This window comes from Salmo salar, chromosome ssa14 (assembly GCF_905237065.1).
Source record: "Salmo salar chromosome ssa14, Ssal_v3.1, whole genome shotgun sequence".
Classification (NCBI taxonomy): Eukaryota; Metazoa; Chordata; class Actinopteri; order Salmoniformes; family Salmonidae; genus Salmo; species Salmo salar.
Window position 1 is genome coordinate 68220267 of NC_059455.1, and position 68041 is coordinate 68288307.

The window sequence follows — 68041 nt, forward strand, 5'->3', positions numbered from 1 at the left end:
TCAGCATAAAGTACTCTGTAGCCACTTAGTGCGGACACCAGGTGAGACCACACACACACACAATACCAGTCTCTCTTTTTCACTTCATCCCTCTCCCCCTTCTCCCTAAATCCTCTAGGTTATATCAGCTGTTTTGGTGAAGCCCTCCTGCATCTGAACTGGCTGACACAGAGGGCACAGCATGATCATAAGTAAGATGTCACTTGGTCAGGTCAACAGAAAGTATTATTAAAGAGATGCTTTACATTGAAATAAGAATAAATTTGAATAAAAAAACAAGGCTTAATCATGCTCTCTCTATCCATCTGTCACTCGTCTTCAGGTATGTTTTGATGTGAGAGAGGAAGCCAGTCCCGTCATCACCACCTCACCCACTCTTAAGATAACCTTCGGGTCAACTGGGGCCCCAAGGCTGGTTAGGAGACAACGCAATTGTGATGAACTGAGAGAATATCAGGGTAGCACTGTAATTCATGAATCATATGCTGTCTGTCCCTGTTCTTACCTCTTTCCCTTTTTGTCTTCAACACCTCTCTCCCCACCTTGTCTTTCTTCCTCGTTTTATAATGCACACCATATGTGCATTGAAGTACAGATTGAACTTGTATTCATAATATAATATTACAATTATCGTAATTATAATGCATTTATGCATTTATAACACCTGGATAATGAAGTTCTTTCAATAAAGCATTTCACATTCTCCACTGGTTGAAATTAAGTATCTCATTGAAATATTATCCTGTGTCCGCAGATGAAGGGAGTTAGATATGCATCGTTTTTTTTCTGTATATATGAAATACATATCAATCATGTTTCTAGTCTATTGCATAGTTACAATGTGTAATCATTGATGTCCCAGGAGCAGGAGTGGTAAACACTGTTGAAGTGTATAATTGTAATACATACATGCAGACACAGCATCATTCAAATAATGGAGTTTGATATGACTGAAAAATAATGTCTCAGAGATTTATACCTGAACCGCACATTTATTTGCCAAGGAAGAGTACATGATCAGTGAATATATTCAATGTACAGGCTACAATATGGGAACCTCATGCGTGGTAATAACTACAGTACATGTGTATATAGGACTTGCATCCTTGGCACAATAAAATTATTATATTCTACTCTATCCAAATGTAAACGTTTCGCTTCCGTCCCTCTCCTCGCCCCTACCTGGGCTCGAACCAGGGAGCCTCTGCACACATCGACAACAGCCACCCTCGAAGCATCGTTACCCATCTCTCCACAAAAGCCACGGCCCTCGCAGAGCAAGGGGAATAACTACTTCAAGGTCTCAGAGCGAGTGACGTCACCAATTGAAATGCTATAAGTGCGCACCCCGCGAACTAGCTAGCCATTTCACACCGGTTACACTCACCCCCCTTTGACCTCCTCCTTTTCCACTTAAAGGTTGAGACTGAGTCTGCGTCTCTCACATGGGTTGGCAGACCATTCCATAAAAATGGAGCTCTATAGGAGAAAGCCCTACCTCCAGCCGTTTGCTTAGAAATTCTAGGGACAATTAGGAGGCCTGCGTCTTGTGACCGTAGCGTACATGTAGGTATGTACGGCAGGACCAAATCGGAAAGATAGGTAGGAGCAAGCCCATGTAATGCTTTGTAGGTTAGCAGTAAAACCTTGAGATCAGCCCTTGCCTTAACAGGAAGCCAGTGTAGGGAGGCTAGCACTGGAGTAATATGATCAAATTTTTTGGTTCTAGTCAGGATTCCTGCAGCCGTATTTAGCACTAACTGAAGTTTGTTTAGTGCTTTATCCGGGTAGCCGGAAAGTAGAGCATTGCAGTTGTCCAGCCTAGAAGTAACAAAAGCATGGATTAATTTTTCTGCATCATTTTTGGACAGAAAGTTTCTGATTTTTGCAATGTTACGTAGATGGAAAAAAGCTGTCCTTGAAACAGTCTTGATATGTTCTTCAAAAGAGAGATCAGGGTCCAGAGTAACGCCGAGGTCCTTCACAGTTTTATTTGAGACGACTGTACAACCATCCAGATTAATTGTCAGATTCAACAGAATATCTCTTTGTTTCTTGGGACCTAGAACAAGCATCTCTGTTTTGTCTGAGTTTAAAAGTAGTACAACAACTATGATAGCTGAGGTTCATAGATAGGTTCTGAAGTAATATTCATACCAAACGTTTCAGGGTCCATACACAGATTGGCTACATACTGTAGCTAGCTACACATCCATAGGCAAACAGTTATTTTTATCCTCCACTACACAATAATCAAGTAATTAGTTAGCTATGTTACTTCAGCTGCATTGCGAGGCAAGCTTACATAATTGTCATTCAATTTGTAGTAAATGCTTTAGCTAGCTAGATTCTTTACATCCACTGTTTCACAAGACGACAGCCTGATTTGCTGGTTTTCTCAGGAGTCCCTAAAACATTAAACAACACTAATTACAAATTCATTCTCCTAACACTAGCTAGCTGGCTAATGTAAGCTAGTCAGATAACCTGCTAAATAGCGATTCTCGTAAATTAACTTGATCACAAAAAAATATGCACAAACGTTTGTCTCTACATTAACTAAAATATTCCTCTCAATTGTAAATGTTTTGCTTGACTCGTTATGACGTTATAACAACTTACATTTGGTTCCACCGTAATGTTTTGTCAGCCATCTTTGTTGAAGAAACTCGTCAGTCTAATCTTGTTATAAAAAATGAAGGCTATTCCATGCGAGAAATTGCCAAGAAACTGAAGATCTCGTACAACACTGTGTACTACTCCCTTTACAGAACAGCGCAAACTGGCTTTAACCAGAATAGAAAGAGGAGTGGAAGGCCCCGGTGCACAACTGAGCAAGAGGACAAGTACATTAGAGTGTCTAGTTTGAGAAACAGACGCCTCACAAGTCCTCAACTGGCAGCTTCATTAAATAGTACCCGCAAAACACCAGTCTCAACATCAGCAGTGAAGAGGTGACCCCCGGCATGCTGGCCTTATTGGCAGAGTTGCAAAGAAAAAGCCATATCTCAGACTGGCCAATGAAAATAAAATATTAAGATGGGCAAAAGAACACAGACACTGGACAGAGATATGGCTTTTTCTTTGCAACTCTGCCTAGAAGGCCAACATCCTGGAGTGACCGCAAACTTTTGAACGGTAGTGTAAATCTTTCAAATATGCAGTGATGTTTAACCTACAATTTCAATCTATCTAATCGAATAGAATCCACAGATTGCGAGTTGAAGATAAATACTTTTACTAAAAGTATTAGTATATTAGTAATTGACTGACCCGGTCTCTCCAGATCTCCCATCAGGACTATTTCTAGGGTACATTTTAGATCAATGTTATGCATTTTCAGCCATTCCTGAACCTGAGACCAGAAACAGGCTACCTGAGGGCAATACCAAAATAAATGGTTTATTGATTCTGTATCCTCACAACAAATCTACAGAGCTTCGATGATTTTATGCCCCAAATATTCAATATTTTGTTGGTTTCAATAATTCTATATAATAATTTTATCTGAAAAGCACGAAGTCTTGAATCCTGCGTCATTTCATATATCAATTCTTACACCCTGTACCATGGAATCGGTACATCAAAAATCTCTTCCCAACTATTTTGCAATCTGTATGGCTGTCACGTCCTGACCAGTAAAAGGGGTTATTTGTTATTGTAGTTTGGTCAGGGCGTGGCAGGGGGTGTTTGTTTTGTGTGTTTCGGGGTTTTGATGTATGTTCTATATTTTCTATTTCTATGTTCATTCTATGTTCCCTATCTATGTGTTGTATTTCTTTGTTTTGGCCTGGTATGGCTCTCAATCAGGGACAGCTGTACATCGTTGTCGCTGATTGGGAGCCATACTTAAGTAGCCCTTTTTCCACCTGTCTTTTGTGGGAAGTTGATTTTGCATTGCTGTTAGTAGCCTGCGAAACTGTTCGTTGTGTTGCTTCTTGTTTATTGTTTTTGCTGGTTCACCGTTTATATTAAAATATGATGAACCCAAACCACGCTGCGCCTTGGTCTCACGCTAACGATGGACGTTACAATGGCACAGTTGTCAACATCCTGGTCCTCAAATTAAACTGGTATACTTCCCTATTTATGCTATTTTTATTCCTCAGACAGTTTTGATCCTTTATATTGGGCAGACAGACCAGTTCCCAACCTCATCCTGCTACCTGCTTCCTCCATGTTTGGGGTAATGCTGTAATCAATTGGTTGTACTCTTGGATTGAGTAGACCTTCCCACACAATTCTGATAACTCCATGAAAGACATAACTCTACCATTCCAATTTACAATATCAATTAACATGTTGCGGATAGGGGGCAGTAGTTGCACGGCCGGATAAAAAACGTACCCGATTTAATCTGGTTACTACTCCTGCCCAGTAACTAGAATATGCATATAATTATTGGCTTTGGATAGAAAACACCCTAAAGTTTCTAAAACTGTTTGAATGGTGTCTGAGTATAACAGAACTCATTTGGCAGGCCAAAACCTGAGAAGATTCCAAACAGGAAGCGCTCTCTCTGACTTTTTCTTGGCCTTCTTGATCATCTCTAACCAAAACAGGGGATCTCTGGCATGACGTGACATTTTCTAACGCTCCCATAGGCTCTCAGAAGGCGCCAGAACGATGAATGGTGGCTTTGCAGGCCCTGGCTGAAAAACAGTAGCGCATTTTGTAAGTGGTCGATCTGAGGACAATGAGACTGGAGGCACGTGCACGAGCCGACACCATGTTTACTTTCTCTCTCTTTGAACGAAAACAACGACTCCCGGTTGGAATATTATCGCTTTTTTTCGAGAAAAATAGCATAAAAATTGATTTTAAACAGCGTTTGACATGCTTCGAAGTACGGTAATGGAATATTTAGAAAAAAAATTTGACACGAAACGCGTCGGGCGCGTCACCCTTCTTTACCCTTCGGCTAGTGTCTTGAACGCACGAACAAAACACCGCTATTTGGATATAACTATGGATTATTTTGAACCAAACCAACATTTTTTATTGAAGTAGAAGTCATGGGAGTGCATTCTGACGAAGAACAGCAAAGGTAATCAAACTTTTCTAATAGTAAATCGGAGTTTGGTGAGTACCACACTTGGTGGGTGTCAAAATAGCTAGCCTGTGATGGCCGGGCTATCTACTCAGAATATTGCAAAATGTGCTTTCACCAAAAAGCTATTTTAAAATCGGACATAGCGAGTGCATAAAGGAGTTCTGTATCTATAATTCTTAAAATAATTGTTATGTTTTTTGTGAACGTTTATCGTGAGTAATTTAGTAAATTCACCGGAAGTGTTCGGTGGGAATGCTAGTCACATGCTAGTCACATGCTAATGTAAAAAGCTGGTTTTTGATATAAATATGAACTTGATTGAACAAAACATGCATGTATTGTATAACATAATGTCCTAGGATTGTCATCTGATGAAGATCATCAAAGGTTAGTGCTGCATTTAGCTGTGGTTTGGGTTTATGTGACATTATGTGCTAGCTTGAAAAATGGGTGTCTGATTATTTCTGGCTGGGTACTCTGCTGACATAATCTAATGTTTTGCTTTAGTTGTAAAGCCTTTTTGAAATCGGACAGTGTGGTTAGATTAACGAGAGTCTTGTCTTTAAAATGGTGTAAAATAGTCATATGTTTGAGAAATTAAAGTAATAGCATTTCTAAGGTATTTGAATATCGCGCCACGGGATTACACTGGCTGTTGAGTAGGTGGGACGCAAGCGTCCCACTGGTCCAGAGAGGTTAAGAACAAAATACTGTCGGGTTGCGTCAATTCGAATCTGGTATTAGAACAAATTATTTAGCAAAGAGTAACTCATGTTTTCTATGTACTTTAATTATTGCAAACACTTGAATGGTAAATATGTTGTTCGTATATACGGTCTCACTGTAACACCACGCAGGGCAAAACAGCGAAGAGAACGTCACATCCTTTGTTCTCTCTTATATACTCTGACAGAGATAGTTCCCGCTCACTGCTGGCCTGTCAGAGGGAGGATGAGCCTGGTTTAAACTTACTCATCCTATCGTTGGCGTGCAGGCTGGTCCCAACCTCGTGACGCACTTCCTGTTGCCGGGTGTAGTTCTTGTCTTCAGCAGTTGACTTATCCATAGTTTATATACTTAATATTGTAGCATAGCTTCTCCGTTATATTATATAGGTTATACAAACAAATAGCCAGTTCAACCCTAACAATACCCTTTAAAAAAAAATCCCATAAATACAGGTATTTTATCAACCAGCACATTTGAGTTCAGCCATAATATTTGTTGTAATATTAGTTATATCTTTTTAGGGGTATGACACTTAAATTGTAGCCAGCTCTGCAATGCTTGTTTGAAAGAGATACTTTGATAAAAGCATAATTTTCAATTAATCAAAAATCAGACATGGCAATCTGCACAAAGGTAAAAAGGACAGTGTTAAACAATGAATGAGCATTTCTTAGTAATATACCTGAGAACCATTTAGGGTTCAAGTAAAACTTTGGAATAAGTTAAGCTTTTAGAGTGAGGTTTAGTGCTTTTATATTTAATCATCTCAACCCACCCAATTCATATTCATTATATACAGTTGAAGTTGTAAGTTCACATACACTTAGGTTGGAGTCATTAAAACTCTTTTTTCAACCACTTCACAAATTTCTTGTCAACAAACTATAGTTTTTGCAAGTTGGTTAGGACATCTACTTTGTGCATGACACAAGTAATTTTTCCAACAATTGTTTACAGACAGATTATTTCACTTATAATTCACCATATCACAATTCCAGTGGATCAGAAGTTTACATACTCTAAGTTGACTGTGCCTTTAAACAGCGTGTTAAATTTCTGAAAATGATGTCATGGCTTTAGAAGCTTCTGATAGGCTAATTGACATCATTTGAGTCAATTGGAGGTGTACCTGTGGATGTATTTCAAGGCCTACCTTCAAACTCAGTGCCTCTTGCTTGACATCACGGGAAAATGTAAAGAAATCAGCCAACACCTCAGAAAAAAAATTGTAGACCTCCACAAGTCTGGTTCATCCTTGGGAGCAGATTCCAAATGCCTGAAGGTACCACGTTCACCTGTACAAACAATAGAATGCAAGTATAAACACCATGGGACCACGCAGCTGTCATACCGCTCAGGAAGGAGACGCCTTCTGTCTCCTAGTGATGAACGTACTTTGGTGCAAAAAGTGCAAATCAATCCCAGAACAACAGCAAATGACCTTGTGAAGATGCTGAAGGAAACAGGTACAAAAGTATCTATATCCACAGTAAAACGAGACCTTTATCGACAGAACCTGAAAGGCCGCTCAGCAAGGAAGAAGCCACTGTTCCAAAACCGGCATAAAAATGCTACGGTTTGCAACTGCACATGGGGACAAAGATCGTACTTTTTGGAGAAATGTCCTCTGGTCTGATGAAACAAAAATAGAACTGTTTGGCCATAATGACCATCGTTATGTTTGGAGGAAAAAGGGGGATGCTTGCAAGCCGAAGAACACCATCCCAACCGTGAAGCACGGGAGTGGCAGCATCATGTTGTGGGGGTGCTTTGCTGCAGGAGGGACTGGTGCACTTCACAAATAAGATGGCATCATGAGGAAGTAAAATTATGTGGATATATTGAAGCAACATCAGACATCAGTCAGGAAGTTAAAGCTTGGTCGCAAATGGGTCTTCCAAATGGACAATGACCCCAAGCATACTTCCAAAGTTGTGGCAAAATGGCTTAAGGACAACAAAGTCAAGGTATTGGAGTGGCCATCACAAAGCCCTGACCTCAATCCTATAGAACATTTACGGGCAGAACTTGAAAAGCGTGTGCAAGCAAGGAGGCCTACAAACCTGACTCAGTTACACCAGCTCTGTCAGGAAGAATGGGCCAAACTTCACCCAAATTATTGTGGGAAGCTTGTGGAAGGCTACCAGAAAGGTTTGACCCAAGTGAAACAATTTCAGGGCAATGCTACTAAATAATAATTGAGTGTATGTAAACTTCTGACCCACTGTGAATGTGATGAAAGAAATAAAAGCTAAAATAAATCATTCTCTCTACTATTATTCTGACATTTCACATTCTTAAAATAAAGTGGTGATCCTAACTGACCTCAGAATTTTTGCTTAGATTAAATGTCAGGAAATGTGAAAAACTGAGTTTAAATGTATTTGGTAAAGTTGTACGTAAACTTCTGACTTCAACTGTACATGGTTTCCGGATACTCCCGTAAAGCCCAGCTCATTGGCTATCTAGCTAGCTTTGTTTGACCACGATTGGTGCTTGTTTGACAAAGATACAGTCGTTCAAGTGATGGCTGCCCACGTCATCGGCGTGCCATGATGGCGTCGCTCTCAAACCAAATATGGTGTCCTATAGGATATACTACACCCCTAATGATATAGTGAAGTCTTGTTACCTTCTAGGATCTCTGAGGAATACATACAAATGTGATTTGACTCGTTGAAACAACGTTTAGGGTGAGATTTTCAGAGATTCCTTTTTTTGCAAATTGAACGAGTGGAAATACAAAATCGATCGTGCATGATATATGGACCTTTTTAGGTTAACAAAAAGGATTTCATCTAACAATACTACACTTATTTCAGAATGTAAGTACGCAATGCACCTTCAGAGGTGAATTTATCAAACCTATCGCGGTGAAAAAAGTGTTTTGTTGTTAGGAGCTCTCCTCAATCAAAAGCTTGGCATTTTTTTTGCAGTAATAGCTCATGTCAATTGGACAGTGCAGTTATATTAACAAGAATTTAAGCTATGACCAAAGAGTTAATCAGGGCAATTTTTCCATAAATATTTACCTGTCCATGGTTGCAGGATCTAGTTTTCTACTGAAATTCATTGTGGAGAGCTCATTTATATGTTTTGTCATATGAATACCAAGAATGTCTACTTCACCGTCAGCCCATTTATAGGTAAACTGCAGGGTAATGTAAAAGTTATTTTTTAAAGATCCAATATGTAATATTGTACACTTATCATAATTTGGTTTTAGTCCAGAGAGTCCAGAAAGTCATCTAGATCTTCAATGAGATATTGCAGGGGTCTAGCTGGTGGACTTATTTAAAACTTGAGTCATCGGAATACATGGACACCTTTGTTTTGAAGCCTTGGATTTCTTATCCTCTAATGTTATTGGATCTGATTTTAATAGCTAGCATTTCGATGGCCATAATGAATAGATATGGTGACAGTGGACAACCTTGTTTAACTCCTCTTGAGAACTGAAAGCTTTCTGAGAAGTAGCCGCTATTTACTATTTTACACCTGGGGTAGCTATATATTAGTTTTACCTATTTTATAAGAGAATCACCGAAATTGAAAAAACCCCAGCCATTTATAAATAAAATCCAGTCTTACTTTATCAAAGGCCTTTTCAAAATCTGCTATAAATACCAGGCCTGGCTTCTTAGATGTTTGATGTTCTATTATTTCTAGTAGTTGTCATATACTATCTCCAGTGTATCGTCCAAGTGTAAGGGGCCTCCATTTTTTTTTTTTTTTTTAGATAGACTGCCTTTATATTTGCCATCTGGGTCCTGTTCTAATAATAGTGAAATCAGACCTTCTTGCTGAGTACCTGACAGACTACCATTTCTATAGGAATAGTTAAAACAATCTAACAATGGAGCTATTAGTATATAAAAAAAGACTTGATACAGTGCCTTGCAAAAGTATTCCCCCTTGGCGTTTTTCTTATTTTGTTGCATTACAACCTGTAATTTAAATGGATTTTTATTTGGATGTCATGTAATGGACATACACAAAATAGTTCAAATTGCTGAAGTGAAATGAAAAAATGGATTAGTTTCAGAAAATTTGTCACAGAAGTTGTTATGTAGAGAAGAGGACCAAGGCGCAGCGGGATTGTGGACACTCATGTTTATTAAAGAAAACATGTAAAGCATCCACTTGAACAAAAAAACAATAAACAGTACTTACACCGGTAACAGTGTGGCAGGCTCAAACCAACGCAGTGCACACAAACAACCACCCACAACCCCAAAGAAAAACACACACACCTATATAGGACTTCCAATCAAAGGCAACTCAACACACCTGCCTTCAATAGGAAGTCCCAATCACCCACACAACATTTAACAAACACAAACCACCTGCCACATCCTGACCAAGACTAACACAATACACCCTCTGCTGGTCAGGACGTGACAAAATAAAAAAAATAAAAAGAATAAAAGTGGTGGGTGCATATGTATTCACCCCTTTGCTATGAAGCCCCTAAATAAGATCTGGTGCAAACAATTACCTTCAGAAGTCACATAATTAGTTAAATAAAGTCCACCTGTGTGCAATCTAAGTGTCACATGATCGGTCACATGATCTCAGTTTATGTACACTTGTTCTGAAAGACCTCAGAGTCTGCAACACCACTAAGCAAGTGGCCCCCACAAGCAAGCGGCACCACCAAGCAAGCGGCACCATGAAGACCAAGGAGCTCTCCAAACAGGTCAGGGACAAAGTTGTGGAGAAGTACAGATCAAATCAGGGTTAGGTTCTAAAAAAAATATCAGAAACTTTGAACATCCCATATTAAAGAATATGGCACAACAACAAACCTGCCAAGAGAGGGCTGCCCACCAAAACTCACGGACCAGGCAAGGAGGGTATTAATCAGAGAGACAACAAAAAGACCAAAGATAACCCTGAAGGAGCTGCAAAGCAGCTGAGATTGGACTATCTGTACATAGGACCACTTTAAGCCGTACACTCCACAGAGCTGGGCTTTACCAAAAAGTGTCCAGAAAAAAGCCAATGCTTAAAGCAAAAAAATAAGCAAACACGTATGGTGTTCGCCAAAGGGCATGTGGGAGACTCCCGAAACATATGGAAAAGGTACTCTGGTCAGATGAGACTAAAATTGAGCTTTTTGGCCATCAAGGAAAACGCTATGTCTGGCGCAAACTCAACACCTCTTATCACTCCAAAAACACCATCCCCACAGTGAAGAATGGTGGTGGCAGCATTATGCGGTGGAGATGTTTTTCATCGGCAGAGACTGGGAAACTGGTCAGAATTTAAGGAATGACGGATGGCGCTAAATACAGGGAAATTCTTTAGGGAAACCTGTTTCAGTCTTCCAGAGATTTGAGACTGGGACGGAGGTTCACCTTCCAGCAGGACAATGACCCTAAGCATACTGCTAAAGCAACACATTTAAATGTCTTGGAATGGCATAATCAAAGCCCAGACCTCACTCCAATTGAGAATCTGTGGTATGACTCAAAGATTGCTGTACTCCAGTGGAACCCATCCAACTTGAAGGAACTGGAGCAGTATTGCCTTGAAGAATGGGTAAAAATCCCTGTGGCTAGATGTGCCAAGCTTATAGAGACATATCCCAAGAGACTTGCAGCTGTAATTGCTGCAAAAGGTGGCACTACAAAGTATTGACTTGGGGGGGAATAGTTATGCACACTCAAGTTTTCAGTTTTTTTGTCTTATTTCCTGTTTGTTTCACAATAAAAATATTTTGCATCTTCAAAGTGTAAAAATATCAACTTTTAGTCTGTTTTCTATTAGTCTTATCTGAAATAAAAGTTGGAGCAATGTTTTTTTTTTTGCATGTGGTTTATGAATATTGCTGTTCTGTTGATTCATAAAGACCTAGGGCGGGATTCAATGCACAATGCATGTTGTGTAAATTAAATGATACAACCCCCCCAAAAAATCATTTTAATTCCAGGTTGTAAGGCAACGAAATAGGATGTATGTAAATAGGAAAAATGCCACTGTATACCTCTACTGGTATGCCATCAAGCCCTGGAGATTTTCCAGACTGAAAGGATTTTTATAGCCTCAAAAAGTTATTCCTTTGTAATTTGGCCTTCACACTGATCTTTCTGTACATTTGTTAATTTTCCTCTTTTTTTACTATTTTACTATTTGGAAAGAATTCCTTACCATAATCTTCATTCAGTGGGAGAGGATGAGACAGAAAAGAGAACATCTGCTTAAAATATTTATCTTCCTCTTTTAAAATATATTTCAGAGAATCATAGATGACTCCGTCTTCCGTAACGATTTTCTGCAAATTCTTTTTGTTAGCGTTCCTGTGTTGGAGATACAGGAAGACATTTGTGCATTTTTCTCCATATTCCACCCAGTTTGCTTTATTTTTGTAATAGATTACATTAGAGAGTTCTTGAATAAGTTTCTCAAGTTCTTTTTGTTTTTCCTCTAACTTATTTTGTATCTCTGTAGTATCGTTTTCATTCTTATCTACCTGTACTATTAGTTCATTTATTTCCCTTGTTAGTCTTGTCTCTTTAGCCAGAAACTGCTTTTTTATTATTGATGAATATTGAATTGAATGACCTCTGACGGTACATTTCAAGATATCCCAAACAATAAGGGGATTTGCTGAACCTATATTCTACTGGAAAAATTCTGTTATAAATTATTTTGTCTTAGTTAAAAATAAGGTGTCCTCCAGTAAACTTATTATGTGAAGGCCAATTAGATGATGATCCGATTGCATTCTGTCTCCTATTGAAACTGTTTTAACCTTTGATGCAGGAGAGAAAGAGACAAGAAAGTAGCCAAGATGACTAGCTTGATTAAGTCTCCTCCATGTATATCTCACTAGGTCGGGGTTTTTTAGTCTCCAAATATCCACAACATTTGTGATTTCCTTAAGGGCACAGTGATGATAGTTTGTAGAGTGATTTCATTTATGGTCCATTGACTCTTCCCACCATAATGATTTGATCATTTGTTTGCCTGTAAGTTCAATAAATTGGTATAAATACTTTCAAAGAAGTATGGATCATTCTGATTTGGACCATAGAGATTAATGAGCCAAATGTATTTTTCGTCCACTTTCATATTCAAAAAGATCCACCTTCCTTGTGAATCATTCCTGACTAATTGCTGACTATTTCCTGACTATTTTGTTAGTTCATATCAGCACAACTTTTGAGTTCCTTTGTTTATGACAGAAAATTATTTCACCACCCCATTCCTTTTTACACGCAACTTCATCTAAGGATGCAGAGTGAGTTTCCTGGAAGCAGTATATGTTATATTCCTTTTCTTTAAGCCACTTAAAGACTGATCTTCTTTTTTTATATAATCTGCTAAACCGTTACAATTATAACTGGCTATACTTATTTCACCCCTTACCATAACTTGATACTATTCTCAGTCTAAATTGACCATAATCAGTGCTTGTAAAGTTACTGCCATAAGAGGTATTATGACGGTCAAAATTAGAGCTTTCAAATGTTTGATATTTAGAATTCAAGGAATAGGTTCTAGCAATATTTGTTTTATTCCCTTGCCTGTTTGCCTGTGAGCCAATGCCACAGATGTTAGAAAATTGAGACAAGATATTATGTGTGTAGTAAATCTGAGTAGGTTGATGTGTATATTGGATGTGATTTAGTGTGTGTACGATGTCTGTTTAAGAGTAAGACTATAATGTGTGATGTCCAAATAAATAATAACCCCGCCAATTTGCATGGTTGAGTCTATGTGTATAACATGTAGTACGTATAGCCTTAATATTGAGGATGATAATTGTAATCCATATCGTATCACCATCATAGTTGCATCATAATTACCTTTAATTGTCACATCCTGACCATAGTAAGAGGTTATTTTCTATGGTAGAGTAGGTCAGGGCGTGAGAGGGGGTGTTTTGTGTTTTTCTATGTTTTGTATTTCTATGTTTAAGTTCTAGTTTTTCTATTTCTATGTTGTTGTTTTTTGGGTTGATCTCCTATTGGTGGCAGCTGGTCCTCGTTGTCTCTAATTGGAGATCATATTTAAGTAGGGGTTTTCTTCCTGGGTTTTGTGGGTTATTATATTTTGAGTAGTGTTTGTTTCTCTCTGCGTCACGGTTTGTTGTTTTGTCTATTCAGTTATTTAATTACTGCAAAGATTCACGGATTAAATAAAATGTGGAACTACAACCACGCTGCACTTTGGTCTGCTCCTTTCGACAGCCGTGACAGTAACATCATTGAAAAACACATCCCAGCATTTTCATAGCAATTGACGTTTCACATGATCATGAAAGAGGCATTACTATGGAGACGGCTTCACTACAGTACAAATGTATCCCGTACAATATATTATTATTCCCCAATGTCGCTATTCTGATATCTTCCCCTTGCTTGTTGTAAATATATAGAAACATGTAGACAAAGACATAGAAAAGATAGACAAACAAGAAACATATTAAATTATAGAACAGTTCTCGACATTAGAGAGAGGGGAGAGAAGAGAGCGAGAGCGAGATAACTGCATGAATCAGGCCTTCATGGTCGAATTGCTGCAAAGAAACTACTACTAAAGGACACCAATAATAAGAAGAGACTTGGAGGAGGTGTGATGGTATTGGGGTGCTTTGCTGGTGACACTGTCTGTGATTTATTTAGAATTCAAGGCACACTTAACCAGCATGGCTACCACAGCATTCTGCAGCAATATGCCATCCCATCTGGTTTGCGCTTAGTGTGACTATCATTTGTTTTTCAACAGGACAATGACCCAACATTCCTCCAGGCTGTGTAAGGGCTATTTGACCAAGAAGAAGAGTGATGGAGTGCTAAATCAGATTACCTATCCTCCAAAATCTGTCCGACCTCAACCCAATAGAGATGGTTAGGATGAGTTGAACTGCAGAGGGAAGGAAAAGCAGCCAACAAGTGCTCAGCATATGTGGGAATTACTTCAAGACTGTTGGAAAACCATTCTATGTGAAGCTTGTTGAGAGAATGCCAAGAGTGTGCAAAGCTGCCATCAAGGCAAAGGGTGACTACTTTGAAGAATCTAAAATATATTTTTATTTTTTGAACACTTTTTTTGGTTACAACATGATTCCATATGTGTTATTTCACAGTTTTGATATCTTCACTATTATTCTACAATGTAGAAAATTGTAAAAATAAAGAAAAACCCTTGAATGAGTAGGTGTGTCCAAACTTTTGACTGGTACTGTAGATATTAAATTGTGTTAGATATTTCTGAGCGTAAGGTGCCAGGTCGGACAATCTTGACTTCCTTTGATGTTTAGATGTGCTGGCTGTAATCACCCTCATGAGTCAAACCAATTCATAAAATGTTTACTTAATACTGATTTGCAAAGCCTTTATTACATTTGTCAAACTGTGTGATGAAGAAACAAGTACTGTATTGCAGTTGAAAATAAGTTAGTTAAGTTAATCAAGAGAGGAAATAACAAAACTCAAATAAATATTTTAATCTACCTTATTATACATTAAATAAATAACTGATAACCGTTTTAGTCAGTGGACAGCAGAGCTTGAAACCACATAAAGTACATAGCTAATAAATTCATAAACATACATACTGTTCAGCTCAACTGTAACCTTGATTAACAATCAGATGTATAATATAAAATATTGTACAATGCGCAAAAGCCTGTGGATTATTAAGCCCATTATGAATTTTCTTTTCGTGATAAAAAATAGATGCAAGCACCCAATGAAGTCTCCTGATTAGCAGATATAGATAGATAATTGGCTGTTCTTGTGATGACAGTTGCCCACTGATGTTAGTGTTGTCACCTCAGAAGAGTCCGTTTCTGGTGGTGTACTGTACATTGTAAGATCTGCGTCTGTGCCAGCGTCTCCTTACAGCTGCACAGCAGCCACATAGCATACACTGCAAAAGAAAGATGGGGAAGCATGATTCACATGCAACATATCATTGAAGAAATTAAACAGCTTATTTGATTAAAAACCTTGTATGCTATTTTCACAGTACACATGTGAATAAAAGCCTATACGTACACATAGCAGGATCCACAGGGGTACCAGAATGATAGCGATGCCGCAAGGAATGATAATGGCCAAAGCCCAGCCAGGAAAACCTCCAACACTTGTGGTATTGAAAGGTGTAGTCAGCAAAAGGGTAGGAAGTGGTGTGGTGCTGGTAGTTGTTGTTGGGGCAACAGTGGTGGTCAGGAGACCTAGAAAATGAATTAAAATACATTTTGAAGGGATTATAAACGTGTAATATGTCATATAACATAGATATATAAGTGTTTTCGAGATTGAGTATTATACACGTTACATGGTGTTTGATAACTCACTGTCATAAAAAACATAGAAATGTCAACAGTATGGTAACAAAAGCAGCATACCTGAGACTTTTAAGACTTCCTGTAGAAAACTACTAGGCTGGTTGACATCGTCCTCTTTGTATACATACAGCACATTTGCCCTGATTTCAGTGCCAACAGCACTGTGGACGTAAACATGGGTTTTGTGTGAGAGTTAAACATGTTCCATTCATCCAGCTTAGCTGTACAAGCAGCAGCTAAATGAAATCTGCAGAAATTCTAAAGAGTGCAGTTGAGAAAGATGGGTTGGTTCAAGGGCATGACGTTGTACTTACATGAAGTTGGCGTTGGGAAATTGAAACTGTTTGCCGTCTGGTTCACTGAGTAGGTTATGGAGCTAAAAGGGGACAAAACATCAAGTTGTCAATTACTATCATGACATGAACATGACCATGGATGTATCTTAAGTATAGAAGTACAGTATCTTACTAGTATGTTAATTGAATCCTGTATCTGGACGTAGGTCTCATTGGTGAATGTGAGTCTATTACTTAGAGACTCCAGGGTTACATTGGTTATTTTGAAACCAAGGTCGATGGCAAATGAAGTATCTGTAAGTTCTGTGAGCACACAAAAAAATGGTCACTATAGCAACAGATCAAATGAACTGCTACAATTTAGGAGTTTCAACAACATTAAAAAATATTCAAGAAGTATTTAGATAGCAGGAGCAGTTGAATGTTTACTTATTAAGAAATTATTTTATAGAGTGAAGATAAATGTCTTCATGAAGCCTAATTTGTTGAACTCACTGATATAAGTTGCATTCTGGTAGGTGGTTTGAGTGGTCCTGAATCGAGGGGACAGTTGCTGCTTGACGGCACCAAGGACATCATCCTCAGTGGGGACTGGCGTTTTGAGCTTGAATATCAGTTTAACAAAAACCACCACTGTACCGAATCTAAGAGAAAATAATAATACATGGAAAATTACATTTCCTAAAGAAAATGTGTGTGCTTGCTAGCTTGTCTTAAAGTATTTATTGTTGTGCAAAAAGTTATAGTATTGGCAGTCACTGCAATAGTAATGGTAGTGACTGGTTATAATTGGAAAAAGTAGGTAGGTGGAAAGATTGATTGATGGATAAGGATAGGATAGGCTGAACATATGAAAGTTGGTTCGGTCTATCTAGCTTGAACGGTTCAAGAGTAACTAATGTTTTTGACGGGTTATTGTATGCTAATTTATGCTCATTTTAAATTGTTATAGTTTATAAAGTTCTGAAAATGTTAAAGCTGTTTTAAACGTTTGCAGCTGAAATTGTTAATGAGCAGCAGCATTTTAAATGTTTATTACTGTGTTCTCATGGTTGTCATTGAATCCATGAAGTGTTATGCCAATTTATGCAAATTGAATTGTTACAATCTATAAACGCTTTTGAGAACTTGAAGCTTTTGACAAGCAATCTAAAATGGGTCAATCTGAACACATAAATGTTGGATTGCTGTTGATAGCTTAAACGGTTAAGGAGGAGTAGCGTGGCCAAATTTTCTCCATCTAAGTCTTTGTCCATTTTATTGCCATTGAAATGCATTGGGTGCTGATTTGAAATATTATTTGATTTGACTAAATAGGATCCCCATTTGTCGATGCCGATGGCGACAGCTAGTCTTACTGGGTTCCGACATATAGAGAAAAAGACATTACAGACAAAATACTTTACAATTTATATACATTTAAAGAAATTAACATGTAGTGTGTGTGTGTGTGTGTGTGTGTGTGTGTGTGTGTGTGTGTGTGTGTGTGTGTGTGTGTGTGTGTGTGTGTCTGTGTGTGTGCGCGTGTGAGTTCATATTTCAGTTACACATACATGTCAGTACATACACACAAGTATGACACAGGGGAGAGTTGTTGTGCTGTGAGGTGTTACTTTATTTGTTTTTTGTTGTAGTACAAAAAGTATAAATGCCATCTAAAATATTTTCTCAAGCTATTTAAGTTGGGGACATCTGCACATTTGAAAGTTAGTTCCATGTGTATAGCTTAAAGTGGTTAAGTGCTAGAGAGGGCTAAATATATCTAATAATTAGAAGAAGTATGTAAGAAATCTAGTGGTCTTGCCTTCAGCAAGCACATTAATAATAATGGATTGGATTTATATTGCGCCTTTTGACCGATTGATGTACTCAAAGAGCTTTTCTAAAGAAAGGTTGACATTTTGGATGCTTTTATTAAAACATCAGTAGTTAACGACACAAGCATGGATAAACGTGGTTCATTGTTGCAAAGGTTCCTTTATTGACAAAGTGTTAATTCAATTGTATGAAATAATTATAATAAATCATCTTGCTTACCTAGTTGTTGATGTCACTGAAGCCAAAAGGGTAGGAAGTGGTATGGTGCTGGTAGTTGTTGTTGGGGCAACGGTGGTGGTCAGGAGACCTAGAATAGAAATGAAAATACATTTTAGAGGGATTATAAACTTGTAATATGTCATATAACATAGATATATAAGTGTTTTCCAGATTGAGTATTATACACGTTACATGGTGTTTGATAACTCACTGTCATAAAAAAAACATAGAAATGACAACCGTATGGTATTAAAAGCAGCATACCTGAGACTTTTAAGACTTCCTGTAGAAAACTACTAGGCTGGTTGACATCTTCCTCTTTGTATACATACGTCACGTTTGCCGTGATTTCAGTGCCATCGTCACTGTGGATGTAAAAATGGGTTTTGTGTGAGAGTTAAACATGTTCCCTTCATCCTGTTTAGCTGTACAAGCAGCAGCTAAATGAAATCTGCAGAAATTCTAAAGAGTGCAGTTGAGAAAGATGGGTTGGTTCAAGGTTATGACATTGTACTTACATGAAGTTGGCGCTGGGAAATTGAAACTGGTTGCCGTCTGGTTCACTGAGAACATTATGGAGCTAAAAGGGGACAAAACATCAAGTTGTCAATTACTATCATGACCTGAACATGACCATGGATGTATCTTATGTATAGAAGTACAGTATCTTACTAGTATGTTAATTGAATCCTGTATCTGGATTTTGGTCTCATTGGTGAGTGTGAGTCTATTACTTAGAGACTCCTGGGTTACATTGGTTATTTTGAAACCAAGGTCGATGGCAAATGAAGTATCTGTAAGTTCTGTGAGCACACAAAAAAATGGTCACTATAGCAACGGATCAAATGAACTGCTACAATTTAGGAGATTCAACAACATTAAAAAACATTCAAGAAGTATTTAGATTGCAGGAATGTTTACTTATTAACAAATTATTTTATAGAGTGGAGATAAATGTCTTCATGAAGCATAATTTGTTGAACTCACTGATATAAGTTGCAGTCTGGAAGGTGGTTTGAGTGGTTTTGGATTGAGGAGACAGTTGCTTCTTGACGGCAGCAAGGACATCATCCTCAGTGGGGACTGGTGTTTTGACCTTGAATATCAGTTTAACAAAAAAAACCACTGTGCCGAATCTAAGAGAAAATAATAATACATGGAAAATTACATTTCCTAAAGAAAATGTGTGTGCTTGCTAGCTTGTCTTAAAGTATTCATGGTTGTAAAATAAGTTATAGTAGTGGCAGTCACTGCAAGAGTAATAGTAGTGACTGGATATAATTGGAAAAAGTAGGTAGATGGAAAGATTGATTGATGGATAGGATAGGATAGCATGAACATATGAAAGTTGGTTCGGTCTCTCTAGCTTGAACGGTTCAAGAGTCACTATTATTTTTGGTGGGATATTATATGCTAATTTATACTCATTTAAATTGTTTTAGTTTAGAAAGTTTAGAAAATGTTAAAATAATTTGAAAAAGTATGTCTTAAATCTAGTGGTCTTGCCTTCAGCAAGCACATTAATAATAATGGATTGGATTTATATTGCGCCTTTTGACCGATTGATGTACTCAAAGAGCTTTCCTAAAGAAAGGTTGACATTTTGGATGCTTTTATTAAAAACATCAGTAGTTAACGACACAAGCATGGATATACATGGTTCATTGTTGCAAAGGTTCCTTGATTGACAAAGTGTTAATTCAATTGTATGAAATAATTATAATAAATGATCTTGCTTACCTAGTTGTTGATGTCACTGAAGTCAAAAGGGTAGGAAGTGGTGTGTTGCTGATAGTTGTTGTTGGGGCAACAGTGGCGGTCAGGAGACCTAGAATAGAAATGAAAATACATTTTAGAGGGATTATAAACTTGTAATATGTCACATAACATAGATATATAAGTGTTTTCGAGATTGAGTATTATACACATTACATGGTGTTTGATAACTCACTGTCATAAAAAAAACATAGAAATGACAACCGTATGGTAACAAAAGCAGCATACCTGAGACTTTTAAGACTTCCTGTAGAAAACTACTAGGCTGGTTGACATCTTCCTCTTTGTATACATACGTCACGTTTGCCGTGATTTCAGTGCCATCGTCACTGTGGATGTAAAAATGGGTTTTGTGTGAGAGTTAAACATGTTCCCTTCATCCTGTTTAGCTGTACCAAGCTAAATGAAATCTGCAGAAATTCTAAAGAGTGCAGTTGAGAAAGATGGGTTGGTTCAAGGTTATGACATTGTACTTACATGAAGTTGGCGTTGGGAAATTTAAACTGTTTGCCATCTGGTTCACTGAGAACCTTATGGAGCTAAAAGGGGACAAAACATCAAGTTGTCAATTACTATCATGACCTGAACATGACCATGGATGTATCTTATGTATAGAAGTACAGTATCTTACTAGTATGTTAATTGAATCCTGTATCTGGGTTTCGGTCTCATTGGTGAGTGTGAGTCTATTACTTAGAGACTCCTGGGTTACATTGGTTATTTTGAAACCAAGGACGATGGCAAATGAAGTATCTGTAAGTTCTGTGAGCACACAAAAAAAATTATAAAATGAACTGCTACAATTTAGGAGTTTCAACAACATTAAAAAACATTCAAGAAGTATTTAGATTGCAGGAGCAGTTGCATGTTTACTTAGTAAGACATTTTTTTATAGAGTGGAAATAAATGTCTTCATGAAGCCTAATTTGTTGGACTCACTGATATAAGTTGCATTCTGGAAGGTGGTTTGAGTGGTCGTGAATTGAGGAGACAGTTGATTCTTGACGGCACCAAGGACATCATCCTCAGTGGGGACTGGCATTTTGACCTTGAATATCAGTTTAACAAAAACCCCCACTGTGCCGAATCTAAGAGAAAATAATAATACATGGAAAATTATATTTTCTAAATAAATGTTAAAATAATTAGAAAAAGTATGTAAGAAATCTAGTTGTCTTGCCTTCAGCAAGCACATTAATAGTAATGAATTGGATTTATATTGCGCCTTTTGACCGATTGATGTACTCAAAGTGCTTTTCTAAAGAAAGGTTGACATTTTGGATGCTTTTATGAAAACATTAGTATTTCACGACACAAGCATGGATTTACATGGTTCATTGTTGCAAAAGTTCCTTGATTGACAAAGTGTTAATTGAATTGTATGAATTAATTATGCTAAATTATCTTGCATACCTAGTTGTTGATGTCACTGAAGCCATAGAAGTTGAGTTATAAGTTGCAGTTCTGGATGCCGAGTTAGGAAGTACAATTGTGGTTGTACTTGTAGGTGCTGCAGTTGTAGTCGTTGTTGTAGGATGAGAACTACCAGTTGTGGTGGTGGTTGTAGGACCTGCAGTATTAATTGTTGTAATAGAAGCAACATTTATGGTGGTGGTTTTAAGAGCTGGAGTTGCGATTGTTGGAGATGTATTTGTAGTTGTCATTATTGCAGGTGAAGTTTTGGTTGTCGTCGTAGAAGCTTCAGTTGTGGTGGATATAGGAGCTGCCAGTATAGTTGTGGTAGTAGGAGCTTCTATGGTGCTGGTGGTAGTAGGGACAGTGGTAGTTCCTGTAAAAGCTGTAGTTGTGGTTGTAGTAAGAGCGGCAGTTGTCGTAGTTGGTGCAGCATTTGTATTGGTCATAAGAGCTACAGTTGTTGTTGTAGGAGATACAGTTGTCATTGTAGGTGCTGCTGTTGTAGTGGGCATAGAAGCTACCGATGTTGTGGTAGGTACTGCAGGTGTAGTGGTTATAGGAGCTACATTTATTGACGTAGGATGTTCAGTTGTTGTAAAAGCTCCTGTTGTTGTTGTAGGTGCTGCTGTTGTGGTTGTTGTAGGAGATGCTGCAGTTGTAGTGATTGTTGAACCCACAGTTGTTGTAGTAAGAGCAGAACTGGTTGTTGTAGGGGCTGTTGTTGTGGTTGTCGTAGGAGCAACATTTATTGTAGTAAGAGCTGTAGTTGTGGGTTTTGTTGTAGTTACTGCTGTTGTAGTATTTGAAAGATCTACAGTTATTGTGGTAGCAGCTACAGGTGTTGTCGTAGGAGGTAGAGTTGTCGTCGTATGTTCAGCAATCGCAGAAACCGTAGGAGCTACAGTTGATGTTGTACGAGCTACATTTATTGTAGTAGGAGCTGTGGTTGCAGTTGTTGCAGGAGCTCCAGTTGTATTGGTTGCAGGACCTACAGTAGTTGTCGTAAGAGCTGCAGTTGACGTTGGACCTGCAGAAGTTGTAGAAGCTGCAGTTGTTGTAGAAGCGGCACTTGTTATAGGAACTGCAGGTGTTGTACTAGCTGCTGTAATTGTGGTTGTTGTTGTAGCTTCAGTTGTAGTTGTCAAAATAGGTGCTACAGTTGTCATATGAGTTACAGTTGTTTTCGTAAGAGCTGTAGTTGTCAAAGGAGCTGCAGTGGTTGTGATAAGGGCAGCTGCTGTGGTTGACATAGAAGCTACAGATGTTGTAGCAGGAGCTGTAGTTATAATTATTGCAGTAGGTACTGCAGGTGTAGTGGTCATAGGAGCTACAGTTGTAGGAACTGCAGGTGCTGTAGTAGGTGCTGTTGTTGTGGCTGTCGTTGGAGCTGAAGTTGCAGTTGTTGTAGCAGCTACTGCAGTTGTTGATCTGGTAATATCTGCAGTTATAGCAGTCATATGAGTGGGTACTGTGGCAGTAGATTCTGTAGTTGTAGTCGTCGTAGCAGCAGCACTTGTTGTAGTTAGATCTGCAGTGGTTGTCGTAGAGGCAGCTGCTGTGGTTGCCGTAGAAGCTACAGTTGTTATAGCAGGAGCTGAAGTTGAGATCGGAGTAGTAAGTAAAGCAGGTGTAGTGGTCGTGGGAGCTACAGTTGTAGGAACTGCAGGTGTTGTAGTAGGTGCAGTTGTTGTGGTTGTCGTAGGAGCTAAAGTTGTAGTTATTTTAGAAGGTGCTGCATTCAATGTTGTGGTAGGTTCTGCAGTCGTTGCAGTCGTACGAGTAGGTTCTGTCGTAGTAGGTTCTGAAGTTGTAGTAGTTGTTGGAGCAGCAGTTGTTGTAGTAAGAGCAGCAGTGGTTGTCGTAGAGACAGCTGCTGTGCTTGACGTAGAAGCTACAGGTGTTGTAGCAGGAGCTGTAGTTGTGATTGTTGTAGTAAGTAAATCGGGTGAAGAATTAGCTGGAGCTACACTTGTAGGAACTGAAGGTGTTGTAGTGGGTGCTGTTATTGTGGTTGTCGTAGGAGCTGAAGTTGTAGTTGTTGTAGAAGGTGCTGCAGTAGTTGCTGTTGTAAGAACAGCAGATATTGTAGTAGGAGCTGCCGTTGCTGTCGTGGTAGGTTCTGCAGTCGTAGCAGTCGTAGGAGTAGGTTCTGTCGTAATAGGTTCTGGAGTTGTAGTGGTCGTTGGAGCAGCAGTTGTTTTAGTTAGAGCTGCAGTGGTTGTCGTAGAGACAGCTGCTGTGGTTGATGTAGAAGCTAGAGTTGTTGTAGCAGGAGCTGTAGTTGTGATTGTTGTAGTAAGTACATCAGGTGTAGTGGTCGCTGGAGCTACAGTTGTAGGAACTGCAGGTGTTGTAGTGGGTGCTGTTGTTGTGGTTGTCGTAGGAGCTGAAGTTGTAGTTGTTGTAGAAGGTGCTGCAGTAGTTGCTGTCGTAAGAACAGCAGATGTTGTAGTAGGAGCTGCCGTTGCTGTCGTGGTAGGTTCTGCAGTCATAGCAGTTGTAGGAGTAGGTTTAGTCGTAATAGGTTCTGGAGTTGTAGCGGTCGTTGGAGCAGCAGTTGTTTTAGTTAGAGCTGCAGTGGTTGTCGTAGAGACAGCTGCTGTGGTTGACGTAGAAGCTACAGCTGTTGTAGCAGGAGCTGTAGTTGTGATTGTTGTAGTAAGTAAAGCAGGTGTAGTGCTCGTGGCAGCTAGAGTTGTAGGAACTACTGGTGTTGTAGTCGGTGCTGTTGTTGTGGTTGTCGTAGGAGCTAAAGTTGAAATGATTTTAGAAGGTGCTGCATTCGCTGCGGTCGTAAGAACAGCAGATGCTGTAGTAGGAGCTGCAGTGGCTGTCGTGGTAGGTTCTGCAGTCGTAGCAGTCGTAGGAGTAGGTTCTGTCGGAGTAGGTTCTGGAGATGTAGTGGTCGTTGGAGCAGCAGTTGTTTTTGTTAGAGCTGCAGTTGTTATCGTAGAGACAGCTGCTGTGGTTGACGTAGAAGCTACAGTTGTTGTAGCAGGAGTTGTAGTTGTGATTGTTGTAGTAAGTACATCAGGTGTAGTGGTTGCTGGAGCTACACTTGCAGTAAGTGCAGGTGTTGTAGTGGGTGCTGTTGTTGTGGTTGTTGTAGGAGCAGAAGTTGTAGTTGTAGTAGAAGGTGCTGCAGTTGTTGCGGTCGTAAGAACAACAATGTTTGTTGTAGGAGCTAAAGTGTTTGTTGAGGTAGGTTCCGCAGTCGTTGCAGTCGTACGAGTAGGTTCTGTCGTAGCAGGTTCTGGAATTGTAGTGGTTGTTGGAGCAGCAGTTGTTGTAGTAAGAGCTGCAGTGGTTGGCGTAGACACAGCTGCTGTGGTTGACGTAGAAGCTAAAGTTGTTGTAGCAGGAGCTGTAGTTATGATTGTTGTAGTAAGTAAATTGGGTGAAGTATTAGCTGGAGCTACAGTTGTAGGAACTGCAGGTGTTGTAGTGGGTGCTGTTGTTGTGGTTGTCGTAGGAGCTGATGTTGTACTTGTTGTAGAAGGTGCTGTAGTAGTTGCTGTCGTAAGAACAGCAGATGTTGTAGTAGGAGCTGCCGTTGCTGTCGTGGTAGGTTCTGCAGTCGTAGCAGTCATAGGAGTAGGTTCTGTCGTAATAGGTTCTGGAGTTGTAGCGGTCGTTGGAGCAGAAGTTGTTTTAGTTAGAGCTGAGGTGGTTGTCGTAGAGACAGCTGCTGTGGTTGACGTAGAAGCTACAGTTGTTGTAGCAGGAGCTGTAGTTATGATTGTTGTAGAAAGTACATCAGGTGTAATGGTCGCTGGAGCTACAGTTGTAGGAACTGCAGGTGTTGTAGTGGGTGCTGTTGTTGTGGTTATTGTAGGAGCTGAAGTTGTAGTTGTTGTAGAAGGTGTTGTAGTTGTTGTAGAAGGTGCTGCAGTTGTTGCGGTTGTAAGAACAACAATGTTTGTTGTAGGAGCTAAAGTGGTTGTTGAGGTAGGTTCCTGAGTCTTTGCAGTCGTACGAGTAGGTTCTGTCATAGCAGGTTCTGGAGTTGTAGTGGTTGTTGGAGCAGCAGTTGTTGTAGTAAGAGCTGCAGTGGTTGGGGTAGAGACAGCTGCTGTGGTTGACGTAGAAGCTACAGTTGTTGTAGCAGGAGCTGTAGTTATGATTGTTGTAAAAAGTAAATCAGGTGTAGTGGTCGCTGGAGCTACAGTTGTAGGAACTGCAGGTGTTGTAGTGGGTGCTGTTGTTGTGGTTATCGTAGGAGCTGAAGTTGGAGTTGTTGTAGAAGGTGCTGCAGTTGTTGCGGTCGTAAGAACAACAATGTTTGTTGTAGGAGGTAAAGTGGTTGTTGAGGTAGGTTCTGCAGTTGTTGCAGTCGTACGAGTAGGTTCTGTCGTAGTAGGTTCTGGAGTTGTAGTGTTTGTTGGAGCAGCAGTTGTTGTAGTCAGAGCAGCAGTGGTTGTCGTAGAGACAGCTGCTGTGCTTGATGTAGAAGCTACAGGTGTTGTAGCAGGAGCTGTAGTTGTGATTGTTGTAGTTAGTAAATCGGGTGAAGTATTAGCTGGAGCTACACTTGTAGGAACTGCAGGTGTTGTAGTGGGTGCTGTTGTTGTGGTTGTCGTAGGAGCTGAAGTTGTACTTGTTGTAGAAGGTGCTGTAGTAGCTGCTGTCGTAAGAACAGCAGATGTTGTAGTAGGAGCTGCCGTTGCTGTCGTGGTAGGTTCTGCAGTCGTAGCAGTCATAGGAGTAGGTTCTGTCGTAATAGTTTCTGGAGTTGTAGCGGTCGTTGGAGCAGAAGTTGTTTTAGTTAGAGCTGAGGTGTTTGTCGTAGAGACAGCTGCTGTGGTTGACGTAGAAGCTACAGTTGTTGTAGCAGGAGCTGTCGTTATGATTGTTGTAGAAAGTACATCAGGTGTAGTGGTCGCTGGAGCTACAGTTGTAGGAACTGCAGGTGTTGTAGTGGGTGCAGTTGTGGTTATTGTAGGAGCTGAAGTTGTAGTTGTTGTAGAAGGTGCTGCAGATGTTGCGGTTGTAAGAACAACAATGTTTGTTGTAGGAGCTAAAGTGGTTGTTGTGGTAGGTTCTGCAGTCGTTGCAGTCGTACGAGTAGGTTCTGTCGTAGTAGGTTCTGGAGTTGTACTGGTTGTTGGAGCAGCAGTTGTTGTAGTAAGAGCTGCAGTGGTTGGCGTAGAGACAGCTGCTGTGGTTGACTCAGAAGCTACAGTTGTTGTAGCAGGAGCTGTAGTTGTGATTGTTGTAGTAAGTACATCAGGTGTACTGGTCACTGGACCTACACTTGTAGGAACTGCAGGTGTTGTAGTGGGGGCTGTTGTTGTGGTTGTCGTAGGAGCTGAAGTTGTACTTGTTGTAGAAGGTGCTGCAGTAGTTGCTGTCGTAAGAACAGCAGATGTTGTAGTAGGAGCTGCCGTTGCTGTCATGGTAGGTTCTGCAGTCGTAGCAGTCATAGGAGTAGGTTCTGTCGTAATAGGGTCTGGAGTTGTAGCGGTCGTTGGAGCAGCAGTTGTTTTAGTTAGAGCTGAGGTGGTTGTCGTAGAGACAGCTGCTGTGGTTGACGTAGAAGCTACAGTTGTTGTAGCAGGAGCTGTAGTGATGATTGTTGTAGTAAGTAAATCGGGTGAAGTATTCGCTGGAGCTACACTTGTAGGAACTGCAGGTGTTGTAGTGGGTGCTGTTGTGGTTGTCGTAGGAGCTAAAGTTGTACTTGTTGTAGAAGGTGCCGTAGTAGTTGCTGTCGTAAGAACAGCAGATGTTGTAGTAGGAGCTGCCGTTGCTGTCGTGGTAGGTTCTGCAGTCGTAGCAGTCATAGGAGTAGGTTCTGTCGTAATAGGTTCTGGAGTTGTAGCGGTCGTTGGAGCAGAAGTTGTTTTAGTTAGAGCTGAGGTGGTTGTCGTAGAGACAGCTGCTGTGGTTGACGTAGAAGCTACAGTTGTTGTAGCAGGAGCTGTCGTTATGATTGTTGTAGAAAGTACATCAGGTGTAGTGGTCGCTGGAGCTACAGTTGTAGGAACTGCAGGTGTTGTAGTGGGTGCTGTTGTTGTGGTTATTGTAGGAGCTGAAGTTGTAGTTGTTGTAGAAGGTGCTGCAGTTGTTGCGGTTGTAAGAACAACAATGTTTGTTGTAGGAGCTAAAGTGGTTGTTGTGGTAGTTTCTGCAGTCGTTGCAGTCATACGAGAAGGTTCTGTCGTAGTAGGTTCTGGAGTTGTACTGGTTGTTGGAGCAGCAGTTGTTGTAGTAAGAGCTGCAGTGGTTGGCGTAGAGACAGCTGCTGTGGTTGACGTAGAAGCTACAGTTGTTGTAGCAGGAGCTGTAGTTATGATTGTTGTAGTAAGTACATCAGGTGTAGTGGTCGCTGGAGCTACAGTTGTAGTAAATGCAGGTGTTGTAGTGGGTGCTGTTGTTGTGGTTGTCGTAGGATCTGAAGTTGTACTTGTTGTAGAAGGTGCTGCAGTAGTTGCTGTCGTAAGAACAGCAGATGTTGTAGTAGGAGCTGCCGTTGCTGTCGTGGTAGGTTCTGCAGTCGTAGGAGTAGGTTCTGTCGTAATAGGTTCTGGAGTTGTAGCGGTCGTTGGAGCAGCAGTTGTTTTAGTTAGAGCTGAGGTGGTTGTCATAGAGACAGCTGCTGCGGTTGACGTAGAAGCTACAGTTGTTGTAGCAGGAGCTGTAGTTATGATTGTTGTAGAAAGTACATCAGGTGTAGTGGTCGCTGGAGCTACAGTTGTAGGAACTGCAGGCGTTGTAGTGGGTGCTGTTGTTGTGGTTGTCGTAGGTGCTGAAGTTGTAGTTGTTGTAGAAGGTGCTGCAGTTGTTGCGGTCGTAAGAACAACAATGTTTGTTGTAGGAGCTAAAGTAATTGTTGAGGTAGGTTCTGCAGTTGTTGCAGTCGTACGAGTAGGTTCTGTCGTAGTAGGTTCTGGAGTTGTAGTGGTTGTTGGAGCAGCAGTTGTTGTAGTCAGAACAGCAGTGGTTGTCGTAGAGACAGCTGCTGTGCTTGATGTAGAAGCTACAGGTGTTGTAGCAGGAGCTGTAGTTGTGATTGTTGTAGTAAGTACATCAGGTGTAGTGGTCGCTGGAGCTACAGTGGTAGGAACTGCAGGTGTTGTAGTGGGTGCTGTTGTTCTGGTTGTCGTAGGAGCTGAAGTTGTACTTGTTGTAGAAGTTGCTGCAGATGTTGTAGTAGGAGCTGCCGTTGCTGTCGTGGTAGGTTCTGCAGTCGTAGCAGTCGTAGGAGTAGGTTCTGTCGTAATAGGTTCTGGAGTTGTAGCGGTCGTTGGAGAAGCAGTTGTTTTAGTTAGAGCTGAGGTGGTTGTCGTAGAGACAGCTGCTGTGGTTGACGTAGAAGCTACAGTTGTTGTAGCAGGAGCTGTAGTTATGATTGTTGTAGAAAGTACATCAGGTGTAGTGGTCGCTGGAGCTACAGTTGTAGGAACTGCAGGTGTTGTAGTGGGTGCTGTTGTTGTGGTTATTGTAGGAGCTGAAGTTGTAGTTGTTGTAGAAGGTGCTGCAGTTGTTGCGGTTGTAAGAACAACAATGTTTGTTGTAGGAGCTAAAGTGGTTGTTGTGGTAGGTTCTGCAGTCGTTGCAGTCGTACGAGTAGGTTCTGTCGTAGTAGGTTCTGGAGTTGAAGTGGTTGTTGGTGCAGCAGTTGTTGTAGTAAGAGCTGCAGTGGTTGGCGTAGAGACAGCTGCTGTGGTTGACGTAGAAGCTACAGTTGTTGTAGCAGGAGCTGTAGTTATGATTGTTGTAGTAAGTACATCAGGTGTAGTGGTCGCTGGAGCTACAGTTGTAGGAACTGCAGGCGTTGTAGTGGGTGCTGTTGTTGTGGTTGTCGTAGGTGCTGAAGTTGTAGTTGTTGTAGAAGGTGCTGCAGTTGTTGCGGTCGTAAGAACAACAATGTTTGTTGTAGGAGCTAAAGTAATTGTTGAGGTAGGTTCTGCAGTTGTTGCAGTCGTACGAGTAGGTTCTGTCGTAGTAGGTTCTGGAGTTGTAGTGGTTGTTGGTGCAGCAGTTGTTGTAGTAAGAGCAGCAGTGGTTGGCGTAGAGACAGCTGCTGTGGTTGACGTAGAAGCTACAGTTGTTGTAGCAGGAGCTGTAGTTGTGATTGTTGTAGTAGGTACATCAGGTGTAGTGGTCGCTGGAGCTACACTTGCAGGAACTGCAGGTGTTGTAGTGGGTGCTGTTGTTGTGGTTGTCGTAGGAGCTGAAGTTGTAGTTGTTGTAGAAGGTGCTGCAGTTGTTGCGGTCGTAAGAACAACAATGTTTGTTGTAGGAGCTAAAGTGGTTGTTGAGGTAGGTTCCGCAGTCTTTGCAGTCGTACGAGTAGGTTCTGTCGTAGCAGGTTCTGGAGTTGTAGTGGTTGTTGGAGCAGCAGTTGTTGTAGTAAGAGCTGCAGTGGTTGGCGTAGAGACAGCTGCTGTGGTTGACGTAGAAGCTACAGTTGTTGTAGCAGGAGCTGTAGTTATGATTGTTGTAGTAAGTACATCAGGTGTAGTGGTCGCTGGAGCTACAGTGGTAGGAACTGCAGGTGTTGTAGTGGGTGCTGTTGTGGTTGTCGTAGGAGCTGAAGTTGTAGTTGTTGTAGAAGGTGCTGCAGTTGTTGCGGTCGTAAGAACAACAATGTTTGTTGTAGGAGCTAAAGTGGTTGTTGAGGTAGGTTCCGCAGTCTTTGCAGTCTTACGAGTAGGTTCTGTCGTAGCAGGTTCTGGAGTTGTAGTGGTTGTTGGAGCAGCAGTTGTTGTAGTAAGAGCTGCAGTGGTTGGCGTAGAGACAGCTGCTGTGGTTGACGTAGAAGCTACAGTTGGTGTAGCAGGAGCTGTAGTTGTGATTGTTGTAGAAAGTACATCAGGTGTAGTGGTCGCTGGAGCTACAGTTGTAGGAACTGCAGGTGTTGTAGTGGGTGCTGTTGTTGTGGTTATTGTAGGAGCTGAAGTTGTAGTTGTTGTAGAAGGTGCTGCAGTTGTTGCGGTTGTAAGAACAACAATGTTTGTTGTAGGAGCTAAAGTGGTTGTTGTGGTAGGTTCTGCAGTCGTTGCAGTCGTACGAGTAGGTTCTGTCGTAGTAGGTTCTGGAGTTGAAGTGGTTGTTGGTGCAGCAGTTGTTGTAGTAAGAGCTGCAGTGGTTGGCGTAGAGACAGCTGCTGTGGTTGACGTAGAAGCTACAGTTGTTGTAGCAGGAGCTGTAGTTATGATTGTTGTAGTAAGTACATCAGGTGTAGTGGTCGCTGGAGCTACAGTTGTAGGAACTGCAGGTGTTGTAGTGGGTGCTGTTGTTGTGGTTGTCGTAGGTGCTGAAGTTGTAGTTGTTGTAGAAGGTGCTGCAGTTGTTGCGGTCGTAAGAACAACAATGTTTGTTGTAGGAGCTAAAGTAGTTGTTGAGGTAGGTTCTGCAGTTGTTGCAGTCGTACGAGTAGGTTCTGTCGTAGTAGGTTCTGGAGTTGTAGTGGTTGTTGGAGCAGCAGTTGTTGTAGTCAGAACAGCAGTGGTTGTCGTAGAGACAGCTGCTGTGCTTGATGTAGAAGCTACAGGTGTTGTAGCAGGAGCTGTAGTTGTGATTGTTGTAGTAAGTACATCAGGTGTAGTGGTCGCTGGAGCTACAGTGGTAGGAACTGCAGGTGTTGTAGTGGGTGCTGTTGTTGTGGTTGTCGTAGGAGCTGAAGTTGTACTTGTTGTAGATGTAGTTGCTCGTGCAGATGTTGTAGTAGGAGCTGCCGTTGCTGTCGTGGTAGGTTCTGCAGTCGTAGCAGTCGTAGGAGTAGGTTCTGTCGTAATAGGTTCTGGAGTTGTAGCGGTCGTTGGAGAAGCAGTTGTTTTAGTTAGAGCTGAGGTGGTTGTCGTAGAGACAGCTGCTGTGGTTGACGTAGAAGCTACAGTTGTTGTAGCAGGAGCTGTAGTTATGATTGTTGTAGAAAGTACATCAGGTGTAGTGGTCGCTGGAGCTACAGTTGTAGGAACTGCAGGTGTTGTAGTGGGTGCTGTTGTTGTGGTTATTGTAGGAGCTGAAGTTGTAGTTGTTGTAGAAGGTGCTGCAGTTGTTGCGGTTGTAAGAACAACAATGTTTGTTGTAGGAGCTAAAGTGGTTGTTGTGGTAGGTTCTGCAGTCGTTGCAGTCGTACGAGTAGGTTCTGTCGTAGTAGGTTCTGGAGTTGTAGTGGTTGTTGGTGCAGCAGTTGTTGTAGTAAGAGCAGCAGTGGTTGGCGTAGAGACAGCTGCTGTGGTTGACGTAGAAGCTACAGTTGTTGTAGCAGGAGCTGTAGTTGTGATTGTTGTAGTAGGTACATCAGGTGTAGTGGTCGCTGGAGCTACACTTGCAGGAACTGCAGGTGTTGTAGTGGGTGCTGTTGTTGTGGTTGTCGTAGGAGCTGAAGTTGTAGTTGTTGTAGAAGGTGCTGCAGTTGTTGCGGTTGTAAGAACAACAATGTTTGTTGTAGGAGCTAAAGTGGTTGTTGTGGTAGGTTCTGCAGTCTTTGCAGTCGTACGAGTAGGTTCTGTCGTAGCAGGTTCTGGAGTTGTAGTGGTTGTTGGAGCAGCAGTTGTTGTAGTAAGAGCTGCAGTGGTTGGCGTAGAGACAGCTGCTGTGGTTGACGTAGAAGCTACAGTTGTTGTAGCAGGAGCTGTAGTTGTTGTAGTAAGTACATCAGGTGTAGTGGTCGCTGGAGCTACAGTGGTAGGAACTGCAGGTGTTGTAGTGGGTGCTGTGTTGTGGTTGTCGTAGGAGCTGAAGTTGTAGTTGTTGTAGAAGGTGCTGCAGTTGTTGCGGTCGTAAGAACAACAATGTTTGTTGTAGGAGCTAAAGTGGTTGTTGAGGTAGGTTCCGCAGTCTTTGCAGTCTTACGAGTAGGTTCTGTCGTAGCAGGTTCTGGAGTTGTAGTGGTTGTTGGAGCAGCAGTTGTTGTAGTAAGAGCTGCAGTGGTTGGCGTAGAGACAGCTGCTGTGGTTGACGTAGAAGCTACAGTTGTTGTAGCAGGAGCTGTAGTTATGATTGTTGTAGTAAGTACATCAGGTGTAGTGGTCGCTGGAGCTACAGTGGTAGGAACTGCAGGTGTTGTAGTGGGTGCTGTTGTTGTGGTTGTCGTAGGAACTGAAGTTGTACTTGTTGTAGAAGGTGCTGCAGTAGTTGCTGTCGTAAGAACAGCAGATGTTGTAGTAGGAGCTGCCGTTGCTGTCGTGGTAGGTTCTGCAGTCGTAGCAGTCGTAGGAGTAGGTTCTGTCGTAATAGGTTCTGGAGATGTAGCGGTCGTTGGAGAAGCAGTTGTTTTAGTTAGAGCTGAGGTGGTTGTCGTAGAGACAGCTGCTGTGGTTGACTTAGAAGCTACAGTTGTTGTAGCTGGAGCTGTAGTTATGATTGTTGTAGAAAGTACATCAGGTGTAGTGGTCGCTGGAGCTACAGTTGTAGGAACTGCAGGTGTTGTAGTGGGTGCTGTTGTTGTGGTTATTGTAGGAGCTGAAGTTGTAGTTGTTGTAGAAGGTGCTGCAGTTGTTGCGGTTGTAAGAACAACAATGTTTGTTGTAGGAGCTAAAGTGGTTGTTGTGGTAGGTTCTGCAGTCGTTGCAGTCGTACGAGTAGGTTCTGTCGTAGTAGGTTCTGGAGTTGTAGTGGTTGTTGGTGCAGCAGTTGTTGTAGTAAGAGCTGCAGTGGTTGGCGTAGAGACAGCTGCTGTGGTTGACGTAGAAGCTACAGTTGTTGTAGCAGGAGCTGTAGTTATGATTGTTGTAGTAAGTACATCAGGTGTAGTGGTCGCTGGAGCTACAGTGGTAGGAACTGCAGGTGTTGTAGTGGGTGCTGTTGTTGTGGTTGTCGTAGGAGCTGAAGTTGTACTTGTTGTAGAAGGTGCTGCAGTAGTTGTGACAGCAGATGTTGTAGTAGGAGCTGCCGTTGCTGTCGTGGTAGGTTCTGCAGTCGTAGCAGTCGTAGGAGTAGGTTCTGTCGTAATAGGTTCTGGAGTTGTAGCGGTCGTTGGAGCAGCAGTTGTTTTAGTTAGAGCTGAGGTGGTTGTCGTAGAGACAGCTGCTGTGGTTGACGTAGAAGCTACAGTTGTTGTAGCAGGAGCTGTAGTTATGATTGTTGTAGAAAGTACATCAGGTGTAGTGGTCGCTGGAGCTACAGTTGTAGGAACTGCAGGTGTTGTAGTGGGTGCTGTTGTTGTGGTTATTGTAGGAGCTGAAGTTGTAGTTGTTGTAGAAGGTGCTGCAGTTGTTGCGGTCGTAAGAACAACAATGTTTGTTGTAGGAGCTAAAGTGGTTGTTGAGGTAGGTTCTGCAGTCGTTGCAGTCGTACGAGTAGGTTCTGTCGTAGTAGGTTCTGGAGTTGAAGTGGTTGTTGGTGCAGCAGTTGTTGTAGTAAGAGCTGCAGTGGTTGGCGTAGAGACAGCTGCTGTGGTTGACGTAGAAGCTACAGTTGTTGTAGCAGGAGCTGTAGTTGTGATTGTTGTAGTAAGTACATCAGGTGTAGTGGTCGCTGGAGCTACACTTGCAGGAACTGCAGGTGTTGTAGTGGGTGCTGTTGTTGTGGTTATTGTAGGAGCTGAAGTTGTAGTTGTTGTAGAAGGTGCTGCAGTTGTTGCGGTTGTAAGAACAACAATGTTTGTTGTAGGAGCTAAAGTGGTTGTTGTGGTAGGTTCTGCAGTCGTTGCAGTCGTACGAGTAGGTTCTGTCGTAGTAGGTTCTGGAGTTGTAGTGGTTGTTGGAGCAGCAGTTGTTGTAGTAAGAGCTGCAGTGGTTGGCGTAGAGACAGCTGCTGTGGTTGACGTAGAAGCTACAGTTGTTGTAGCAGGAGCTGTAGTTATGATTGTTGTAGTAAGTACATCAGGTGTAGTGGTCGCTGGAGCTACAGTGGTAGGAACTGCAGGTGTTGTAGTGGGTGCTGTTGTGGTTGTCGTAGGAGCTGAAGTTGTAGTTGTTGTAGAAGGTGCTGCAGTTGTTGCGGTCGTAAGAACAACAATGTTTGTTGTAGGAGCTAAAGTGGTTGTTGAGGTAGGTTCCGCAGTCTTTGCAGTCTTACGAGTAGGTTCTGTCGTAGCAGGTTCTGGAGTTGTAGTGGTTGTTGGAGCAGCAGTTGTTGTAGTAAGAGCTGCAGTGGTTGGCGTAGAGACAGCTGCTGTGGTTGACGTAGAAGCTACAGTTGTTGTAGCAGGAGCTGTAGTTATGATTGTTGTAGTAAGTACATCAGGTGTAGTGGTCGCTGGAGCTACAGTGGTAGGAACTGCAGGTGTTGTAGTGGGTGCTGTTGTTGTGGTTGTCGTAGGAGCTGAAGTTGTACTTGTTGTAGAAGTTGCTGCAGTAGTTGCTGTCGTAAGAACAGCAGATGTTGTAGTAGGAGCTGCCGTTGCTGTCGTGGTAGGTTCTGCAGTCGTAGCAGTCGTAGGAGTAGGTTCTGTCGTAATAGGTTCTGGAGTTGTAGCGGTCGTTGGAGAAGCAGTTGTTTTAGTTAGAGCTGAGGTGGTTGTCGTAGAGACAGCTGCTGTGGTTGACTTAGAAGCTACAGTTGTTGTAGCAGGAGCTGTAGTTATGATTGTTGTAGAAAGTACATCAGGTGTAGTGGTCGCTGGAGCTACAGTTGTAGGAACTGCAGGTGTTGTAGTGGGTGCTGTTGTTGTGGTTATTGTAGGAGCTGAAGTTGTAGTTGTTGTAGAAGGTGCTGCAGTTGTTGCGGTTGTAAGAACAACAATGTTTGTTGTAGGAGCTAAAGTGGTTGTTGTGGTAGGTTCTGCAGTCGTTGCAGTCGTACGAGTAGGTTCTGTCGTAGTAGGTTCTGGAGTTGTAGTGGTTGTTGGTGCAGCAGTTGTTGTAGTAAGAGCTGCAGTGGTTGGCGTAGAGACAGCTGCTGTGGTTGACGTAGAAGCTACAGTTGTTGTAGCAGGAGCTGTAGTTATGATTGTTGTAGTAAGTACATCAGGTGTAGTGGTCGCTGGAGCTACAGTGGTAGGAACTGCAGGTGTTGTAGTGGGTGCTGTTGTTGTGGTTGTCGTAGGAGCTGAAGTTGTACTTGCTGTAGAAGGTGCTGCAGTAGTTTCTGTCGTAAGAACAGCAGATGTTGTAGTAGGAGCTGCCGTTGCTGTCGTGGTAGGTTCTGCAGTCGTAGGAGTAGGTTCTGTCGTAATAGGTTCTGGAGTTGTAGCGGTCGTTGGAGCAGCAGTTGTTTTAGTTAGAGCTGAGGTGGTTGTCATAGAGACAGCTGCTGTGGTTGACGTAGAAGCTACAGTTGTTGTAGCAGGAGCTGTAGTTATGATTGTTGTAGAAAGTACATCAGGTGTAGTGGTAGCTGGAGCTACAGTTGTAGGAACTGCAGGCGTTGTAGTGGGTGCTGTTGTTGTGGTTGTCGTAGGTGCTGAAGTTGTGGTTGTTGTAGAAGGTGCTGCAGTTGTTGCGGTCGTAAGAACAACAATGTTTGTTGTAGGAGCTAAAGTAGTTGTTGAGGTAGGTTCTGCAGTTGTTGCAGTCGTACGAGTAGGTTCTGTCGTAGTAGGTTCTGGAGTTGTAGTGGTTGTTGGAGCAGCAGTTGTTGTAGTCAGAACAGCAGTGGTTGTCGTAGAGACAGCTGCTGTGCTTGATGTAGAAGCTACAGGTGTTGTAGCAGGAGCTGTAGTTGTGATTGTTGTAGTAAGTACATCAGGTGTAGTGGTCGCTGGAGCTACAGTGGTAGGAACTGCAGGTGTTGTAGTGGGTGCTGTTGTTGTGGTTGTCGTAGGAGCTGAAGTTGTACTTGTTGTAGAAGTTGCTGCAGTAGTTGCTGTCGTAAGAACAGCAGATGTTGTAGTAGGAGCTGCCGTTGCTGTCGTGGTAGGTTCTGCAGTCGTAGCAGTCGTAGGAGTAGGTTCTGTCGTAATAGGTTCTGGAGTTGTAGCGGTCGTTGGAGAAGCAGTTGTTTTAGTTAGAGCTGAGGTGGTTGTCATAGAGACAGCTGCTGTGGTTGACGTAGAAGCTACAGTTGTTGTAGCAGGAGCTGTCGTTATGATTGTTGTAGAAAGTATATCAGGTGTAGTGGTCGCTGGAGCTACAGTTGTAGGAACTGCAGGTGTTGTAGTGGGTGCAGTTGTGGTTATTGTAGGAGCTGAAGTTGTAGTTGTTGTAGAAGGTGCTGCAGATGTTGCGGTTGTAAGAACAACAATGTTTGTTGTAGGAGCTAAAGTGGTTGTTGTGGTAGGTTCCGCAGTCGTTGCAGTCGCATGCAGTAGGTTCTGTCGTAGTAGGTTCTGGAGTTGTAGTGGTTGTTGGAGCAGCAGTTGTTGTAGTAAGAGCTGCAGTGGTTGGCATAGAGACAGCTGCTGTGGTTGACTCAGAAGCTACAGTTGTTGTAGCAGGAGCTGTAGTTGTGATTGTTGTAGTAAGTATATCAGGTGTACTGGTCACTGGAGCTACACTTGTAGGAACTGCAGGTGTTGTAGTGGGGGCTGTTGTTGTGGTTGTCGTAGGAGCTGAAGTTGTACTTGTTGTAGAAGGTGCTGCAGTAGTTGCTGTCGTAAGAACAGCAGATGTTGTAGTAGGAGCTGCCGTTGCTGTCGTGGTAGGTTCTGCAGTCGTAGCAGTCATAGGAGTAGGTTCTGTCGTAATAGGGTCTGGAGTTGTAGCGGTCGTTGGAGCAGCAGTTGTTTTAGTTAGAGCTGAGGTGGTTGTCGTAGAGACAGCTGATGTGGTTGACGTAGAAGCTACAGTTGTTGTAGCAGGAGCTGTCGTTATGATTGTTGTAGAAAGTACATCAGGTGTAGTGGTCGCTGGAGCTACAGTTGTAGGAACTGCAGGTGTTGTAGTGGGTGCTGTTGTTGTCGTTATTGTAGGAGCTGAAGTTGTAGTTGTTGTAGAAGGTGCTGCAGTTGTTGCGGTTGTAAGAACAACAATGTTTGTTGTAGGAGCTAAAGTGGTTGTTGTGGTAGTTTCTGCAGTCGTTGCAGTCATACGAGAAGGTTCTGTCGTAGTAGGTTCTGGAGTTGTACTGGTTGTTGGAGCAGCAGTTGTTGTAGTAAGAGCTGCAGTGGTTGGCGTAGAGACAGCTGCTGTGGTTGACGTAGAAGCTACAGTTGTTGTAGCAGGAGCTGTAGTTATGATTGTTGTAGTAAGTACATCAGGTGTAGTGGTCGCTGGAGCTACAGTTGTAGGAACTGCAGGTGTTGTAGTGGGTGCTGTTGTTGTGGTTGTCGTAGGAGCTGAAGTTGTACTTGTTGTAGAAGGTGCTGCAGTAGTTGCTGTCGTAAGAACAGCAGATGTTGTAGTAGGAGCTGCCGTTGCTGTCGTGGTAGGTTCTGCAGTTGTAGGAGTAGTTTCTGTCGTAATAGGTTCTGGAGTTGTAGCGGTCGTTGGAGCAGCAGTTGTTTTAGTTAGAGCTGAGGTGGTTGTCATAGAGACCGCTGCTGTGGTTGACGTAGAAGCTACAGTTGTTGTAGCAGGAGCTGTAGTTATGATTGTTGTAGAAAGTACATTAGGTGTAGTGGTCGCTGGAGCTACAGTTGTAGGAACTGCAGGCGTTGTAGTGGGTGCTGTTGTTGTGGTTGTCGTAGGAGCTGAAGTTGTAGTTGTTGTAGAAGGTGCTGCAGTTGTTGCGGTCGTAAGAACAACAATGTTTGTTGTAGGAGCTAAAGTGGTTGTTGTGGTAGGTTCTGCAGTCGTTGCAGTCGTACGAGTAGGTTCTGTCGTAGTAGGTTCTGGAGTTGTAGTGGTTGTTGGAGCAGCAGTTGTTGTAGTAAGAGCAGCAGTGGTTGGCGTAGAGACAGCTGCTGTGGTTGATGTAGAAGCTACAGGTGTTGTAGCAGGAGCTGTAGTTGTGATTGTTGTAGTAAGTACATCAGGTGTAGTGGTCGCTGGAGCTACAGTGGTAGGAACTGCAGGTGTTGTAGTGGGTGCTGTTGTTGTGGTTGTCGTAGGAGCTGAAGTTGTACTTGTTGTAGAAGGTGCTGCAGTAGTTGCTGTCGTAAGAACAGCAGATGTTGTAGTAGGAGCTGCCGTTGCTGTCGTGGTAGGTTCTGCAGTCGTAGCAGTCGTAGGAGTAGGTTCTGTCGTAATAGGTTCTGGAGTTGTAGCGGTCGTTGGAGAAGCAGTTGTTTTAGTTAGAGCTGAGGTGGTTGTCGTAGAGACAGCTGCTGTGGTTGACGTAGAAGCTACAGTTGTTGTAGCAGGAGCTGTAGTTATGATTGTTGTAGAAAGTACATCAGGTGTAGTGGTCGCTGGAGCTACAGTTGTAGGAACTGCAGGTGTTGTAGTGGGTGCTGTTGTTGTGGTTATTGTAGGAGCTGAAGTTGTAGTTGTTGTAGAAGGTGCTGCAGTTGTTGCGGTTGTAAGAACAACAATGTTTGTTGTAGGAGCTAAAGTGGTTGTTGAGGTAGGTTCCGCAGTCTTTGCAGTCGTACGAGTAGGTTCTGTCGTAGCAGGTTCTGGAGTTGTAGTGGTTGTTGGAGCAGCAGTTGTTGTAGTAAGAGCTGCAGTGGTTGGCGTAGAGACAGCTGCTGTGGTTGACGTAGAAGCTACAGTTGTTGTAGCAGGAGCTGTAGTTATGATTGTTGTAGTAAGTACATCAGGTGTAGTGGTCGCTGGAGCTACAGTTGTAGGAACTGCAGGTGTTGTAGTGGGTGCTGTGTTGTGGTTATTGTAGGAGCTGAAGTTGTAGTTGTTGTAGAAGGTGCTGCAGATGTTGCGGTTGTAAGAACAACAATGTTTGTTGTAGGAGCTAAAGTGGTTGTTGTGGTAGGTTCTGCAGTCGTTGCAGTCGTACGAGTAGGTTCTGTCGTAGTAGGTTCTGGAGTTGTACTGGTTGTTGGAGCAGCAGTTGTTGTAGTAAGAGCTGCAGTGGTTGGCATAGAGACAGCTGCTGTGGTTGACTCAGAAGCTACAGTTGTTGTAGCAGGAGCTGTAGTTGTGATTGTTGTAGTAAGTACATCAGGTGTAGTGGTCGCTGGAGCTACACTTGTAGGAACTGCAGGTGTTGTAGTGGGTGCTGTTGTTGTGGTTGTCGTAGGAGCTGAAGTTGTACTTGTTGTAGAAGTTGCTGCAGTAGTTGCTGTCGTAAGAACAGCAGATGTTGTAGTAGGAGCTGCCGTTGCTGTCGTGGTAGGTTCTGCAGTCGTAGCAGTCGTAGGAGTAGGTTCTGTCGTAATAGGTTCTGGAGTTGTAGCGGTCGTTGGAGAAGCAGTTGTTTTAGTTAGAGCTGAGGTGGTTGTCGTAGAGACAGCTGCTGTGGTTGACGTAGAAGCTACAGTTGTTGTAGCAGGAGCTGTAGTTATGATTGTTGTAGAAAGTACATCAGGTGTAGTGGTCGCTGGAGCTACAGTTGTAGGAACTGCAGGTGTTGTAGTGGGTGCTGTTGTTGTGGTTATTGTAGGAGCTGAAGTTGTAGTTGTTGTAGAAGGTGCTGCAGTTGTTGCGGTCGTAAGAACAACAATGTTTGTTGTAGGAGCTAAAGTGGTTGTTGAGGTAGGTTCCGCAGTCTTTGCAGTCGTACGAGTAGGTTCTGTCGTAGCAGGTTCTGGAGTTGTAGTGGTTGTTGGAGCAGCAGTTGTTGTAGTAAGAGCTGCAGTGGTTGGCGTAGAGACAGCTGCTGTGGTTGACGTAGAAGCTACAGTTGTTGTAGCAGGAGCTGTAGTTATGATTGTTGTAGTAAGTACATCAGGTGTAGTGGTCGCTGGAGCTACAGTTGTAGGAACTGCAGGTGTTGTAGTGGGTGCTTGTTGTGGTTGTTGTAGGAGCTGAAGTTGTAGTTGTTGTAGAAGGTGCTGCAGTTGTTGCGGTCGTAAGAACAACAATGTTTGTTGTAGGAGCTAAAGTGGTTGTTGAGGTAGGTTCCGCAGTCGTTGCAGTCTTACGAGTAGGTTCTGTCGTAGCAGGTTCTGGAGTTGTAGTGGTTGTTGGAGCAGCAGTTGTTGTAGTAAGAGCTGCAGTGGTTGGCGTAGAGACAGCTGCTGTGGTTGACGTAGAAGCTACAGTTGTTGTAGCAGGAGCTGTAGTTATGATTGTTGTAGTAAGTACATCAGGTGTAGTGGTCGCTGGAGCTACAGTGGTAGGAACTGCAGGTGTTGTAGTGGGTGCTGTTGTTGTGGTTGTCGTAGGAACTGAAGTTGTACTTGTTGTAGAAGGTGCTGCAGTAGTTGCTGTCGTAAGAACAGCAGATGTTGTAGTAGGAGCTGACGTTGCAGTCGTGGTAGGTTCTGCAGTCGTAGCAGTCGTAGGAGTAGGTTCTGTCGTAATAGGTTCTGGAGTTGTAGTGGTCGTTGGAGAAGCAGTTGTTTTAGTTAGAGCTGAGGTGGTTGTCGTTGAGACAGCTGCTGTGGTTGACGTAGAAGCTACAGTTGTTGTAGCTGGAGCTGTAGTTATGATTGTTGTAGAAAGTACATCAGGTGTAGTGGTCGCTGGAGCTACAGTTGTAGGAACTGCAGGTGTTGTAGTGGGTGCTGTTGTTGTGGTTATTGTAGGAGCTGAAGTTGTAGTTGTTGTAGAAGGTGCTGCAGTTGTTGCGGTTGTAAGAACAACAATGTTTGTTGTAGGAGCTAAAGTGGTTGTTGTGGTAGGTTCTGGAGTCGTTGCAGTCGTACGAGTAGGTTCTGTCGTAGTAGGTTCTGGAGTTGTAGTGGTTGTTGGAGCAGCAGTTGTTGTAGTAAGAGCTGCAGTGGTTGGCGTAGAGACAGCTGCTGTGGTTGACGTAGAAGCTACAGTTGTTGTAGCAGGAGCTGTAGTTATGATTGTTGTAGTAAGTACATCAGGTGTAGTGGTCGCTGGAGCTACAGTTGTAGGAACTGCAGGTGTTGTAGTGGGTGCTGTTGTTGTGGTTGTCGTAGGAGCTGAAGTTGTACTTGTTGTAGAAGGTGCTGCAGTAGTTGCTGTCGTAAGAACAGCAGATGTTGTAGTAGGAGCTGCCGTTGCTGTCGTGGTAGGTTCTGCAGTCGTAGCAGTCGTAGGAGTAGGTTCTGTCGTAATAGGTTCTGGAGTTGTAGCGGTCGTTGGAGCAGCAGTTGTTTTAGTTAGAGCTGAGGTGGTTGTCGTAGAGACAGCTGCTGTGGTTGACGTAGAAGCTACAGTTGTTGTAGCAGGAGCTGTAGTTATGATTGTTGTAGAAAGTACATCAGGTGTAGTGGTCGCTGGAGCTACAGTTGTAGGAACTGCAGGTGTTGTAGTGGGTGCTGTTGTTGTGGTTATTGTAGGAGCTGAAGTTGTAGTTGTTGTAGAAGGTGCTGCAGTTGTTGCGGTTGTAAGAACAACAATGTTTGTTGTAGGAGCTAAAGTGGTTGTTGTGGTAGGTTCTGCAGTCGTTGCAGTCGTACGAGTAGGTTCTGTCGTAGTAGGTTCTGGAGTTGTAGTGGTTGTTGGTGCAGCAGTTGTTGTAGTAAGAGCTGCAGTGGTTGGCGTAGAGACAGCTGCTGTGGTTGACGTAGAAGCTACAGTTGTTGTAGCAGGAGCTGTAGTTATGATTGTTGTAGTAAGTACATCAGGTGTAGTGGTCGCTGGAGCTACACTTGCAGGAACTGCAGGTGTTGTAGTGGGTGCTGTTGTTGTGGTTGTCGTAGGAGCTGAAGTTGTACTTGTTGTAGAAGGTGCTGCAGTAGTTGCTGTCGTAAGAACAGCAGATGTTGTAGTAGGAGCTGCCGTTGCTGTCGTGGTAGGTTCTGCAGTCGTAGTAGTCGTAGGAGTAGGTTCTGTCGTAATAGGTTCTGGAGTTGTAGCGGTCGTTGGAGCAGCAGTTGTTTTAGTTAGAGCTGAGGTGGTTGTCGTAGAGACAGCTGCTGTGGTTGACGTAGAAGCTACAGTTGTTGTAGCAGGAGCTGTAGTTATGATTGTTGTAGAAAGTACATCAGGTGTAGTGGTCGCTGGAGCTACAGTTGTAGGAACTGCAGGTGTTGTAGTGGGTGCTGTTGTTGTGGTTATTGTAGGAGCTGAAGTTGTAGTTGTTGTAGAAGGTGCTGCAGTTGTTGCGGTTGTAAGAACAACAATGTTTGTTGTAGGAGCTAAAGTGGTTGTTGTGGTAGGTTCTGCAGTCGTTGCAGTCGTACGAGTAGGTTCTGTCGTAGTAGGTTCTGGAGTTGTAGTGGTTGTTGGTGCAGCAGTTGTTGTAGTAAGAGCTGCAGTGGTTGGCGTAGAGACAGCTGCTGTGGTTGACGTAGAAGCTACAGTTGTTGTAGCAGGAGCTGTAGTTGTGATTGTTGTAGTAAGTACATCAGGTGTAGTGGTCGCTGGAGCTACACTTGCAGGAACTGCAGGTGTTGTAGTGGGTGCTGTTGTTGTGGTTGTTGTAGGAGCTGAAGTTGTAGTTGTTGTAGAAGGTGCAGCAGTTGTTGCGGTTGTAAGAACAGCAATGTTTGTTGTAGGAGCTAAAGTGGTTGTTGTGGTAGGTTCTGCAGTCGTTGCAGTCGTACGAGTAGGTTCTGTCGTAGTAGGTTCTGGAGTTGTAGTGGTTGTTGGTGCAGCAGTTGTTGTAGTAAGAGCTGCAGTGGTTGGCGTAGAGACAGCTGCTGTGGTTGACGTAGAAGCTACAGTTGTTGTAGCAGGAGCTGTAGTTGTGATTGTTGTAGTAAGTACATCAGGTGTAGTGGTCGCTGGAGCTACAGTGGTAGGAACTGCAGGTGTTGTAGTGGGTGCTGTTGTGGTTGTCGTAGGAGCTGAAGTTGTAGTTGTTGTAGAAGGTGCTGCAGTTGTTGCGGTCGTAAGAACAACAATGTTTGTTGTAGGAGCTAAAGTAGTTGTTGAGGTAGGTTCTGCAGTTGTTGCAGTCGTACGAGTAGGTTCTGTCGTAGTAGGTTCTGGAGTTGTAGTGGTTGTTGGAGCAGCAGTTGTTGTAGTCAGAACAGCAGTGGTTGTCGTAGAGACAGCTGCTGTGCTTGATGTAGAAGCTACAGGTGTTGTAGCAGGAGCTGTAGTTGTGATTGTTGTAGTAAGTACATCAGGTGTAGTGGTCGCTGGAGCTACAGTGGTAGGAACTGCAGGTGTTGTAGTGGGTGCTGTTGTTGTGGTTGTCGTAGGAGCTGAAGTTGTACTTGTTGTAGAAGTTGCTGCAGTAGTTGCTGTCGTAAGAACAGCAGATGTTGTAGTAGGAGCTGCCGTTGCTGTCGTGGTAGGTTCTGCAGTCGTAGCAGTCGTAGGAGTAGGTTCTGTCGTAACAGGTTCTGTAGTTGTAGCGGTCGTTGGAGAAGCAGTTGTTTTAGTTAGAGCTGAGGTGGTTGTCGTAGAGACAGCTGCTGTGGTTGACGTAGAAGCTACAGTTGTTGTAGCAGGAGCTGTAGTTATGATTGTTGTAGAAAGTACATCAGGTGTAGTGGTCGCTGGAGCTACACTTGCAGGAACTGCAGGTGTTGTAGTGGGTGCTGTTGTTGTGGTTGTCGTAGGAGCTGAAGTTGTAGTTGTTGTAGAAGGTGCAGCAGTTGTTGCGGTCGTAAGAACAACAATGTTTGTTGTAGGAGCTAAAGTGGTTGTTGAGGTAGGTTCCGCAGTCTTTGCAGTCGTACGAGTAGGTTCTGTCGTAGCAGGATCTGGAGTTGTAGTGGTTGTTGGAGCAGCAGTTGTTGTAGTAAGAGCTGCAGTGGTTGGCGTAGAGACAGCTGCTGTGGTTGACGTAGAAGCTACAGTTGTTGTAGCAGGAGCTGTAGTTATGATTGTTGTAGTAAGTACATCAGGTGTAGTGGTCGCTGGAGCTACAGTGGTAGGAACTGCAGGTGTTGTAGTGGTTGTCGTAGGAGCTGAAGTTGTAGTTGTTGTAGAAGGTGCTGCAGTTGTTGCGGTCGTAAGAACAACAATGTTTGTTGTAGGAGCTAAAGTGGTTGTTGAGGTAGGTTCCGCAGTCTTTGCAGTCTTACGAGTAGGTTCTGTCGTAGCAGGTTCTGGAGTTGTAGTGGTTGTTGGAGCAGCAGTTGTTGTAGTAAGAGCTGCAGTGGTTGGCGTAGAGACAGCTGCTGTGGTTGACGTAGAAGCTACAGTTGTTGTAGCAGGAGCTGTAGTTATGATTGTTGTAGTAAGTACATCAGGTGTAGTGGTCGCTGGAGCTACAGTTGTAGTAACTGCAGGTGTTGTAGTGGGTGCTGTTGTTGTGGTTGTCGTAGGAACTGAAGTTGTACTTGTTGTAGAAGGTGCTGCAGTAGTTGCTGTCGTAAGAACAGCAGATGTTGTAGTAGGAGCTGACGTTGCTGTCGTGGTAGGTTCTGCAGTCGTAGCAGTCGTAGGAGTAGGTTCTGTCGTAATAGGTTCTGGAGTTGTAGCGGTCGTTGGAGAAGCAGTTGTTTTAGTTAGAGCTGAGGTGGTTGTCGTTGAGACAGCTGCTGTGGTTGACGTAGAAGCTACAGTTGTTGTAGCAGGAGCTGTAGTTATGATTGTTGTAGTAAGTACATCAGGTGTAGTGGTCGCTGGAGCTACAGTTGTAGTAACTGCAGGTGTTGTAGTGGGTGCTGTTGTTGTGGTTGTCGTAGGAGCTGAAGTTGTACTTGTTGTAGAAGGTGCTGCAGTAGTTGCTGTCGTAAGAACAGCAGATGTTGTAGTAGGAGCTGCCGTTGCTGTCGTGGTAGGTTCTGCAGTCGTAGTAGTCGTAGGAGTAGGTTCTGTCGTAATAGGTTCTGGAGTTGTAGCGGTCGTTGGAGCAGCAGTTGTTTTAGTTAGAGCTGAGGTGGTTGTCGTAGAGACAGCTGCTGTGGTTGACGTAGAAGCTACAGTTGTTGTAGCTGGAGCTGTAGTTATGATTGTTGTAGAAAGTACATCAGGTGTAGTGGTCGCTGGAGCTACAGTTGTAGGAACTGCAGGTGTTGTAGTGGGTGCTGTTGTTGTGGTTATTGTAGGAGCTGAAGTTGTAGTTGTTGTAGAAGGTGCTGCAGTTGTTGCGGTTGTAAGAACAACAATGTTTATTGTAGGAGCTAAAGTGGTTGTTGTGGTAGTTTCTGCAGTCGTCTCAGTCATACGAGAAGGTTCTGTCGTAGTAGGTTCTGGAGTTGTAGTGGTTGTTGGAGCAGCAGTTGTTGTAGTAAGAGCTGCAGTGGTTGGCGTAGAGACAGCTGCTGTGGTTGACGTAGAAGCTACAGTTGTTGTAGCAGGAGCTGTAGTTATGATTGTTGTAGTAAGTACATCAGGTGTAGTGGTCGCTGGAGCTACAGTTGTAGTAACTGCAGGTGTTGTAGTGGGTGCTGTTGTTGTGGTTGTCGTAGGAGCTGAAGTTGTACTTGTTGTAGAAGGTGCTGCAGTAGTTGCTGTCGTAAGAACAGCAGATGTTGTAGTAGGAGCTGCCGTTGCTGTCGTGGTAGGTTCTGCAGTCGTAGTAGTCGTAGGAGTAGGTTCTGTCGTAATAGGTTCTGGAGTTGTAGCGGTCGTTGGAGCAGCAGTTGTTTTAGTTAGAGCTGAGGTGGTTGTCGTAGAGACAGCTGCTGTGGTTGACGTAGAAGCTACAGTTGTTGTAGCAGGAGCTGTAGTTATGATTGTTGTAGAAAGTACATCAGGTGTAGTGGTCGCTGGAGCTACAGTTGTAGGAACTGCAGGTGTTGTAGTGGGTGCTGTTGTTGTGGTTATTGTAGGAGCTGAAGTTGTAGTTGTTGTAGAAGGTGCTGCAGTTGTTGCTGTCGTAAGAACAGCAGATGTTGTAGTAGGAGCTGCCGTTGCTGTCGTGGTAGGTTCTGCAGTCGTAGTAGTCGTAGGAGTAGGTTCTGTCGTAATAGGTTCTGGAGTTGTAGCGGTCGTTGGAGCAGCAGTTGTTTTAGTTAGAGCTGAGGTGGTTGTCGTAGAGACAGCTGCTGTGGTTGACGTAGAAGCTACAGTTGTTGTAGCAGGAGCTGTAGTTATGATTGTTGTAGAAAGTACATCAGGTGTAGTGGTCGCTGGAGCTACAGTTGTAGGAACTGCAGGTGTTGTAGTGGGTGCTGTTGTTGTGGTTATTGTAGGAGCTGAAGTTGTAGTTGTTGTAGAAGGTGCTGCAGTTGTTGCGGTTGTAAGAACAACAATGTTTGTTGTAGGAGCTAAAGTGGTTGTTGTGGTAGGTTCTGCAGTCGTTGCAGTCGTACGAGTAGGTTCTGTCGTAGTAGGTTCTGGAGTTGTAGTGGTTGTTGGTGCAGCAGTTGTTGTAGTAAGAGCTGCAGTGGTTGGCGTAGAGACAGCTGCTGTGGTTGACGTAGAAGCTACAGTTGTTGTAGCAGGAGCTGTAGTTGTGATTGTTGTAGTAAGTACATCAGGTGTAGTGGTCGCTGGAGCTACACTTGCAGGAACTGCAGGTGTTGTAGTGGGTGCTGTTGTTGTGGTTATTGTAGGAGCTGAAGTTGTAGTTGTTGTAGAAGGTGCAGCAGTTGTTGCGGTTGTAAGAACAACAATGTTTGTTGTAGGAGCTAAAGTGGTTGTTGTGGTAGGTTCTGCAGTCGTTGCAGTCGTACGAGTAGGTTCTGTCGTAGTAGGTTCTGGAGTTGTAGTGGTTGTTGGAGCAGCAGTTGTTGTAGTAAGAGCTGCAGTGGTTGGCGTAGAGACAGCTGCTGTGGTTGACGTAGAAGCTACAGTTGTTGTAGCAGGAGCTGTAGTTGTGATTGTTGTAGTAAGTACATCAGGTGTAGTGGTCGCTGGAGCTACACTTGCAGGAACTGCAGGTGTTGTAGTGGGTGCTGTTGTTGTGGTTGTCGTAGGAGCTGAAGTTGTAGTTGTTGTAGAAGGTGCTGCAGTTGTTGCGGTCGTAAGAACAACAATGTTTGTTGTAGGAGCTAAAGTGGTTGTTGAGGTAGGTTCCGCAGTCTTTGCAGTCGTACGAGTAGGTTCTGTCGTAGCAGGTTCTGGAGTTGTAGTGGTTGTTGGAGCAGCAGTTGTTGTAGTAAGAGCTGCAGTGGTTGGCGTAGAGACAGCTGCTGTGGTTGACGTAGAAGCTACAGTTGTTGTAGCAGGAGATGTAGTTATGATTGTTGTAGTAAGTACATCAGGTGTAGTGGTCGCTGGAGCTACAGTGGTAGGAACTGCAGGTGTTGTAGTGGGTGCTGTTGTGGTTGTCGTAGGAGCTGAAGTTGTAGTTGTTGTAGAAGGTGCTGCAGTTGTTGCGGTCGTAAGAACAACAATGTTTGTTGTAGGAGCTAAAGTAGTTGTTGAGGTAGGTTCTGCAGTTGTTGCAGTCGTACGAGTAGGTTCTGTCGTAGTAGGTTCTGGAGTTGTAGTGGTTGTTGGAGCAGCAGTTGTTGTAGTCAGAACAGCAGTGGTTGTCGTAGAGACAGCTGCTGTGGTTGACGTAGAAGCTACAGGTGTTGTAGCAGGAGCTGTAGTTGTGATTGTTGTAGTAAGTACATCAGGTGTAGTGGTCGCTGGAGCTACAGTGGTAGGAACTGCAGGTGTTGTAGTGGGTGCTGTTGTGGTTGTCGTAGGAGCTGAAGTTGTAGTTGTTGTAGAAGGTGCTGCAGTTGTTGCGGTCGTAAGAACAACAATGTTTGTTGTAGGAGCTAAAGTAGTTGTTGAGGTAGGTTCTACATTTGTTGCAGTCGTACGAGTCGGTTGTGTCGTAGTAGGTTCTGGAGTTGCAGTGGTTGTTGGTGCAGCAGTTGTTGTAGTAAGAGCAGCAGTGGTTGGGCGTAGAGACAGCTGCTGTGGTTGACGTAGAAGCTACAGTTGTTGTAGCAGGAGCTGTAGTTGTGGTTGTTGTAGTAAGTACATCAGCTGTAGTGGTCGCTGGAGCTACAGTGGTAGGAACTGCAGGTGTTGTAGTGGGTGCTGTTGTTGTGGTTGTCGTAGGAGCTGAAGTTGTACTTGTTGTAGAAGTTGCTGCAGTAGTTGCTGTCGTAAGAACAGCAGATGTTGTAGTAGGAGCTGCCGTTGCTGTCGTGGTAGGTTCTGCAGTCGTAGCAGTCGTAGGAGTAGGTTCTGTCGTAATAGGTTCTGGAGTTGTAGCGGTCGTTGGAGAAGCAGTTGTTTTAGTTAGAGCTGAGGTGGTTGTCGTAGAGACAGCTGCTGTGGTTGACGTAGAAGCTACAGTTGTTGTAGCAGGAGCTGTAGTTATGATTGTTGTAGAAAGTACATCAGGTGTAGTGGTCGCTGGAGCTACAGTTGTAGGAACTGCAGGTGTTGTAGTGGGTGCTGTTGTTGTGGTTATTGTAGGAGCTGAAGTTGTAGTTGTTGTAGAAGGTGCTGCAGTTGTTGCGGTTGTAAGAACAACAATGTTTGTTGTAGGAGCTAAAGTGGTTGTTGTGGTAGGTTCTGCAGTCGTTGCAGTCGTACGAGTAGGTTCTGTCGTAGTAGGTTCTGGAGTTGTAGTGGTTGTTGGAGCAGCAGTTGTTGTAGTAAGAGCTGCAGTGGTTGGCATAGAGACAGCTGCTGTGGTTGACGTAGAAGCTACAGTTGTTGTAGCAGGAGCTGTAGTTGTGATTGTTGTAGTAAGTACATCAGGTGTAGTGGTCGCTGGAGCTACACTTGTAGGAACTGCAGGTGTTGTAGTGGGTGCTGTTGTTGTGGTTGTTGTAGGAGCTGAAGTTGTAGTTGTTGTAGAAGGTGCAGCAGTTGTTGCGGTTGTAAGAACAGCAATGTTTGTTGTAGGAGCTAAAGTGGTTGTTGTGGTAGGTTCTGCAGTCGTTGCAGTCGCATGCGAGTAGGTTCTGTCGTAGTAGGTTCTGGAGTTGTAGTGGTTGTTGGTGCAGCAGTTGTTGTAGTAAGAGCTGCGGTGGTTGGCGTAGAGACAGCTGCTGTGGTTGACGTAGAAGCTACAGTTGTTGTAGCAGGAGCTGTAGTTATGATTGTTGTAGTAAGTACATCAGGTGTAGTGGTCGCTGGAGCTACAGTGGTAGGAACTGCAGGTGTTGTAGTGGGTGCTTGTTGATGGTTGTTGTAGGAGCTGAAGTTGTAGTTGTTGTAGAAGGTGCTGCAGTTGTTGCGGTCGTAAGAACAACAATGTTTGTTGTAGGAGCTAAAGTGGTTGTTGTGGTAGGTTCCGCAGTCTTTGCAGTCTTACGAGTAGGTTCTGTCGTAGCAGGTTCTGGAGTTGTAGTGGTTGTTGGAGCAGCAGTTGTTGTAGTAAGAGCTGCAGTGGTTGGCGTAGAGACAGCTGCTGTGGTTGACGTAGAAGCTACAGTTGTTGTAGCAGGAGCTGTAGTTATGATTGTTGTAGTAAGTACATCAGGTGTAGTGGTCGCTGGAGCTACAGTGGTAGGAACTGCAGGTGTTGTAGTGGGTGCTGTTGTTGTGGTTGTCGTAGGAACTGAAGTTGTACTTGTTGTAGAAGGTGCTGCAGTAGTTGCTGTCGTAAGAACAGCAGATGTTGTAGTAGGAGCTGACGTTGCTGTCGTGGTAGGTTCTGCAGTCGTAGCAGTCGTAGGAGTAGGTTCTGTCGTAATAGGTTCTGGAGTTGTAGCGGTCGTTGGAGAAGCAGTTGTTTTAGTTAGAGCTGAGGTGGTTGTCGTAGAGACAGCTGCTGTGGTTGACGTAGAAGCTACAGTTGTTGTAGCTGGAGCTGTAGTTATGATTGTTGTAGAAAGTACATCAGGTGTAGTGGTCGCTGGAGCTACAGTTGTAGGAACTGCAGGTGTTGTAGTGGGTGCTGTTGTTGTGGTTATTGTAGGAGCTGAAGTTGTAGTTGTTGTAGAAGGTGCTGCAGTTGTTGCGGTTGTAAGAACAACAATGTTTGTTGTAGGAGCTAAAGTGGTTGTTGTGGTAGTTTCTGCAGTCGTTGCAGTCATACGAGAAGGTTCTGTCGTAGTAGGTTCTGGAGTTGTAGTGGTTGTTGGAGCAGCAGTTGTTGTAGTAAGAGCTGCAGTGGTTGGCGTAGAGACAGCTGCTGTGGTTGACGTAGAAGCTACAGTTGTTGTAGCAGGAGCTGTAGTTATGATTGTTGTAGTAAGTACATCAGGTGTAGTGGTCGCTGGAGCCACAGTTGTAGTAACTGCAGGTGTTGTAGTGGGTGCTGTTGTTGTGGTTGTCGTAGGAGCTGAAGTTGTACTTGTTGTAGAAGGTGCTGCAGTAGTTGCTGTCGTAAGAACAGCAGATGTTGTAGTAGGAGCTGCCGTTGCTGTCGTGGTAGGTTCTGCAGTCGTAGTAGTCGTAGGAGTAGGTTCTGTCGTAATAGGTTCTGGAGTTGTAGCGGTCGTTGGAGCAGCAGTTGTTTTAGTTAGAGCTGAGGTGGTTGTCGTAGAGACAGCTGCTGTGGTTGACGTAGAAGCTACAGTTGTTGTAGCAGGAGCTGTAGTTATGATTGTTGTAGAAAGTACATCAGGTGTAGTGGTCGCTGGAGCTACAGTTGTAGGAACTGCAGGTGTTGTAGTGGGTGCTGTTGTTGTGGTTATTGTAGGAGCTGAAGTTGTAGTTGTTGTAGAAGGTGCTGCAGATGTTGCGGTTGTAAGAACAACAATGTTTGTTGTAGGAGCTAAAGTGGTTGTTGTGGTAGGTTCTGCAGTTGTTGCAGTCGTACGAGTCGGTTCTGTCGTAGTAGGTTCTGGAGTTGTAGTGGTTGTTGGAGCAGCAGTTGTTGTAGTCAGAACAGCAGTGGTTGTCGTAGAGACAGCTGCTGTGCTTGATGTAGAAGCTACAGTTGTTGTAGCAGGAGCTGTAGTTATGATTGTTGTAGAAAGTACATCAGGTGTAGTGGTCGCTGGAGCTACAGTTGTAGGAACTGCAGGTCTTGTAGTGGGTGATGTTGTGGTTGTTGTAGGAGCTGAAGTTGTAGTTGTTGTAGAAGGTGCTGCAGTTGTTGCGGTCGTAAGAACAACGTTTGTTGTAGGAGCTAAAGTGGTTGTTGTGGTAGGTTCTGCAGTTGTATGAGTAGGTTCTGTCGTAGTAGGTTCTGGAGTTGTAGTGGTCGTTGGAGCAGCAGTTGTTGTAGTAAGAGCAGCAGTGGTTGTCGTAGAGACAGCTGCTGTGCTTGATATAGAAGCTACAGGTGTTGTAGCAGGAGCTGTAGTTGTGATTGTTGTAGTAAGTACATCAGGTGTAGTGGTCGCTGGAGCTACACTTGTAGGAACTGCAGGTGTTGTAGTGGGTGCTGTTGTTGTGGTTGTCGTAGGAGCTGAAGTTGTACTTGTTGTAGAAGGTGCTGCAGTAGTTGCTGTCGTAAGAACAGCAGATGTTGTAGTAGGAGCTGCCGTTGCTGTCGTGGTAGGTTCTGCAGTCGTAGCAGTCGTAGGAGTAGGTTCTGTCGTAATAGGTTCTGGAGTTGTAGCGGTCGTTGGAGCAGCAGTTGTTTTAGTTAGAGCTGAGGTGGTTGTCGTAGAGACAGCTGCTGTGGTTGACGTAGAAGCTACAGTTGTTGTAGCAGGAGTTGTAGTTGTGATTGTTGTAGTAAGTACATCAGGTGTAGTGGTCGCTGGAGCTACACTTGCAGGAACTGCAGGTGTTGTAGTGGGTGCTGTTGTTGTGGTTGTCGTAGGAGCTGAAGTTGTAGTAGTTGTAGAAGGTGCTGCAGTTGTTGCGGTTGTAAGAACAACAATGTTTGTTGTAGGAGCTAAAGTGGTTGTTGTGGTAGGTTCTGCAGTCGTTGCAGTCGTACGAGTAGGTTCTGTCGTAGTAGGTTCTGGAGTTGTAGTGGTTGTTGGTGCAGCAGTTGTTGTAGTAAGAGCTGCAGTGGTTGGCGTAGAGACAGCTGCTGTGGTTGACGTAGAAGCTACAGTTGTTGTAGCAGGAGCTGTAGTTGTGATTGTTGTAGTAAGTACATCAGGTGTAGTGGTCGCTGGAGCTACACTTGCAGGAACTGCAGGTGTTGTAGTGGGTGCTGTTGTTGTGGTTGTCGTAGGAGCTGAAGTTGTAGTTGTTGTAGAAGGTGCAGCAGTTGTTGCGGTCGTAAGAACAACAATGTTTGTTGTAGGAGCTAAAGTGGTTGTTGTGGTAGGTTCTGCAGTCGTTGCAGTCGTACGAGTAGGTTCTGTCGTAGTAGGTTCTGGAGTTGAAGTGGTTGTTGGTGCAGCAGTTGTTGTAGTAAGAGCTGCAGTGGTTGGCGTAGAGACAGCTGCTGTGGTTGACGTAGAAGCTACAGTTGTTGTAGCAGGAGCTGTAGTTGTGATTGTTGTAGTAAGTACATCAGGTGTAGTGGTCGCTGGAGCTACACTTGCAGGAACTGCAGGTGTTGTAGTGGGTGCTGTTGTTGTGGTTGTTGTAGAAGGTGCTGCAGTTGTTGCGGTCGTAAGAACAACAATGTTTGTTGTAGGAGCTAAAGTGGTTGTTGAGGTAGGTTCCGCAGTCTTTGCAGTCGTACGAGTAGGTTCTGTCGTAGTAGGTTCTGGAGTTGTAGTGGTTGTTGGAGCAGCAGTTGTTGTAGTAAGAGCTGCAGTGGTTGGCGTAGAGACAGCTGCTGTGGTTGACGTAGAAGCTACAGTTGTTGTAGCAGGAGCTGTAGTTGTGATTGTTGTAGTAAGTACATCAGGTGTAGTGGTCGCTGGAGCTACAGTGGTAGGAACTGCAGGTGTTGTAGTGGGTGCTGTTGTTGTGGTTGTTGTAGAAGGTGCTGCAGTTGTTGCGGTCGTAAGAACAACAATGTTTGTTGTAGGAGCTAAAGTGGTTGTTGAGGTAGGTTCCGCAGTCTTTGCAGTCGTACGAGTAGGTTCTGACGTCGCAGGTTCTGGAGTTGTAGTGGTTGTTGGAGCAGCAGTTGTTGTAGTAAGAGCTGCAGTGGTTGGCGTAGAGACAGCTGCTGTGGTTGACGTAGAAGCTACAGTTGTTGTAGCAGGAGCTGTAGTTATGATTGTTGTAGTAAGTACATCAGGTGTAGTGGTCGCTGGAGCTACAGTGGTAGGAACTGCAGGTGTTGTAGTGGGTGCTGTTGTTGTGGTTGTCGTAGGAGCTGAAGTTGTACTTGTTGTAGAAGGTGCTGCAGTAGTTGCTGTCGTAAGAACAGCAGATGTTGTAGTAGGAGCTGCCGTTGCTGTCGTGGTAGGTTCTGCAGTCGTAGCAGTCGTAGGAGTAGGTTCTGTCGTAATAGGTTCTGGAGTTGTAGCGGTCGTTGGAGCAGCAGTTGTTTTAGTTAGAGCTGAGGTGGTTGTCGTAGAGACAGCTGCTGTGGTTGACGTAGAAGCTACAGTGGTTGTAGCAGGAGCTGTAGTTATGATTGTTGTAGAAAGTACATCAGGTGTAGTGGTCGCTGGAGCTACAGTTGTAGGAACTGCAGGTGTTGTAGTAGGTGCTGTTGTGGTAGTTGTTGTAGAAGATGCTGCAGTTGTTGCGGTTGTAAGAACAACAATGTTTGCTGTAGGAGCTAAATTGGTTGTTGTGGTAGGTTCTGCAGTCGTACGAGTAGGTTCTGTCGTAATAGGTTCTGGAGTTGTAGTGGTCGTTGGAGCAGCAGTTGTTTTAGTTAGAGCTGCAGTGGTTGACGTAGAGACAGCTGCTGTGGTTGACGTAGAAGCTACAGGTGTTGTTGCAGGAGCTGAAGTTGTGATTGTTGTAGTAAGTACATCAGGTGTAGTGGTCGCTGGAGCTACACTTGTAGGAACTGCAGGTGTTGTAGTAGGTGCTGTTGTTGTGGTTGTTGTAGGAGCTGAAGTTGTAGTTGTTGTAGAAGGTGCTGCAGTAGTTGCGGTCGTAAGAACAGCAGATGTTGTAGTAGGAGCTGCCGTTGTTGTTGTGGTAGGTTCTGCAGTCGTGAGTCGTAGGAGTAGGTTCTGTCGTAGTAGGTTCTGGAGTTGTAGCGGTCGTTGGAGCAGCAGTTGTTGTAGTTAGAGCTGAGCGTGGTTGTCGTAGAGACAGCTGCTGTGCTTGACGTAGAAGCTACAGTTGTTGTAGCAGGAGCTGTAGTTGTGATTGTTGTAGAAAGTAAATCAGGTGTAGTGGTCGGTGGAGCTACAGTTGTAGGAACTGTAGGTGTTGTAGTGGGTGCTGTTGTGGGTGTTGTAGGAGCTGAAGATGTAGTTGTTGTAGAAGGTGCTGCTGTTGTTGCGGTTGTAAGAACAGCAGATGTTTGTTGTAGGAGCGTGCCGTTGTTGTGGTAGGTTCTGCAGTCGTGACGAGTAGGTTCTGTCGTAATAGGTTCTGGAGTTGTAGTGGTCGTTGGAGCAGCAGTTGTTTTAGTTAGAGTTGCAGTGGTTGGCGTAGAGACAGCTTCTGTGGTTGACATAGAAGCTACAGGTGTTGTTGCAGGAGCTGTAGTTGTGATTGTTGTAGTAAGTACATCAGGTGTATTGGTCGATGGAGCTACAGTTGTAGGAACTGCAGGTGTTGTAGTAGGTGCTGATGTTGTGGTTGTTGTAGGAGCTGAAGTTGTAGTTGTTGTAGAAGGTGCTGCAATTGTTGTGGTGGTAAGCACAGCAGTGATTGTTGTAGGAGCTAAAGTGGTTGTCGTGGTAGGTTCTGCAGTCGTTGCAGTTGTAGGATTAGGTTCTGTCGTAATAGGTTCTGGAGATGTAGTGGTTGTTGGAGCTGCAGTTGTTGTAGTAAGAGCAGCAGTGGTTGTCGTAGAGGCAGCTGCTGTGGTTGACAGAGGAGCTACAGTTGTTGTAGCAGGAGCTGTAGTTGTGATTGTTGTAGTAAGTAAAGCAGGTGTAGTGGTCGTGGCAGCTAGAGTTGTAGGAACTACTGGTGTTGTAGTGGGTGCTGTTGTTGTGGTTGTCGTAGGAGCTGAAGTTGAAGTTGTTTTAGAAGGTGCTGCAGTTGTTGCGGTCGTAGGAACAACAGATGCTGTAGTAGGAGCTACCGTGGTTGTTGTGGTAGGTTCTGCAGTCGTAGCAGTCGTAAGAGTAGGTTCTGTCGGAGTAGGTTCTGGAGATGTAGAGGTCGTCGGAGCAGCACTTGTTTTTGTTAGAGCTGCAGTGGTTATCATAGAGGCAGCTGCTGTGCTTGACGTAGAAGCTACAGTTGTTGTAGCTGGAGTTGTAGTTGTGATTGTTGTAGTAAGTACAACAGGTGTAGTGGTAGCTGGAGCTACAGTTGTAGGAACTGCAGGTGTTGTAGTAGGTGCTGTTGTGGTTGTTGCAGGAGCAGAAGTTGTAGTTGTTGTAGATGGTGCTGCAGTCGTAGTGGTCATAAGAACAGCAGATGTTGTAGTAGGAGATGCACTGGTTGTCGTGGTAGGTTCTGCAGTTGTAGCAGACGTAGGAGTAGGTTCTAGAGTTGTAGTGGTCGTAGGAGCAACAGTTGTTGTAGTTAGGGCTGCAGCGGTTGTCGTAGGGGCAGCTGCTGTGGTTGAAGTAGAAGCTAAAGGTGTTGGAGGAGCTGTAGTTGTGATTGTAGAGACATCAGGTGTAGTGGTCGCTGGCAGCTACAGTCGCATATGTGTGTTGTTGTGGTTGTCGTAGGAGCTGAAGTTGTAGTTGTTGTAGAAGGTGCTGCAGTCGTAGTGGTCGTAAGAACAGCAGATGTTGTAGTAGGAGCTAAAGTGGTTGTCGTGGTAGGTTCTGTAGTCATTGCAGTCGTAGGAGTAGGTTCTGTTGTAGTAGGTTCTGGAGATGTAGTGGATTTTGGAGCAGCATTTGTAATAAGAACAGCAGTGGTTGTCGTAGAGACAGCTGCTGAGGTTGACTTAGAAGCTACAGTTGTTATAGCAGGAGCTGTAGTTGTGATTGTTGTAGTAAGTACATCAGGTGTAGTGGTCGCTGGAGCTACAGTTGTAGGAACTGCAGGTGTTGTAGTAGATGCTGTTGTTGTGGTTGTTGTAGGAGCTGAAGTTGTAGTTGTTGTAGAAGTTGCTGCAGTTGTTGCGGTCATAAGAACAACAATGTTTGTTGTAGGAGCTAAAGTGGTTGTTGTGGTAGCTTCTGCAGTCGTTGCTGTTGTACGAGTAGGTTCTGTCGTAGTAGGTTCTGGAGTTGTAGTGGTTGTTGGAGCAGCAGTTGTTGTAGTAAGAGCAGCAGTGGTTGTCGTAGAGACAGCTGCTGTGATTGACGTAGAAACTACAGTTGGAGCAGGAACTGTAGTTGTGATTGTTGTAGTAAGTAAATCAGGTGTAGAGGTAGCTGGAGCTACAGTTGTAGGAACTGCAGGTGTTGTAGTAGGTGCTGTTGTTGTGGTTGTCGTAGGAGTTGTAGTTGTTGTAGAAGGTGCTGCAGTCGTTGCGGTAGTAAGAACAGCAGTTGTTGTAGTAGGAGTGGCAGGGGTTGTCGTGGTAGGTTCTGCAATTGTTGCAGTCGTATGAGTAGGATCTGTCGCAGTAGGTTCTGGAGTTGTAGTGGACGTTGCAGTTGCAGTTGTTTTAGCTAGGGCTGCGGTGGTTGTCGTAGAGGCAGCTGCTGTGGTTGTAGAAGCTACAGGAGCAGGAGCTGTTGTTGTAGAGCAAGGTGCTGGAGCTTGTAGGAACTGCGTTGTAGTGGGTGCTGTTGTGGTAGTTGTTGTAGAAGGTGATGCAGTTGTTGCGGTAGTAAGAACAGCAGGTTGTTGTGGTAGGAGCTGCAGTCGGGGGGTTGTCGTAATAAGTTCTGGAGTTGTAGCGGTTGTTGGAGCAGCAGTTGTTGTAGTTAGAGCTGCAGTGGTTGTCGTAGAGGCAGCTGCTGAGGTTGACGTAGAAGCTACAGGTTGTAGCAGGAGCTGTATTTGTGATTGTTGTAGTAAGTACATCAGGTGTAGTGGTAGCTGGAGCTACAGTTGTAGGAACTGCAGGTGTTGTAGTGGGTGCTGTTGTTGTGGTTGTCGTAGGAGCAAAAGTTGTAGTTGTTGTAGATGGTGCTGCAGTGGGTGCGGTCGTAAGATCAACAGTTGTTGTAGTAGGAGCTAAGTGGCAGTTGTTGTGGTAGGTTCTGCAGTCGTGCGAGTAGGTCTGTCGGAGTAGGTTCTGGAGTTGTAGTGGTTGTTGGAGCAGCAGTTGTTGTAGTTAGGGCTGCAGTGGTTGTTGAAGGGGCAGCTGCTGTGGTTGAAGTAGATGCTAAAGTTGTTGTAGGAGCTGTAGTTGCGTGGTCAGCTACATTGTTGTTGTGGTTGTCGTAGGAGCTGAAGTTGTAGTTGTTGTAGAAGGTGCTGCAGTCGTTGTGGTCGTAAGAACAGCAGATGTTTGTAGAAGGAGCTAAAGTGGTTGTTGTGGTAGGTTCTGCAGTCGTGCAGGAGTAGGTTCTGTCGTAGTAGGTTCTGGAGATGTAGTGGATGTTGGAGCAGCAGTTGTTGTAATAAGAACAGCAGTGGTTGTCGTAGAGGCAGCTGCTGAGGTTGACGTAGAAGCTACAGTTGTTGTAGCAGGAGCTGTAGTTGTGATTGTTGTAGTAAGTAAATCAGGTGTAGTGGTAGCTGGGGCTACAGTTGTAGGAACTGCAGGTGTTGTAGTGGGTGCTGTTGTTGTGGTTGTCGTTGGAGTTGAAGTTGTAGTTGTTGTGGAAGGTGCTGCAGTCGTTGCGGTAGTAAGAACAGCAGTTGTTGTAGGAGTGGCAGGGGTTGTCGTGGTAGGTTCTGCAATCGTAGCAGTCGTATGAGTAGGTTCTGTCGCAGTAGGTTCTGGAGTTGTAGTGGACGTTGCAGTTGCAGTTGTTGTAGCTAGGGCTGCAGTGGTTGTCGTAGAGGCAGCTGCTGTGGTTGTAGGAACTGCAGGTGTTGTAGAAGGTGCTGTTGTTGTGGTTGTCGTAGGAGCTGAAGTTGTAGTTGTTGTAGAAGGTGATGCAGTCGTTACGGTAGTAAGAACAGCAGTTGTTGTGGTAGGAGCTGCAGTGGTTGTCGTAATAAGTTCTGGAGTTGTAGCGGTTGTTGGAGCAGCAGTTGTTTTAGTTAGAGCTGCAGTGGTTGTCGTAGAGGCAGCTGCTGAGGTTGACGTAGAAACTACAGTTGTAGCAGGAACTGTATTTGTGATTGTTGTAGTAAGTAAATCAGGTGTAGTGGTAGCTGGAGCTACAGTTGTAGGAACTGCAGGTGTTGTAGTAGGTGCTGTTGTTGTGGTTGTCGTAGGAGCAAAAGTTGTAGTTGTTGTAGATGGTGCTGCAGTGGGTGCAGTCGTAAGATCAACAGTTGTTGTAGTAGGAGTGGCAGTTGTTGTCGTGGTAGGTTCGGCAGTCGTAGCAGTCGTAGGAGTAGGTTCTGGAGTTGTAGTGGTCATAGGAGCAGCAGTTGTTGTAGTTAGGGCTGCAGTGGTTGTTGAAGGGGCAGCTGCTGTGGTTGAAGTAGATGCTAAAGTTGTTGTAGGAGCTGCAGTTGTCGTGGCAGCTACAGTTGTTGTTGTGGTTGTCGTAGGAGCTGAAGTTGTAGTTGTTGTAGAAGGTGCTGCAGTCGTAGTGGTCGTAAGAACAGCAGATGTTGTAGAAGGAGCTAAAGTGGTTGTCGTGGTAGGTTCTGCAGTCGTAGGAGTAGGTTCTGTCGTAGTAGGTTCTGGAGATGTAGTGGATTTTGGAGCAGCAGTTGTTGTAATAAGAACAGCAGTGGTTGTCGTAGAGGCAGCTGCTGAGGTTGACGTAGAAGCTACAGTTGTTATAGCAGGAGCTGTAGTTGTGATTGTTGTAGTAAGTAAATCAGGTGTAGTGGTAGCTGGGGCTACAGTTGTAGGAACTGCAGGTGTTGTAGTAGGTGCTGTTGTTGTGGTTGTCGTTGGAGTTGAAGTTGTAGTTGTTGTGGAAGGTGCTGCAGTCGTTGCGGTAGTAAGAACAGCAGTTGTTGTAGGAGTGGCAGGGGTTGTCGTGGTAGGTTCTGCAATCGTAGCAGTCGTATGAGTAGGTTCTGTCGCAGTAGGTTCTGGAGTTGTAGTGGACGTTGCAGTTGCAGTTGTTGTAGCTAGGGCTGCAGTGGTTGTCGTAGAGGCAGCTGCTGTGGTTGTAGGAACTGCAGGTGTTGTAGAAGGTGCTGTTGTTGTGGTTGTCGTAGGAGCTGAAGTTGTAGTTGTTGTAGAAGGTGCTGCAGTCGTTGCGGTAGTAAGAACAGCAGTTGTTGTAGTAGGAGTGGCAGTGGTTGTCGTGGTAGGTTCGGCAGTCATAGCAGTCGTAGGTTCTGGAGTTGTATTGGTCGTAGGAGCAGCAGTTGTTGTAGTTAGGGCTGCAGTGGTTGTTGAAGGGGCAGCTGCTGTGGTTGAAGTAGATGCTAAAGTTGTTGTAGGAGCTGCAGTTGTCGTGGCAGCTACAGTTGTTGTTGTGGTTGTCGTAGGAGCTAAAGTAGTAGTTGTTGTAGAAGGTGCTGCAGTCGTAGTGGTCGTAAGAACAGCAGATGTTGTAGTAGGAGCTAAAGTGGTTGTCGTGGTAGGTTCTGCAATCGTAGCAGTCGTATGAGTAGGTTCTGTCGCAGTAGGTTCTGGAGATGTAGTGGACGTTTCAGTTGCAGTTGTTGTAGCTAGGGCTGCAGTGGTTGTCGTAGAGGCATCTGCTGTGGTTGTAGGAACTGCAGGTGTTGTAGTAGGTGCTGTTGTTGTGGTTGTCGTAGGAGCAGAAGTTGTAGTTGTTGTAGATGGTGCTGCAGTCGTAAGATCAACAGTTGTTGTAGTAGGAGTGGCAGTGGTTGTCGTGGTAGGTTCGGCAGTCGTAGCAGTCGTAGGTTCTGGAGTTGTATTGGTCGTAGGAGCAGCAGTTGTTGTAGTTAGGGCTGCAGTGGTTGTTGAAGGGGCAGCTGCTGTGGTTGAAGTAGATGCTAAAGTTGTTGTAGGAGCTGCAGTTGTCGTGGCAGCTACAGTTGTTGTTGTGGTTGTCGTAGGAGCTAAAGTAGTAGTTGTTGTAGAAGGTGCTGCAGTCGTAGTGGTCGTAAGAACAGCAGATGTTGTAGTAGGAGCTAAAGTGGTTGTCGTGGTAGGTTCTGCAATCGTAGCAGTCGTATGAGTAGGTTCTGTCGCAGTAGGTTCTGGAGATGTAGTGGACGTTTCAGTTGCAGTTGTTGTAGCTAGGGCTGCAGTGGTTGTCGTAGAGGCATCTGCTGTGGTTGTAGGAACTGCAGGTGTTGTAGTAGGTGCTGTTGTTGTGGTTGTCGTAGGAGCTAAAGTAGTAGTTGTTGTAGAAGGTGCTGCAGTCGTAGTGGTCGTAAGAACAGCAGATGTTGTAGAAGGAGCTAAAGTGGTTGTCGTGGTAGGTTCTGCAGTCATTGCAGTCGTAGGAGTAGGTTCTGTCGTAGTAGGTTCTGGAGATGTAGTGGATTTTGGAGCAGCAGTTGTTGTAATAAGAACAGCAGTGGTTGTCGTAGAGGCAGCTGCTGAGGTTGACGTAGAAGCTACAGTTGTTATAGCAGGAGCTGTAGTTGTGATTGTTGTAGTAAGTAAATCAGGTGTAGTGGTAGCTGGGGCTACAGTTGTAGGAACTGCAGGTGTTGTAGTAGGTGCTGTTGTTGTGGTTGTCGTAGGAGTTGAAGTTGTAGTTGTTGTGGAAGGTGCTGCAGTCGTTGCGGTAGTAAGAACAGCAGTTGTTGTAGTAGGAGTGGCAGGGGTTGTCGTGGTAGGTTCTGCAATCGTAGCAGTCGTATGAGTAGGTTCTGTCGCAGTAGGTTCTGGAGTTGTAGTGGACGTTGCAGTTGCAGTTGTTGTAGCTAGGGCTGCAGTGGTTGTCGTAGAGGCAGCTGCTGTGGTTGTAGGAACTGCAGGTGTTGTAGTAGGAGCTGTTGTTGTCGTTGTCGTAGGAGCTGAAGTTGTAGATGTTGTAGAAGGTGCTGCAGTCGTTGCGGTAGTAAGAACAGCAGTTGTTGTGGTAGGAGCTGCAGTGGTTGTCGTAATAGGTTCTGGAGTTGTAGCGGTTGTTGGAGCAGCAGTTGTTTTAGTTAGAGCTGCAGTGGTTGTCGTAGAGGCAGCTGCTGAGGTTGACGTAGAAACTACAGTTGTAGCAGGAACTGTAGTTGTGATTGTTGTAGTAAGTAAATCAGGTGTAGTGGTAGCTGGAGCTACAGTTGTAGGAACTGCAGGTGTAGTAGGTCCCGTTGTTGTAGTTGTCGTAGGAGCAGAAGTTGTAGTTGTTGTAGATGGTGCTGCAGTCGTTGCAGTCGTAAGATCAACAGTTGTTGTAGTAGGAGTGGCAGTGGTTGACGTGGTAGGTTCGGCAGTCGTAGCAGTCGTAGGAGTAGGTTCTGGAGTTGTAGTGGTCGTAGGAGCAGCAGTTGTTGTAGTTAGGGCTGCAGTGGTTGTTGAAGGGGCAGCTGCTGTGGTTGAAGTAGATGCTAAAGTTGTTGTAGGAGCTGCAGTTGTCGTGGCAGCTACAGTTGTTGTTGTGGTTGTCGTAGGAGCTGAAGTAGTAGTTGTTGTAGAAGGTGCTGCAGTCGTAGTGGTCGTAAGAACAGCAGATGTTGTAGTAGGAGCTAAAGTGGTTGTCGTGGTAGGTTCTGCAATCGTAGCAGTCGTATGAGTAGGTTCTGTCGCAGTAGGTTCTGGAGATGTAGTGGACGTTTCAGTTGCAGTTGTTGTAGCTAGGGCTGCAGTGGTTGTCGTAGAGGCAGCTGCTGTGGTTGTAGGAACTGCAGGTGTTGTAGAAGGTGCTGTTGTTGTGGATGTCGTAGGAGCTAAAGTTGTAGTTGTTGTAGAAGGTGCTGCAGTCGTTGCGGTAGTAAGAACAGCAGTTGTTGTGGTAGGAGTTGCAGTGGTTGTCGTAATAAGTTCTGGAGTTGTAGCGGTTGTTGGAGCAGCAGTTGTTTTAGTTAGAGCTGCAGTGGTTGTCGTAGAGGCAGCTGCTGAGGTTGACGTAGAAACTACAGTTGTAGCAGGAACTGTAGTTGTGATTGTTGTAGTAAGTAAATCAGGTGTAGTGGTAGCTGGAGCTACAGTTGTAGGAACTGCAGGTGTAGTAGGTGCTGTTGTTGTAGTTGTTGTAGATGGTGCTGCAGTCGTTGCAGTCGTAAGATCAACAGTTGTTGTAGTAGGAGTGGCAGTGGTTGACGTGGTAGGTTCGGCAGTCGTAGCAGTCGTAGGAGTAGGTTCTGGAGTTGTAGTGGTCGTAGGAGCAGCAGTTGTTGTAGTTAGGGCTGCAGTGGTTGTTGAAGGGGCAGCTGCTGTGGTTGAAGTAGATGCTAAAGTTGTTGTAGGAGCTGCAGTTGTCGTGGCAGCTACAGTTGTTGTTGTGGTTGTCGTAGGAGCTGAAGTAGTAGTTGTTGTAGAAGGTGCTGCAGTCGTAGTGGTCGTAAGAACAGCAGATGTTGTAGTAGGAGCTAAAGTGGTTGTCGTGGTAGGTTCTGCAATCGTAGCAGTCGTATGAGTAAATTCTGTCGCAGTAGGTTCTGGAGATGTAGTGGACGTTTCAGTTGCAGTTGTTGTAGCTAGGGCTGCAGTGGTTGTCGTAGAGGCATCTGCTGTGGTTGTAGGAACTGCAGGTGTTGTAGAAGGTGCTGTTGTTGTGGATGTCGTAGGAGCTAAAGTTGTAGTTGTTGTAGAAGGTGCTGCAGTCGTTGCGGTAGTAAGAACAGCAGTTGTTGTGGTAGGAGTTGCAGTGGTTGTCGTAATACGTTCTGGAGTTGTAGCGGTTGTTGGAGCAGCAGTTGTTTTAGTTAGAGCTGCAGTGGTTGTCGTAGAGGCAGCTGCTGAGGTTGACGTAGAAACTACAGTTGTAGCAGGAACTGTAGTTGTGATTGTTGTAGTAAGTAAATCAGGTGAAGTGGTAGCTGGAGCTACAGTTGTAGGAACTGCAGGTGTTGTAGTAGGTGCTGCTGTTGTGGTTGTCGTAGGAGCAGAAGTTGTAGTTGTTGTAGATGGTGCTGCAGTGGTTGCAGTCGTAAGATCAACAGTTGTTGTAGTAGGAGTGGCAGTTGTTGTCGTGGTAGGTTCGGCAGTCGTAGCAGTCGTAGGAGTAGGTTCTGGAGTTGTAGTGGTCGTAGGAGCAGCAGTTGTTGTAGTTAGGGCTGCAGTGGTTGTTGAAGGGGCAGCTGCTGTGGTTGAAGTAGATGCTAAAGTTGTTGTAGGAGCTGCAGTTGTCGTGGCAGCTACAGTTGTTGTTGTGGTTGTCGTAGGAGCTGAAGTAGTAGTTGTTGTAGAAGGTGCTGCAGTCGTAGTGGTCGTAAGAACAGCAGATGTTGTAGTAGGAGCTAAAGTGGTTGTCGTGGTAGGTTCTGCAATCGTAGCAGTCGTATGAGTAGGTTCTGTCGCAGTAGGTTCTGGAGATGTAGTGGACGTTTCAGTTGCAGTTGTTGTAGCTAGGGCTGCAGTGGTTGTCGTAGAGGCATCTGCTGTGGTTGTAGGAACTGCAGGTGTTGTAGAAGGTGCTGTTGTTGTGGATGTCGTAGGAGCTAAAGTTGTAGTTGTTGTAGAAGGTGCTGCAGTCGTTGCGGTAGTAAGAACAGCAGTTGTTGTGGTAGGAGTTGCAGTGGTTGTCGTAATAAGTTCTGGAGTTGTAGCGGTTGTTGGAGCAGCAGTTGTTTTAGTTAGAGCTGCAGTGGTTGTCGTAGAGGCAGCTGCTGAGGTTGATGTAGAAACTACAGTTGTAGCAGGAACTGTAGTTGTGATTGTTGTAGTAAGTAAATCAGGTGAAGTGGTAGCTGGAGCTACAGTTGTAGGAACTGCAGGTGTTGTAGTAGGTGCTGCTGTTGTGGTTGTCGTAGGAGCAGAAGTTGTAGTTGTTGTAGATGGTGCTGCAGTGGTTGCAGTCGTAAGATCAACAGTTGTTGTAGTAGGAGTGGCAGTTGTTGTCGTGGTAGGTTCGGCAGTCGTAGCAGTCGTAGGAGTAGGTTCTGGAGTTGTAGTGGTCGTAGGAGCAGAAGTTGTTGTAGTTAGGGCAGCAGTGGTTGTCGTAGAGGCAGCTGCTGTGGTTGAAGTAGATGCTAAAGTTGTTGTAGGAGCTGCAGGTGTCGTGGGAGCTACAGTTGTTGTTGTGGTTATCGTAGGAGCTGAAGTTGTAGGTATTGTAGAAGGTGCTGCAGTCGTAAGAATAGCAGGTGTTGTAGTCGGAGCTGCAGTGGTTGTCGTGATAGGTTCTGGAGTTGTAGTGGTCATTGGAACAGCAGTTGTAGTTAGAGCTGCAGTGGTTGTTGTAGAGGCAACTGCTGTGGTTGACGTAGAAGCTACAGGTGTTGTAGAAGGAGCTGTAGTTGTGATTGTTGTAGTAATTTCAGCAGGTGTAGTGGTCGTTGGCGCTACATTTGTAGGAACTGCAGGTGTTGTATTAGGTGCTGTTGTTGTGGTTGTTGTAGGAGCTGAAATTGAAGTTGTTGTAGAAGGTGCTGTAGTCGCTGTGGTCGTAAGAACAGCAGTTGTTGTAGTAGGAGCTGCACTGGTTGTCGTGGTAAGTTCTGCAGTCGTAGCAGTCGTAAGAGTAGGTTCTGTCGTAGTAGGTTCTGGAGTTGTAGTGGTCGTAGGAGCAGCAGTTGCAGTTAGGGCTGCAGTGGTTGTCGTAGAGGCAGCTGCTGTGGTTGAGGTAGATACTAAAGTTGTTGTAGGAGCTGCAGTTGTCGTGGCAGCTACAGTTGTTGTTGTGGTTGTCGTAGGAGCTGAAGTTGTAGTTGTTGTAGAAGGTGCTGCATTTGCTGTGGTCATAAGAACAGCAGTTGGTGTAGTAGGAGCTGCACTGGTTGTCATGGTAAGTTCTGCAGTCGTAGCAGTCGTAGGGGTAGGTTCTGTCGTAGTAGGTTCTGGAGTTGTTGTGGTCGTAGGAGCAGCAGTTGTTGTCGTCAGAGCTTCAGTTGTCGAAGGAGCTGCAGGTGTCCTGGGAGCTACAGTTACCTTTGTAGTGTCCGTAGGATCTACAGTCGTAGTAGGGGCTGTAGTTGTAGTAGTAGTAGGAGCTACATTTGTTGCTGTAGGAGCTACAGTTGTCGTTGTAGGTTCTACTGTGGTAGTGGTCATAGGAGCTTCAGTTGTATTAGGAACTGCAGTTGTAGTTGTCGTTGGAGCTGCATTTGTCGTAGGATCTGCAGTTGTCGTAGGAGCTACAGTTGTTGCCGTAGGAGCTTCAGTTGTTGTTGTTGTAATAAGAGCTGTAGTTGTACTTTTCATAATTAGATCTGCAGTTGTAGAAGATGCGGTTGTGGTAGAAACTCCATGGATAATCCAATTTAAGAACACTGTGGTTTGTGAGATGAAGGGTTAAATTGTTTATTGCGCACAATATCAATATTTCCAAGATTACTCTTCATCAGGATGGTGCAGTTTTTAAATATTCTGCTTATTTTCATATAAAATAAATAATTATAATTTGTAGCCACACTCCCTATTTTTTCAGAAAATAAATAATGATGTAAAAATGTAATTGATTGTTACGGATATTTATTACCTACAATGCCTGAAGAAAGTGTTCATACCACTTGACTTATTCCACATTTTGTTGTGTTACAGCCTGAATTCAAAATGTATTAAAAAAAATATAATTCTTACCCATCTACACACAATAAGCCATAATGACAAAGTGAAAACATGTTAAGAACATTTTTCAAACGTATTGAAAATAAAATACAGAAATATCTCATTTGCATAAGTGTTCACACCAGAATCAATACTTTGTAGAAACACCTTTTGTCAGTCTCTAAGAGCTTTCCACACCTGGATTGTGCAACATTTACTCATTATTCTTTTCAAAATTCTTCAAGCTCTGTCAAATTGGTTGTTGATCATTGCTAGACAACCATTTACATAGATTTTCAAGTAGATTCAAGTCAGAACTGGAACATTCACACTGTCTTCTTGATTAGCAACTTCAGTGTAGATTTCACCTTCCTTTTTAGGTTATTGTCCTGCTGAAATGTGAATTCATCTCCCAGTGTCTGGTGGAAACCAGATTTTCCTCTAGGATTTCACCTGCGCTTAGCTCCATTCCATTTCTTTTTTATCCTTAAAAACTCCCCAGTCCTTAATGATTCTAAGCATACCCATAACATGATGCATCTACAACTATGCTTGAAAATATGGAGTGGTACTCAGTAATGTGTTGTATTGGATTTGCCCCAAACATAACACTTTGTATTCAGGACAAAAAGTGATTTGAATATTCTGTATAGGCTTCTGTCTTTTCACTCTGTCAATTAGGTTAGTATTGTGGATTAACTACAATGTTGTTGATCCATCCTCAGTTTTCCCTATCACAGCCATTAAACTGTTTCAAAGTTACCATTGGCCTGATGGTGAAATCCCTGAGCGTTTTCCTTCCTCTCTTTCAACTTCACTAGGAAGGATGCCTGTATCTTTGTAGTGACTGGGTGTATTGATACACCTTCTAAAGATGAATTAATAACTTCACCATGCTCAAAGGGATATTCAATGTCTGCTTTTTTTTGCGAGGCATTGGAAAACCTTCCTGGTCTTTGTGGTTGAATCTGTGTTTGAGATTCACTGCTCGAGAACTTACAGATAATTGTATGTGTTGGGTACAGAGATGAGTTAGTAACTCAAAAATCATGTTAAACACTATTATTGCACTCAGAGTGAGTCCTTGCAACTTATTATGTGACTTGTAAATCACATTTTTACTCCTGAACTTATTTAGGCTTGCCATAGCGAAAGAGGTTGCATACTTATAAACTCAAGACATTTCAGCATTTCATTTTTTATTAATTTGTTTAAAAAAATTGAAAAACATGACTCCACTTTGACATTATCGGGTATTGAGTCGAGGCCAGTGGTATAAAAATCTCAATTTAATCCATTCTAAATTCAGGCTGGAATTCAACAACATGGAAAAAGTGAAAGGGTGTGAATAATTTCTAAAGGCACTGATAATACCTTACTGAGATTAACATACTTGAGTTGTATTTTTTGTTTGTTTATAAGATATCACTGTTTTCATTACAGTAGTGTGTTAATATAATTAAAGTAATATATAGCAGTGTGATTATGTTTACCTCTTACACTTTAGTCATTTTCCATTTTAATATGTATGTATTTAAACGAGGTGTGACATTTGACATTAGATTAGGCAACATTTCAAATTTCCCACACTAAATGTCAAAATAGAAACATATTTGAAAAAAATCATATGCATTGTAACATCATATGCAAAAAAAAATACATCATTGCTCATTAGTATAATTGTCACGGCTGTCGAAAGGATCGGACCAAAGTGCAGCGTGTGTTTCGTTCCACATATTTATTTAATACGTGAAAACTATGCTATACATCAAATAACTGAAATCTACAAAATAACAAATCGTGACGCAGAGGAGAAACAAACACTACTCACAAACAATCCCCCACAAAAACAGGTGGGACAAACATCAACTTAAATATGACCTCCATTTAGAGACAACGATGACCAGCTGCCTCTAATTGGAGATCATACCAAACAAAACCAACATAGAAATACAAACCATAGACAAACACCCCCTGTCACGCCCTGACCTACTCTACCATAGAAAATAACCACTTACTATGGTCAGGACGTGACAGTACCTCCCCCCCCCCCAAAGGTGCGGACTCTGACCGCACCTACACAATTATTATATATTTTTTTTAAAACAACACCCCCCCCAAATAACAAAAACACAAAGGGAGGGTAGGGTGGGTGACGAATGTCTATGGCGGCTCAGGTGCAGTACCCAGAACCTTTTTATCCAGCGCATCCCCACGTGGAGGAGGCGGCTCGGGTTCGAGGCGTAACCCCAGCTCCACCCGCTGATCCCTCTGCTTCTGTACCACCGGACTGTAGATCATCGCCGGAGGCTCTGGGTTGCAGGCCGCCGCTGGAGGTTCTGGGCTGCAGGCCGCCGATGGAGGTTCTGGGCTGCAGGCCGGCGCTGAAGACTCCGGGCTGCAGGCCGGCGCTGAAGACTCCGGGCTGCAGGCCGGCGCTGAAGACTCCGGGCTGCAGGCCGCCGCTGGAGATTCCGGGCTGCAGGGCCGTCGCTGAAGACTCCGGGCTGCAGGCCGCCGCTGAAGACTCCGGGCTGC

The 68041-nt window shown here is 44.0% G+C and overlaps 4 protein-coding genes across 4 annotated transcripts; all 4 read right to left on the bottom strand.

Annotated features, from left to right (window-relative positions):
* Positions 1 to 22738: 22738 nt before the first annotated feature.
* On the bottom strand, positions 22739 to 36725 carry LOC106570132 (mucin-5AC-like). Its single transcript, XM_045693693.1, has 12 exons — positions 33439 to 36725; positions 32285 to 32721; positions 31442 to 31448; positions 31248 to 31358; positions 28734 to 28838; positions 28017 to 28136; positions 27228 to 27419; positions 26931 to 27059; positions 26208 to 26336; positions 25098 to 25226; positions 24840 to 24974; positions 22739 to 23315 (listed from the first exon to the last, which is right to left on the bottom strand). The coding sequence occupies exons 1-12, from the start codon at positions 36471 to 36473 to the stop codon at positions 22739 to 22741; spliced, it is 5106 nt and encodes a 1701-aa protein (XP_045549649.1). The 5' UTR covers positions 36474 to 36725.
* Position 36726: 1 nt separating this feature from the next.
* On the bottom strand, positions 36727 to 39369 carry LOC123726590 (mucin-5AC-like; the record flags this gene model as incomplete). The annotated part of the gene is made up of 1 exon (XM_045693694.1): positions 36727 to 39369. A coding segment is annotated over one exon (2643 nt), but the record flags the coding sequence as incomplete, so codon positions are not given.
* A 438-nt stretch (positions 39370 to 39807) lies between these two features.
* Positions 39808 to 47733, bottom strand: LOC123726591 (mucin-2-like; the record flags this gene model as incomplete). The annotated part of the gene is made up of 5 exons (XM_045693695.1): positions 39808 to 40030; positions 40626 to 40754; positions 41352 to 41480; positions 42078 to 42206; positions 42797 to 47733. Coding segments are annotated over 5 exons (5547 nt in total), but the record flags the coding sequence as incomplete, so codon positions are not given.
* Positions 47734 to 52473: 4740 nt separating this feature from the next.
* Positions 52474 to 55654, bottom strand: LOC123726592 (flocculation protein FLO11-like). Its single transcript, XM_045693696.1, has 4 exons — positions 55647 to 55654; positions 55079 to 55596; positions 52826 to 54022; positions 52474 to 52634 (listed from the first exon to the last, which is right to left on the bottom strand). The coding sequence occupies exons 1-4, from the start codon at positions 55652 to 55654 to the stop codon at positions 52474 to 52476; spliced, it is 1884 nt and encodes a 627-aa protein (XP_045549652.1).
* Positions 55655 to 68041: the final 12387 nt, after the last annotated feature.

Excerpts from the sequence above, each read along its gene's own strand:
- LOC123726592 (XM_045693696.1), bottom strand. Across the intron at positions 54,023-55,078 it reads AACCTACCACAACAACCACG|AACCTACCACAACAACAACG; the intron begins GTAGCTCCTACT and ends TCACGACTGCAG. Across the intron at positions 52,635-52,825 it reads TACCACTGTAGCTCCAGCGA|ACTGCGGAACCTACCTCAAC; the intron begins CCACTACACCTG and ends ACGACTGCAAAG.
- LOC106570132 (XM_045693693.1), bottom strand. The coding sequence starts at position 36,473 with ATGACAACCACCTCAGCTCTAACTAAAACAACTGCTTCTCCAACGACC. Across the intron at positions 28,137-28,733 it reads TGCAGCAACTTCTACAACAA|AACCTATTACGACAGAACCT; the intron begins GTACAACTTCAG and ends CTACAACTCCAG. Across the intron at positions 26,337-26,930 it reads TGCAGCACCTTCTACAACAA|AAACTATTACGACAGAACCT; the intron begins GTACAACTTCAG and ends CTACAACTCCAG.